This window comes from Rhododendron vialii, chromosome 1a (genome assembly GCF_030253575.1).
Source record: "Rhododendron vialii isolate Sample 1 chromosome 1a, ASM3025357v1".
In the NCBI taxonomy this organism is placed as follows: domain Eukaryota; kingdom Viridiplantae; phylum Streptophyta; class Magnoliopsida; order Ericales; family Ericaceae; genus Rhododendron; species Rhododendron vialii.
Genome location: NC_080557.1, coordinates 18,405,899 through 18,477,987, shown reverse-complemented (window position 1 = coordinate 18,477,987; position 72,089 = coordinate 18,405,899). Strand labels below are relative to the sequence as shown.

The following is a 72,089-nucleotide window of genomic DNA, read 5'->3' as shown; positions in this document are numbered from 1 at the left end:
TTCTAGGATATGCACAAATACATGGTTGTGTTCTTTAGTACATATATGTTTGATTATTCTGATGAGGTATATATAAGATCTGTTGTGTTTCGTTGGTTTTTTGGCTTAATGGAAGTTTTTTTTTTTTTTTTTAATGAAGTATTAGCCTTGTAATCAAAATTTAAGCTTAATTAAAATATTTGGTTGAGAAAAAAGCAATAAACAATATCTAATCATCACTGGTTTTATCTTATTCTTCTCAGAAGATAAGGAAAATACTAAACAAACAAAATTGAAATTGTAGAATGAATAGTCAAGGAGAAGGTTGAAAATTTTCAAATGGTCTATCGACATCTTGAGGAAGAAGGGAAATGAGATATCAAAACAAGGAAAAACGACTATGAAAATAAGGGAATTGATTTCTATACTTCTTTTTTTATAATCACACTTCCTTTTTTTTGGATTTTAGTGTTGAAAGTGTATATATTTTTTTGCTAAAAGACAAGAAAGGAAGTGTGGATATCAATAAAAGGGAGTGTAGAAATCAATTTGCTGAAAATAAATGCAAAATGAATTGGCTGCTGATTTTGTCACCCATTTTTTTGTTAACGCCACTCTCCTGCAAGTGTATTTTTACACCAAAAATAGCAAAGGAATGGCGTTAACAAAAAAGGGAGTGGCAAAATCATTTCCCAATGAATTTTAAACCTATCTAAAGTACACAACCATTGTAGAGATCCGTGTGTGATTTTAATCATTTTAATATTTTGAAACCTATCCAAGTTTGGGGTTATGTTTTGAGGTTAAATGTATAATGATGCGTGTGAGTTTGGGAGTGGATGTGAGGTAATATTATTTGGAGGGGTGTAGAATATGCTTTTGTCTAGGAGAAGATTCACTTTCTCACCTATAACACTCTCCAATATTGTATACATCAGCGGGGATATTGTATACATCAGCGGGGGTTAGCAGGGTATTAGAGTATCCGCAATGGTAATAATCAAAACCAATAACTAAAATGTGTCACGTCAGTATTTGATTATTCATTTAGTCCATAATTAAACTTCACAACCTCTACATCCACATTAATCATTTTTGCATCATTAACCAAAAAAATCCCCACAATACACAATGCACATTTGTCTAATCACAAACGAATTTCAATCACGACACCAAATTATTCGTCACAATGAGACGATTCCAATGTAGTATGTTTTTGAGTTATTGAGTTTTGATTATTGGTAAAAATTGTTAATTAAGTTTGGTTATGGAATGGGTAGAATTTGATTATTTGCTAAAAATCTTGTACTCCCTCCGTCCCTTTTTTAGAGTCCAGTATTCCATTTTGGACTGTCCCTTAATAAGTGTCCATTTTGTAAAGTTAGTGGGTAAAAGTTGATGCATTGTCTATTTTACCCCTAAAAGTAGATTTCTTTTTGAAAAGTAAGTGAGTAAAAGTGTAATGATGATGGGTAAGTAGAGAAAGTGGAGGAAAAAGTTGATGTGAAAGGTATAATGATGATATTTTTTTAATAAGTTGAAATTACGAAACAGGACACTTAAAAAGGGACGGAAGGAGTAACTTTGTTTATCATAATGTGGAGTGTTTTTTGAGTATTGTTGTTAAATTTACTTATCAATACTCATTTGCTTATTACAATGAGGATGCTCTTAGTAGGTATTAATGTATAGGAGCAATTTTTATAAATACTCAGGTATTTATGTAAACTGTTAAATGGGTAAAGATTAAAATAGTGCTCAAAATTTGAAAATTCATAATGAGAATCCAAAAGTAGTTTTGACTCTTTATGCCAGTTTTGAGAATTGATTCTAGCAAAATTCATTCTCAAAATCTGCAGCAAACAGTTTGAGAATGCAAAAACAAAATCCAAAATCAGCCCAAAAAATCTGTATAGCTGGGAACCTTGAGCAATTGCTGGTGTCTTCAAATCCGGTTCCGCCTCGGCCTTTCTCCCCTCGAGAGCTGCACACACCCAACCAACTCTTATTTCAAGATTTTCAACACTCAACAATCCACCTATTCATCTATTATTCTGCTTAACTTTGAACAGATGCGAGCCAAAAAAAATCTTATTTGAGATTTATAAACCATAAAAAGTTTAATTAGAAATATTTTTCATACACATTTACAGATGTCGATGAACATTTCACCCATGTCATTAGCATTTTCTTATTTTCAACAAAACGAATTTTATTTTTCTTGACTATCTTGTATTTAACTCAAATTCCAACAATCACCTGACAAAATTTTCGGGAGTCGTCACTGTTCCTAATGTCTGCTTATACATAATGTACCAGATGATGCACACACAGATTTTGGACATCCGATACATAATACACCAGCCAAAATCGTCCAATATCAGCCAATACATGACCGTATACTTGTATTTTCTTACAACCGCACTTTAAAAACTGCTCCAAATGCCACTTAAAAAGACTGATAAATCAGTCCAATGGTCCACCCACCCAACCCTAATGGAAAGTAAATCACTGCAAAGAAACTTGATGCAAAACAAACCATTACTGCAACAAAAACAGAAAACATAACACTGCAAGATTATTATCTTACTATCCCACAAAGGTACGAGTAGCCTCCTTTTTTGAAAAGTCCAGTACCTACTCAGGTCAGAGTTCACTACACAAGCCGAAAATTATCACTTCTCAAAGTTTCCAACAATATACGAACCTTGGAACAGAAATTCAAAGCATCATTTTGCCATCTCGCCAAGGCTACACCCATGGTGTAAACATCTCGAGAATTTGGCAAACTAAACAATTTGAACCAAAATTTTACAAGAGTAAACCCAGTTATCCGCAGCCAAATTAGTAAGGTCAGACTTGTATCCACTGCTTTTCAATACAATATATGCCATCAGACTGGGTAATTCTACTCTGCTGTACTTGTGTTGAAAGTACAATCATGAATTCGTCAATTTTGGCATTATGTTTAGGAGTCCAACATCAAGTAAGGACTCCCCATCTTTCGAGTATCATGTCAGTTGGAAGCAGCAGTGTCATTTCTGAACTGTTGCTCTGCAAGTGGGGGGAGGAGGAGGGCAAGCCTAGTTTTGTACCTTGCAATTCGTTGAAGCCGTTCTTCCCTTAATCTACATGCAAAAACATAGAGGCAGCTAGCTTAATTGATCATTTATGTACTGGCCACCTGAAAATTAACAAATAAAGAGATACCACAATATAAAAACAAAACGTTTGAGCTAACAAGGCTCCTTTCCACTCACATATGGAATTATATCCCGTCAACAAAGGCCTGACCTCTACATAATAATTTCTATACCTACGTCTCATATGAACAGGGATGTGCACAAGTTGGAGTCAGGGTTGTTCTTGAGCTGCTACCCAACCCGATCGATCACATTGGGTTGAAGAAATTACCCAATGCCGACCGAAAGAGCTTTCGCAATCGCACACCTTGGGTAGCCCGGTTGTCGAATGGGTTCAGCAAAGGAATCCCCACGAATCTCAAATGACAAAACGCAGCTTTAATGGGCATCTCATTTACTTCACAAAAAGTTTTTTTCAGATGTACCAAAAAAATAGATACGTCACAAAATTTCTTCAACACGACTTCAACAGAAATTTGAAAAATGAAAAATACACACGCGCGCGCAGACAGAGAGAGAGAGAGAGAGAGAGAGAGAGAGAGAGAGAGAGAGAGAGAAGTTGGTCTTCGGGAGATGGGACTGAAACGGCTTGATATGATGACAAGGGGTAAGATGATATGGGGAGGAAATTGTATTCCATGACGCACGGGTAGCTATTGAATGGCTACGTGTTCTAAAAAGGCTCGAGGCACATAGAAGTGCCAAGGGCACCTAGAGCCTAAGGGAGGTGCCAAGGGCACCGGGAACCTAAGCGAGTAATGCACATTAGTGACCAAATCACCTAATACATCACATATCACATTATGACTAAAAACTGTACGGGGAATAAATCCGCGTAGTGTTGGAACACACTCCTTGAGATCAAACCGCACGTGCACGTCGCCGGAACCCTAGTGCCTACAAAATAAGGCACGGTGAGCACACCTTTGCCTCTCGTTGACAAAGGCCCTCTGTCGTACTAACAGAAAAACCCTGATTCGTGCATTGAAAGTAATAGCAAGAGACTATGTACCTTTCTCTCTAGGTTTTACCTCTTATTTATAGGTTTAGCTTGACTTGCTCTCCAAGCATCCTTTCCGGTTAAGAAACCCTTCTTTATCTGGAATCCTTCTCTATATGAAAGCAACTCAATCTCTACCCATTATGGCAGCATGATCTCTTCCCTTATTCACGGGATTTGCTCCTGTCACGTAGGGTGCTCCCTCTAAAGTATTCCAGAATAACCTAATTGTCCTAACTCATAGGTCGCCTATACTAGGGTTGACACCCTCGTGGTTGTACTCTCTGCTCGGCTGTCATGCGAAGCAGCGTTGCACGTTGCTAACGATTCAGTATCCTGTTCGTCCTCATGCGCCCTCACGTGGTGCTGCCGACTTGGCCATGTGTCCTGCGTGATCGGGGTTATCTTCTATGGCACACCCTCACGTGGTGTCAAACATACTATACATGTACCACAGTGGTCGGGCGTAATTCCCCTTATTTGGGAAAACCCCTCTACAAAAACAATCATCATACATGGCATTCATCACAAAAATACTAGCAAAAAACCATAATATCCATCCATCTATCAAAGATTAATGTTGTTAATGTTAGCTTTAGAAACATGTTAACCAATTAGGAGGCTAATATCTGTCTTGTTGGAGTTTGTTCCACATCAGTTAATTATATCCTCCAAAACTAGTATATAAGCCTGGCAACCTCTCCACTCATTACCAATTGGTTTTGAGGTGGATGTTTTAACATGGTATCAGAGCTAGGTTTATAGAGGCTTTTCCCCTTTGTTTGTGCCGTACTTGCACCTTATTTCGTTGTGATCCATACGTTCTGGATCTTTTGTTGACGTTTCCACGTGCAAGTTGTGGGTCCCACGTGCGGAGGAGTGTTGGAATTTGTCTCACATTGGTTATTTATAACCTCCAAAACTAGTATATGAGCTTAGGCGGCCTCTCCACTCATTGCCAATTGGTTTTGAGGTAGATGCTTTAACATGGTATTAGAGCTAGGGTTTCGAAGAATTTGTTCCCCTTGTTTGTGCCATAAGTGCACCGTTATTTGTTGTGATCCCTGTGTAATGGATTTGCTTGTTTAACTTTAACCCCACGTGCAAGTCGGGGGTCGTACGTGCGGAGGAGTGTTGGAGTTTGTCCCACATCGGTTAATTATCTCCTCCAAAACTAGTATATGAGCCTGGCGGCCTATCCACTCATTACCAATTGGTTTTATGTGGAAACCCTCCACGAAATCTAATCGGTCTAATATAGGAAGGCGTGATGCACACCTAGAAACCATCCAAATCACCAATAGCTTCATCTTCATTGTTATTTGGAAGAAGAGAGAAAGTGTATTAGGGTGCTAATTAACTCTACACACAAGCGATTTATTTATATTATGAAGTGTCTAATTACAAGTCTCCGCTAACCGATGTAGGACAAAGACTAAACTCTATTCTACCACTCCCTTTTAAACTAGAGGATAAATATCACAAAATCTCAACTTGTTACATAACAACGCTAAACGTGGTTTAAGCAATGGTTTGGTGAAGATATCAACCAACTAAGCTCCCGTAGACACGGAAGGAGTAGCCAACAAACCACTATCCTATGTAGCACCGACGCGGACACAAGACACGACACCGACACGCAAATTTCCAAAAAATAGGGAACACAACACACTGGGGGGACCCATTGGTGTATATATACATATGTATTCATGTGGGTATAAATGTATACATATACATACAAATTTTATGTAGCATCGACACTTCGCCGAAAGCAAAGTACACCAGTGTTCGACATGTATCCGACTTTTAATCTCATAATGTCTTGATTTTTTTTCCCAATATTTAGGGGTTGGACACAGGACACTCTAGGGACACTTCAATGATTGTTCTTAAAGCATCCCGAAGTGTTCCTAAAGTGTCCTCTGCATGTCCTTAGTTTCGGAGAGTGTCGGGAGAAAGTCCAACCCCAAATATTGGAAAAAAATTAGAACACTTTAAAATTAAATGTCGAACACTCCGGAGCGTGTCCGTGTCCAACACTGACACTTCGCTTCTTTCAAGATTTCATTGACAGGAAATCTTGATCCTTAATTTCTGAGGCAGCTTCTTAAACAATTCTTTAGGAAACTGATAGATTAAAATCAAGTCATATTGAGGAAACATTGGAGAAGAAGAAGAAGAAGAAGAATAAATGAATGAGCAAATCTGTAACATGCATGGACTATTCATGTAAACAAGCAATGATATCTGGCAAAGAAAAACCAACCCAGTCCTATCGTACTAGGGTTGGGACCGAAATGGTAAAAATGTAGAACTTACTGAGCTCGAACCCTTTTAGCACGCTTGACATGTCTTTGTAATAGGTCTTGCGAAGATAAATTCTCCACAGATCTCTCCTCCTGAAAACATGTACAGCCAAGATATCATTTCTTCAATTCAATGAAAGAGAACTAAACTCAACAAACAGTAATAACTCATCCATTCAACTGATACAACTCAAGGTACCCGGAGAGAATGGTGAAGGCAAGATTCCAATCCCTTACGGAATTTCAAAAAACAATCCTCAACATGCATCTATGATGAATAGCTAAAGAAAAACTAAATATTCAGTTGGTAATCCATAGAGACCTTTATAGAAGTACTAGGTTTCTTAGTAAGATAATTAAGTCACCTCAATTACAAATGAAAAGTTTCTATGATGCTTTTTTCAGTCACATTACCAAACACAATAACTAACTTCCAGACAGGTTGTTTCTCTTGGGAACAATCACTTCATGCTTAATTGTAGTCTGGCGTCGGTGGCTTTGGGGCGGCGGTTGTGCTTGTGCGGCAGCAGCGGCTGTGATAGGGATTTTCTTTTTTCTGTTTTTTCCTTTTTGCCTTTTAGGTTGGGCTTGTCCCATTTGGTGTATTTGGGCTTTGGCCTTTTAGGTGTGGGCTTTAGTCCCAATGGGTGTCTTTGGTTGGTTCCTTGCCAATCCAGGGTTTGGGTCTCGGACTAGGCATAGGATTGTTCTTAGCTTTGTTAGGAATTTAATGCCGTTCGCCTTATTTGCCTTATCCTATTAGTCATTGTAACAATTTCAAAGATTGATGAAATTTTTTTGCGCTTCAAAAAAAAAAAAAAAACTTCCATCAGCTCAGATAAAGGAAAAGGAATTCTCAACAGAAAATGAAAGAATGCGAACTGATGGATACATGGAGAAGTGGCAACAAATCATTTACAAATGTTGAAGTTGGAGCATGACCATTGCTAAGTAATCGCATCAAACATGATAACAATTTGCAGGAAAAAAGAATATATGTAGCTCTCTACCTTCACCAACTGTGTATCTTGGTAAAATGCGGGACTACAAGTAATATCTTAGATTTCCAGTTGCATGTTTTAACAACCTACATAACTTCACCAGTTAATGCATATATTAGAGTTATATAGTGTTTGTTGGCTATCTGCACATGCACAAGTAGAATCATGCATGAAACCTGAAACTTCACTGCGGGTAAAATAGAACTTCCATAGTAAATATCCCAGACACCCCCTCAACTATCAACCTTTATCACTAACCACACTTCATCTAAAAAACCTTTCACCTGCACTCTCCATCTGTTAACCTTTATCACATAAACCCCTTCTGTTAGATATCTGTTGGAGAATTTAGCCTTTTTTTAAGGCTAATTGATAGTCTATGGACAATAATGCCCCTCTCTAACTTATAATACATAAGTGCCAAAACCAGCCCATACCCTCTGCTAATTGGTCTTTTTTACCATATAAACAACAAAGAAGAAGAAGAAGCTCTCAAACAACAAAGAAGAAGAAGCAGCAGCAGCAACATCTACTCAAAGCTTTTATGAGCCATGGTTGCAACTTGCAAGTTCAAAGCTCAAGGATTCCTTTACTTCAACACTTCAAAACTCAAGATCGATTTTTCTCCAACCAAAAGAGAAAAATGCAGCCTGTTAGAGGATCAAGAAAAAGTAAATTTAAAGAGGGGGCAAAGCATGGAAATAGGCGTGGTTTCAAGATGGAACCTAAAGCAAGCATGCATAGTCAAACAAATAGCGAGTCTTATAATCATTATTGTTGGATTAGTATGTAGCTGGTCAATTTTAAATGGTTCACGCTTTAGGGGTACTCTGGTAATTCAGTGAGTTTATGTACATGGGCCGTAGGGGTCGTTCATGGGTTATTTTCTATGTTACATGGATCCTTCATTTTGGCTCAAGTACCCGTGTTGATTTGTCTGGCATTCGTATCCTTTTGAACACTCGGATCCTCTAATTGTTAAGATACTTACAGAAAAAGAATATCAAATTAGCTAGAAAAGTGATATTTGGAGTATTTCACATAGACAGTAAATAGGAAAATAGCAAAAACATAATTTTCTTAACCCTTTCTTGTTTAAATACATTTGTAAACATAGTTTACGGTACATAATTTGAGAAAATTATGCTTTATATAATACAAACAAGAGTTTAGGACGTGTCCACATACCCAAGTTGGGGACACATATCTACGTATCCTAAGATTTAAGTTTAGGAAGGTCGGATGCTTGGACTTGCACCCGCATCCGATACTCGCACCCCGAGTCCATGTAACATAGGTTATTTTATGGGTCAAGTTATTTATGTGGTCTATTCATTGTGAAATGTTATTAGAATAAAAAATATTTGGAAGTCTAAGGAATTCGTAGTTTCCTTTTTCTTGAAAGTCATAGCAATACTAGGTTCAGGAAGTCTTCAAGGCTATATAAGCAATGCAATGCTTCTAATTTAATAGAGCTCAATATTATACAAATTCAAAGAGTTTACAGCTTCTTTGACGGATTGTGTATGCAACCAAACCCTAGGTGTGATGCCTAAGAGTCTAAGACTTTTAGGAGCTATTCCTAGACCTATCTTCTTATATTCTTCTCTTTTTATTCTTGTTTTTGTTTCAATCAGTCCAAGGTAGTGTTCACAGAGTACTCTATTCACAGCCCTAAACATAAAATTGTCCTTGAACCTTGGGTAACCAGGGCCCCAAAACCTACCTCTTTGTAACTTTGTTACCCCATTAAAAGCCTAAACTTCCTTTTTGTCCTACATCACAGGTAGATATGCATTCATGGATCATCATTATTGCACCATAATAAGGATAGGTAAGGGTAGTTAAGAATGTACCTATCATAGTGAATAAAGTGAAAGCAATTAATACCATGTTGTTCAATTTTGTGTAAATTGAAGAAATTAGATCATTAAATTAGACAATCCGATTTAGTGGATCAACAGTTTAGTAAACTCCTACACTAGCCAACACAATATATCTCACTAATCACTCTCAATCACCACACCATTCATGAACTCATTTGCTAATTATGTCATGTTGATTGATTAAAATGGTTTGATCAATTGCTTAAACACTTAAATCAAATCGATCAATACACTTTAGTCAATTGTATTGATTCCTGCTAATCACTATCAAGCACCATCACTTTTGATTATCACATTTGTTAATTTTGTCATTGTTAGGAGATATATAGTTTGTATTTTAGTGAGTGAGGGTATCTTAGTCATTATGTTATCTTGTACACACACACACACACACATCTATGTGTGTGTGTTAGGGTTAATTAACACCCCAATTACTTTCTCCTTCTTTCTCAACATCATGGTATCTGAACATAACTCTAATCCACCATAACCCTATTACCACTGCCGTCTCCTATGTTCACATGCTCGCAGCCACACCCATCTCGATTTGACCACAAATCCTAGTCGTTAGATTGAAACCCTAAACCCATTAAAAACCCTAGCCATGTCGTCACCACCCTCCGAAACCCTAATCGTCGTCGTTGCCACCCTCCAAACTCCTAATCGCCACCATCACCATCCCTCAAAAAACCTAATCAATCAGTCGTCGTTCTTGATGTTCCTCAATTCGGTAAGCAGCAGCTTGTTCAAATTCTGCTCGGTAAAGGTTTTTGTGTCCGTGTTGATCGTATTGGATAGTTTTATGTATTTAGCATGTTGGTTGCTACTTAATGTCAGATACCGGTTTGTGGTGGTGTAAGAAGCAGACAGTGGTTGCACGGTTGAGTGCAGAAGCAGAGTATAGAGTCATGGCTCCCACAACATGTGAGATTGTATGGGTGCGCTCTTTTCTTGAGAAAATATGTTGCAATGTGCAATTGCATATGAATATATACTGTGATAACAAAGCAGCTATTCACATGGCATCTAATCCAGTATTTCATGAGAGGACTAAGCATACTGAAGTTGATTGTCATCTTCTGCGAAAGAAGTTAGCTGGTCGTGTGATAGCTACTCCTTTTCCTTTTTGTGTATACAGGTGCCCAATTGGCTTACATGTTTACAAAATAGTTGTTCAAGCCACGGTTAGGGTTGCTACATAACAAGCTAGAACGTTGGGATATTTATTCTCGAGCTTAAGGGGGGTGTTGCGAGATAGTGAGGGTATCTCTGTCATTTTGTTATCTTATATTCACACGCTATATATAATTTCAAAGGCAATTCTAAGGCTCGCCTTGAGACAAGGCACATCAAAAACGCCTCAAGGCGTCGATTTATAGGTAGAGTACCACAATAGGCGTTCGCCCATCCGTCGGAGGCATACGGAGGGGTACGCTTTTCATGCATTTTTTTTAACAAGTTAAGAGTTGGTTCATTATAAGTTGTTGGGGTGAAGACGACAGGTTTAAGACCACGCGCCACGGTCTCTCTGTGTTGACAAATTCCACAACAAAACACACATTTATTTGTATCCCCATTTATCTAGTTGTATTTATTTTTTATTTATTTCTAGAGTGTCTGTTTAGGAAGTGGAAGGAAATCAAATCTTTTGTAATTGAGAGGTTGAGTTTTTAGGAAACAAAGTGGAACCAAATCAAGGACAAGGAAATCAAGGTGAATCAAATCAAGGGAAATAAAAGGCTTTTAGGGTTGGCACCACCATATATACACAGCCACTCTATATATCTTTTTGTACGAGAGATTACAGAGTAAATTCATATCATATTTTATGACTTAGAGAATATTAAAAGGAGGGTGTTGCTTGTGGATCTTAGAGCGTGATTGAGGTTTATTGACCCATGGGATTCAATGATAACTCCAAGAAGTTTCGTCATCTTTGCTTCAACTAATTGAGTCATCTTCCGGTGGATTTCTGGAAGTATCTTAGAAGGCTTGTGGATTCAAGGTAGTGGCGGTCAAGTACTGGGTGTGGTGAACGTGGATTCGGCAAGTCTTAGGGCGATTTGTGAGGATTCAGAATCGTAGGGTAAGATTACTTGTAACTGCACAATGTTTATAGTGCTTGATTCCTTCCCGTGGTTTTTTCCCGTTTAGAGTTTTCTACGTATATCTTGGTGTTATCTGTTTATTGCTTTTCTTTCTTGCGATTGGATTGATATATTGATTGTGGGTTGATATTGAAAAAGTTTAATACATAGCAAATATTTTTTAAACCTAATCGAGCTAGGGATTTTTCAATTGGTATCAAAGCGGGTCGCTCCTAATATTAGGGTTTATTCCTAGAGTGGATCCTAATTTTTTTTCTTATTTGCTATTATGGAAACCCCTAATAACTTTGTTGCTAACCTCCTCTCCTAGATGGTTCTAACTATGCATATTGGAAAGCTAGAATGAAGGCTTATTTGAAATCTCAGAATAATCGTGTTTGGCTCTCGGTTGTTAATGGCTATACTGAGCCTACCACAACCGTGGAAGGTAAAACTGTCCGAAAGCCTGATGAGTCTTGGGATAACACTGATCACTTGAAAGCGACTTATACTTCATGTGCCCTTAATGCTATTTTTAGTTGTGTGTCGATATCTGAGTTTCAACGTATTTCAACTTGTGAAATAGCTAAGGATGCTTGGGATATTTTATCCATCACTCATGAGGGAAATAGTCAAGTGAGACAACAAAAACTCAGAGTATTATCACTGATTTTGAGATGATACGGATGAGTGACAATGAGACCTTTGGTGATTTTTATGCGAGGTTGAGTGAAATTGTGAACTCAAGCTTTAACTTAGGTGAGTCTATTTCTCAAGAGAAAATAGTTAAGAAAATCATGCGTTCTTTACCTGAAAGGTTTATTACTAAAGTTGAAGTCCTTGAATGTTTGCCTAATTTTGATTCCATGAAGGTTGAGGAAGTTGTTGGCCACCTCTTAACTTTTGAAACTAAATTGTCACAATACAGACCTCAAAAAGAGAAGAACAAAAACGAGGAAAAATCCTTGGCTTTTTCTAGTTTTAAAGATAGTTTCAAGATCTCGGATAGTGATGACGATGAATTGGATCAAGAGGAAATGGCTTTGTTTGTTAAAAAATTTGGAAAGTTTTTTTAAAAAGAATAAAACCTTTGGTCCTAGTTCGAAAGATAAGAATGGTAGGTCTTCCAAGGGTAAAGAGAGCAAAAAGAGCAAATCATTGGGTCTCCAATGTTACGAGTGCATCGGGTTTGGTCATATTGCCCAAGAGTGTGCTAACAAACAGAAAAATAAATCCTATAATGTCAAAACTTGGGATGATAGTGACTCTGATGAAGAAGAAAATTGTGGCGGGAATAGTAAAGTCATGGCTCTAGGAGCTTCTGTGCATCCTCATGTGAGTGAGTCTAAATTAGGAGATGAGAGAGTGAATGGTAAGGATTTGAGCAATAGTGAAAGTGAGGAGGAAGAGAGTTTGCAAAAAGCCTACAATAAACTTTTCAAAGAAAGCCTGAGGTTGACTAAGACTAACATTAAGCTATCTAGTGAAGTGAAGATAAGTGATGAGTCTTACGTGAAACTAAAGCAAGAGCTTTTGGAAGTTCAAGCCCGGGAGAGTCAAGTTGAGAATAATAGGGACTCTTTATTTAATGAACTTGTGGAGATTAAAAGCATGAATGTGAAACTTAGTATTGATTTGCATGCTTCTTTTGAATCTAACAAATTACTTGAGTTAAAGGTAGCTAATTTGCAAGCTGAGCTTGACAAGGCCAATGCTATTTTTAAAAGAATGAATGCAGGTTCAAAGAAATTAGAAGACATTCTTGGTGCTCAAAGACAAACAAGTGACAAGTCAGGCCTTGGCTTTCATGGAGCTTCATCATCTGAACAACTTGTAGGTAAAGGAAATGAAGCAAAGTCTAAAAAGGTAAATCCTAAACCTAATAGCATTAATCCTGCTTAGAAGCCTCTTCATATTAGAAAAGCTAATGGTGCGAGATTTGTTCCTATATGTCATTACTGTAATATTAAAGGGCACATTAGACCAAATTGCTTCGAACTGCATGGATATCCATCTATTACTCATAGCTTTGTTAGTCGTAATAATGTTGATCGTTTTGAAACAGTTACAAATCATGACAGTATTAAAAAATCTTGGGCCAAGTCTACTGAGTATGATAATGTTAGGAATTTGATATTTAAGGAAATGAAATCTCAACCTATGGCTAACAAACAGAGTCAAGTAGGTCCAGTTAAAACAAGAGCTATTTGGGTGAGGAGGTCAGACTTGAGACCTTACACGAATTTTATCAACGCTCTAGATGACATTGGGTCATCCGGAGTTGTTGACTTTGCCTTTTGAGGCTTAGTCCCATGTTCATAGTCTAGGTTGGTTTTCAATGATATATTAACACGTTCCTAGAGCTATGAGTTGAGCCGTTTATCTAGTTTTATTGCTTCTATGGTTTAGGATCTTATATTTTTTTGTTTGCTGCTTGGTTTTTTTTTTTTTCCCTTAAAATTTTCCTAAAAAAAAAAATCATATATCACAAAAATTCTAAAAAGATTATTATTTTCTTTTGGGGGGGCTGCATTCTATCAAATTGCTTCCATTAATTTTCCATGAGTATAGACATTCTGGATAAGGCATGAGCATCCAATGTGTTTTCTCTACCTTAGATGTATTTAGAGATGGTGATTGTTGCATACTACATGGTCGTGTGTTTTCCACCATCTCACGGAAATGCTAGATTGCCCCTTTTCACATGCGGTTAGTCTCATGTATGTGGCTATGTTCTCGTGTTCATCCCTCTTTGAGATTGACATATGGCTACCATTCCCTCTGTGATGTTATCGTTTTATTTGCTCTACTCTCCTAAAAGCACCTTTCTGGTATTAGTTTATTCTCTACCTATCCGGGAGTTCATTAAGTAACCGGGCAATTGGAGTGAGGTATTCTCCCTCTAAACGTTCGCGTAAAAAGATGAATATACCTTGTGAAGGTATGCTTGTTGGACCACTTGCTTAGTAACCGGGCAATCGGGGTGAGGTATTCTCCCTCTGAACGTTCACGTCAAATGGTAGTGGGGTAAGAAAGAATTGATTTGTTAGATTATACCAAAAAAAAAAAAAAGAAAATGAAAATACTATAATAGAGAGGGGGAGTTTGTTTTTGAGGGGGAGCGTTGCTTTCTCGTTTAGTTGAACCACATTGCGGACCTAGCTTGGTTTGACTTCTTGAGGGGGAGTCGTCTTGAAGGTCCATGTGTACATGAGAACCGGCCCCTTTGTTAAATTGAGCTTGATATGATTTCCGTGATTCACACACACTTTGACATTCAGCCATGTTTTGTGTTACATTCGTCCTCTCAATATCTCTTTGATGAGACTTTATACCGTTTGCTCATGTTTTTTTTTTTTATCTTGATGTGTGTATTGATGGTTATCAATGATAGTGATAAGAGTGGATGTGTCCCCATTGTTGCTCTAAATTTTATTAAGTTCATTTTGGCATTCTTGAATACAATTTTTTTCCTTGGGGGGAGCAAATCAGTTTTTTACTTGCTAGCAGGATGGTTTATTATTGGCTCTTTTAATTACATAGTTGTTGGATCTTGTTATTTAGGCTTCTATGGTTTATGGTCTCTGAATATTGGCTGCCTCTTATTCTTGTAGTTGGCTATTGTTATATAACGGAACTTAATTTATGCATCCTGGCTAACCTAACCATGTGTTGGGCATTATTCCCGTTGTTTTTATCCTGCTCATCCTTTGTCCTTCCGTGACAAAAAGGGGAAGAAATATGTTCGCTTAAACAGATTATGTCTTTTAGTGTTTTTGCAGCTTCACAGGTCGTGACCTCAATCTGTTCGGGGATAAGTTTTCCGTGTTGAGTGTGTTTTGTCATGGAAGTGCCAAAGGGGGAGATTGTTAAAACCACGCGCCACGGTCTCTCTATGTTGGCAAATTCCACAACAAAACACACATTTATTTGTATCCCCATTTATCTAGTTGTATTTATTTTTTATTTATTTCTAGAGTGTATGTTTAGGAAGTGGAAGGAAATCAAATCTTTTGTAATTGAGAGGTTGAGTTTTTAGGAAACAAAGTGGAACCAAATCAAGGACAAGGAAATCAAGGTGAATCAAATCAAGGGAAATAAAAGGCTTTTAGGGTTGGCGCCACCATATATATACAGCCACTCTATATATCGTTTTGTACGAGAGATTACAGAGTAAATTCATATCATATTTTATGACTTAGAGAATATTAAAAGGAGGGTATTGCTTGTGGATCTTGGAGCGTGATTGAGATTTATTGACCCGTGGGATTTGTTAGAAGTGTTTATTAGAGAGAGTGGGTTTGTCCCACATCGTCTATCTTATATATGTGTAACTCTCCAGAGTAATATAAATAAAGGTATATGTGTAAGGGTTCATTAACACCCTATACACTTTTCCTCATCTTTAATAACATGGTATCAAAGCCTAACCTTAACCCTAATCCTAAACCACCACAATCCTAATACACCACCATCCTAACCTTAATCCTAAACCATCACAACCCTAATACACCACCATCTTAACCTTAATCCTAAACCATCGCAACCCTAGCATCTACCTTAACCCTAACCCTGATCCTAGTTCACTGTACTGTTCCCGCGTACTGTTCACCGCAGGTACTGTTCACGATTTACTGTTCACCGACGTTACTGTTTTCTCATCTTTGCAATTTCCGTTGATATTTCTCTCGTTCTGGTAACTATTTTCTATGCTGTTCTTGTCAAGTATCTCTGTCATGTGGTGGACTAGTGGTTGTGAAGAATATGTTATGTTGGGGTTGTTGATATTGGGTACATATCCAGCCTGGTGACCGGTTCGATGTTAGTATATTAGTTGATTTTGTTGATCAATAGTTATTGGTATTTTGCTTTGGTTGCGTACTGGTTATTTGCTAGTTATTGGTTGTTGCCCCTCCATTGTTCGGTAGAATGTCTGAGAAGACGGATTCTGATTCTGGTACTGTTTCTAGCCCTAGTTCTACTCTTGTTGGTAGCGTATCAAGTGGTTCTTGGTCTCGCAAGAGGCGCCCTATTACCTCCACACCATTAAATGGGGGCAATTATGTTCTTTGGGCTAAAGCTGTTGAGGTGTATTATATGGGTCAGTCTGAGGACTCTTTTTTGACTGATGAGCCTTCTGCTACTGTTGAACCTACATATAGGGCATGGAAAGCTGTTGATGCCCGTGTTCGGTCAGAATTATGGAATAGTATGACGGAACAGGTTGCTAGTACGCTGATGTTCTGTGATACAGCTAGAGAGGTGTGAACACAGGCACAGGAGTTGTATTCAGGTGTCGACAATCTCCGTTGCACATATGATCTTCATCAGTCTTTCTTTAATATATCTCAGGGTGATGATTCTTTTGAGGATTATTATGCTAAGTTTCGACGCATTTGTAATGAATTGGATATATGTGAGCCACTTACTGCTGATATTCAGGTTATACGGCGCCAGCGTGAACGCATGAGGGTTACTTGTTTTTTATCCGGTGCATCATCCACTTTTGGCCTTGTGGGTAATCAGATTTTGGGAAATCGTGACTTACCTCCACTCAGCGAGGTATTCAGTCGTCTCCGGCAGTCATCGTCTATTTCTGCACCGACTTCTGGTCGTTCTGCTTTATCTTCCGCTATTTCTGACAGCTCTGCTTTGTCTATCAGCCATGGTCGCAGTTGCAGTCGTGATTCTGGATATAGTAGTCGTGGCCGCGATTATGGGGTGAGTAGTCGTGGCTTTGGCGGCCGTGATTCTGGGCTTGGAGGTCGTGGTCGTGATTCTGGAGGCCGTAGTTTTGGTCGTGGTCGTGGCTTTGGTGGCCGTGACTCTGGTTTGATAATCGTGGGGGTCGCATATCAGGGGGAGGTGGCCGCGGTCGCGGCCGTGATTCAAGATTTTGCACTCATTGTTGGGGAACAAATCATACGGTGGAGTTCTGTTATAATCTTCACGGTTTTCCCCAAGCTTATCAAGCTACTATCTCTCAAGATACTAAACAGTTTACTCAATCCTCTGCTGATGTGGCTATTTCAGCAAAGGAGTACCAACATTTTTTGTCATTTCAGGCTGCGACAGGATCCTCTACTACTACGCTCGCTCAGACCGATTCATTCGTTGCTTGTGTTGCCTCCTCTTCTTCCTCTCCTTGGGTTATTGACTCAGGAGCCACAGATCATATGACTGGTACATCTGCTTTCTTTGATCAACAACCGGTTGGTAAAACATCTCATGTCACCTTAGCCGATGGCTCTACCACTGTTGTTACTGGCTTCGGTTCAGTTCCTGTCACTTCCTCTTTTACTTTATCATCTATATTACATGTTCCTCGTTTTCCGTTTAATCTTATGTCTGTGAGTCGTTTTACAAAATCTTTAAATTGTTCCGTCATTTCTTCCTCATGGCTGTGTTTTTTAGGATCTCAAGATGGGGAGGAAGATTGGTAGGGGCATTGAGCGAGGTGGCCTATATTACTTAACTGTTTCTCAGCCTGTAGCTCTTCAGACATCAGAGTCTCCATACCAACAGCATTGTCGTCTTGGTCATCCCTCTCTTCAGAGTTTGAAGCACCTTGTGCCCTCCTGTCGTTCCATTAATAAGTTGGTTTGTGAGGTCTGTGAGTTTAGTAAACACCGTAGAGTCACCTTTTTACTTAGGGTTGAACGTCGTGCGTCGCGTCCTTTTCAGTTAGTTCATTCAGACATTTGGGGGCCTATTCATGTGCCTAGTGTTTTTGGTTTTCAGTATTATGTTATTTTTGTGGATGACTTTTCTCGTCTTACATATCTTTATCTAATGAAAGAGCGGTCTGAATTGAAATCTGTTTTTAAAACTTTTTACATGGAAGTCAAAAATCAGTTTGATACTTGTGTTAAGATATTTCGTTCCAATAATGCCCATGAATATTTTCACCATCTTCTTTCTCATTTTTTCAATGATCATGGCATTATTCACCAATCGTCGTGCTCTCGGACTCCACAACAAAATGGAGTTGCTGAGCGCAAGATTCGGCACTTGTCCGAGGTTATGCGTGCCTTATTGTTTCAAATGCAGGTTCCTAAGTCGTATTGGAGTGATGCCGTTCTCACTGCATGTTATCTAATCAACCGTATGCCCTCTACGGTCTTAGGTGGTCAGGTTCCCCATACGGTCTTGTTTCCCGGTCGGCCTCTCCACTCTTTACCCCCTCGAGTTTTTGGGTGCACCAGTTATGTTCATGCTCTTGATCCTGAAAAGAGTAAATTTGATCCTCGGTCTTTTAGGTGTATCTTTCTGGGATACTCACACACCCAGAAAGGCTATCGATGTTACTCTCCTACTTTACGTCGTCACTTTGTCTGTGCTGATGTCACGCTCAATGAGTCCTTGCCATATTATTCGGACCCTGTTACTACCAATGATCTTCTTACACTCGAGTCTGTGTTACCTATGGCTGTTCCTACTAGCACTGTTTCACCCCAACCTTTGCAGGTATATGTTCGTCGTTTCCCAGCATCAACACCGCCTCCGCCTCTAGCACAAACCCCGCCTCAGGCACCACCTCCGCCTACAGAACCATTCCAGTCTGGCTAACTCTCAGTACCCACATCTCCGTTTTCTCCCCCGTCGCCGGATCCACCTACTCCTCAATATCCGACTCGTGAGAATCGTCGTCCCCCGGCAAAATATGGTTTTTCTAATCTCTCTAGCACTTCTCATCCTATTTCTCGGTTTCTCTCTTATACTCATCTCTCTCCATCCCTTTGTGCTTTCACTACTACTATTTCCTCCGTTTTTGTTCCTAAAACTGTTCAGGAGGCATTATCTCGGTCTGAGTGGCGGACAGCTATGGCGGATGAAATGTCTACTCTTCATACTAATGGCACATGGGAGTTGGTTACTCTTCCTGCTGGGAAATCTACTGTTGGCTGTCGTTGGGTCTATACTGTCAAGTATCTACCTGATGGCACTGTTGAGCGTCACAAAGCTCGCTTGGTTGCTAAAGGCTACACTCAAACTTATGGTGTTGATTATTCCGAAACGTTCCCTCCTGTTGCCAAGCTTGGCTCTGTGCGGATTCTTATTTCTCTTGCCGCCACTCTTGGCTGGCCGTTGTATCAGTTTGATGTCAAAAATGCCTTTCTCCATGGTGATCTCCAGGAGGAAGTCTATATGGAGCAACCACCTGGGTTTGTTGCTCAGGGGGAGCATCATAAGGTATGTCGTCTTCGCAAGGCACTTTATGGACTTAAGCAATCTCCTCGAGCGTGGTTTGGCAAGTTTAGTGAGGCTATTTTGAGATTTGGCATGCATCGAAGTCAATCAGATCATTCTGTGTTTTCCCTTATGTCGGCTCGAGGGAAAGTATTGCTCATTGTTTATGTTGATGACATTATTATTACTGGAGATGATCAGAAAGGGATTGGTGAGTTGAAACAGTTCTTACATAGTCAGTTTCACACTAAAGACTTGAGGTAGCAAGGTCAAAGGATGGGATTAGTTTGTCCCAGAGGAAATATGTGTTAGATATTCTAGAGGAGACAGGTTTGCTGGGAGCCAAACCTGTGGAGACTCCAATGGATCCTACTATCAAACTTTGCGTTGATCAGGGGGAGGAATTTCCTCATCCAGACCAATATCGTCGCTTGGTCGGTAAGTTGAATTATCTTACCAATACACATCCTGATATATCATTTGCTGTTAGTATGGTGAGTCAGTTCATGTCTGCTCCTCGTCTTCCACATTGGGAAGCTTGTATTCGTATTGTGAAGTATCTTAAGGCTCATCCTGGACGTGGTTTATTTTACCGTTCCAATGGTCATCTGCGTGTTGAGGCATTTATTGATGCAGATTGGGCAAGGTCACCTTCTGATAGACGTTCAACAACTGGTTACTATACATTTGTTGGTGGCAACTTAGTTACCTGGAAAAGTAAGAAACAGACTGTTGTTGCAAGGTCTAGTGCAGAAGCAGAGTACCGTGTCATGGCTCATACTACATGTGTTGTTTGGTTGAGATCATTTCTTGAGGAGCTGGGATTTCGGGTGCAGTTACCCATTCTATGTATTGTGACAATCAGGCGGCAATACATATCGCTTTGAACCCTGTGTTTCATGAGAGAACCAAACATATTGAGGTAGATTGTCATATCGTTCGAGAGAAGTTGATGCTGGTGTGTTGGCTATGCCTTTTGTGTCCACAGGTGCTCAGATAGCAGATGTTTTTACCAAATCACTGTTTAAACCTCCTTTAGCATTTTTATGTAACAAGCTGGGATTTTGTAATATCTATTCTCCAGCTTTAGGGGGAGTGTTAGAAGTGTTTATTAGAGAGAGCGGGTTTGTCCCACATCGTCTATCTTATGTATGTGTAACTCTCCAGAGTAATATAAATAAAGGTATATGTGTAAGGGTTCATTAACACCCTATACACTTTTCCTCATCTCTAATAACAATTCAATGATAACTCCAAGAAGTTTCGTCATCTTTGCTTCAACTAATTGAGTCATCTTCCGGTGGATTTCTGGAAGTATCTTGGAAGGCTTGTGGATTCAAGGCAGTGGCGGTCAAGTACTGGGTGTGGTGAACGTGGATTTGGCAAGTAAGTCTTAGGACGATTTGTGAGGATTCAGAATCATAAGGTAAGATTACTTGTAACTGCACAATGTTTATAGTGCTTGATTCATTCCTGTGGTTTTTTCCCGTTTAGGGTTTTCCACGTATATCTTGGTGTTATCTGTTTATTGCTTTTCGTTCTTGCGATTGGATTGATATATTGATTGTGGGTTGATATTGAAAAGTTTAATACATAGCAAATATTTTTTAAACCTAATCGAGCTAGGGATTTTTCATTCGCGTATTTGCGAGACAGCTAGACATGCTTTTAAAAGCTGGATGTATTAATGCACTACGTTTTCATGCCTTAACATATTTTTTTGGGAATTTTATCTACTATTTTCTTATTTTTTTGTTAGGTACCTTTGTATGGCGCAAATACTATCCCCTCTTTCTATAGTATTTTTATTTTATTTTATTTTTTATGAATAAAAAAATTCTGAAGGCTTATGCCTCAATGCCTTACGCCTCACCTCATGAGAGCTTGAGAGGTCAAAAGCCTCGCCTTGTGCTTTCGTCTCTGAAACTAAATTATATGTCAAATGACATGTGTTAGGATCAATTAACACCCTAATAACTCTCCTTCTCAAACATCAGTCATGTTGATCGATTCAAACGGTTAGATTATTTGGTTATAAACACTAATCAAATCATTTTGTCTACTTTTGTCATTTGGATCAATCAATCATCTAGTAGTCAATTCCACACTAACCACTTCACAAGTCTTTTTTAACCAATAACCACCACTATATCATATCAACCGAATCAAATACTCTCTCCGTCACATAATGCTGCTTCTTCCTTCCTTTTCTGGCTTTCCCAAAACAAAGGGTCAATTTAAAAGAAAAGTTGTTAAATCTTCCCTTTTTTAGTACAATTATGTACTGTTCATAAAAAGATGGATTCATGAAACAGGAGCAACAATTTGGGACGGAGGAAGTAGTTAAATTAGTTGTTTAGGCATGTTAATGGAATTTAACAATTTAACTTCATTAATTTCAAATGATGATCAAATTGCATATATAATCTTCTTTCTCCTCCCTTTGCCTCCACTCCACGTCTCCTTTACTAATTCCCCCCTTTTGTCTTCATATGCATTTCTAAAAGCACATGTGTACATCAAAATGTGTAGGTTCCCAAAATTATACTAATAAATGCCTAATTCAATATCTACATGCAATGATCCAATCGCATATTTAATCTTCCTTCTCCTCCTTTTGACTCCACTCCTTTTCTAATTCCCCCCTTTGCCTTCATATGCATTTCAACAAGTATATGTGTGCATCAAAATGTGAGGGAAAAGAAAAGACAAAGGGAAAATGGAAAGAGAAAATAAAGGGGATTTGGCTGTGTTGGTTGGAGCTAGGGGAGAGGAGAAAGAGGAGAGAGAAACCAAAAGGGTTAGGCGTCATATTTCTCTCCTTACAATGCCAAAAGAAGAGCTTTTTCGCTCTTTGGATCCTCAAGTTGGCTGGCATCACAAGATTCTGTCAATCACCAATTCTGTGAGCCTGAACAATTTAATTCTAGAAATGACAGCAAATCACAAAAGTGTCCCCTGGCAATGAGTCAATGACATTTTAGAACAATGAAATGTATACTAACCTCTTCGTCACCGACCTCCTTTTTTATCGGAGCATCTAACACAAGTGAAGGCGAAGGTTTTGGAAGCAATTTCACACCATCCACATATTGGGGCTGCAAGTACAAATAAGTGAAAAATCAAAAAGCACTCAAGATAAGCACAGGATGCAAATATCCAACAAGGAAACTCTTTATCTAAAGCTGATGAAAATATCCAACAAGGAAAATCAGGAAAATCTTTATCTAAAGAGGATGCAAATATCCAACAAGGAAAATCTTTATCTAAAGCAACTCCTTCAACAGAATCTAAAAGCTGTTTGAATACAATACCAAACAGTTAACAAAGTTTCACTCCTGCTGAATTCCCATTATTGGAATCAATTCTGCATATATTTAGCTCAGTTTGTTCACGTAGCACCTGATCTCGCATTGAAGTCTACATTTGTGATCTTGGATAGATAAGTAGGACTGGTAAATCATATTGTCACCTCCTGGCTAGCCCTACCGAGTGTGGTCCTGCACCTGTTGCTCATGGCATGCAGTCGATCCTCGTATTTGTGGTGGCTCTGGCTGCTAGACTCTCCACAATGGACAAGACTCTTCCCTAGCAGCAGAGCCACCAGTCTGATTGTAAAAACCGGGTCTTTTTCTTGCACAGCTCAGAGTCTCTGCTCCAAAACTGTTGTACACATGGGTCTCTGTGATACCATGCATAAAAACTAGGAGACCTAACCTAGAAGGGGCCCAGGGGAGAGAACTTGGGTTCATGCGCTTCAAATTATGTATCCAAGACCACCCATAGAGAGTTGTGTTGAGCCGGGGTGTTACAGTTTTCCTCTCCACATGCAAAGAGAGGTCGCAAGTGATGGAGTGTTTACAAGATGTACATTGTTCAACCCATCTTGTTATACTTAAGCTTTTGGGGTTGATGATCTACCACAACTAACATCAACTTTCTTTTGTTCACATTCATATGGAAGTAAAAGCTTTCTAGAGCCATTTCACCAATCTACATTCCTAAATCAATCATTCATCTTATGGCTGTTGTGGCCTTGAAACTAATAGGGATGGATGGATGGGGGACCTGACTAACGTAGTACTCTCTGTATGAGGTATGGGAATTAATCCTCCAATGCTCCAAGAATATCATCAAGATCAAATTACATTGTCCCCGTATGAATATGTACTTTTTTAATTACAATATGAAGAGAAGGTTCCAAGAGTAATCTGCATTATTGACGCAAAAAGATGTAAAAGAAATGGCTCCCACCAAATGCAGACAAAAGTCAGTCTTCCACAATACATACCTGAGGTTCTTCAGGATAACCATTCCTCAACCACGACCGACAGAGGGCATAAAGAGAAGATCCCTCGTAGATTCTGACCTGTAAACATCAAACACAGGTAATGAACCCCAGGAAGAAACTTATAAGTTATAACCTAAACCAAACATAAAGTGACATTTCCATCACAAGCATATCAAATACCAAAGAAATAAATGACTTCAGGATTAACGTATGGAAGCTTTTTCTTGACCATAGCTACATGGTAATCCTCATCAATCCAGTGCTTGAAAAACAAGAGGAAAATTTGTTTCTTCTACCAAACCTTTGGTAGGAAAATACTTAGTAGCTTTGAAAGTGGTTGTCCAACATTCTGAACTGAAGCAACTCCAGAAAGAAAGTTGATCAGCAGAGTTAGTCAGAGATGTCATGAATAGCAGAGTTAGTCAGAGAAGTCATGAATGGCAAGGGTGCCCATAAAATGATGTACATTATCAACAGAAGTAGTAGATCTTTCTAAACACCAGCTTGGCTCTTTAAGAGTGAAATCGTTAATTTGAAGCAAGAATCCCTCCTTTTTCCCCATAAAAAGAAGCCAGAAAAAAACAGAACTTGACAAGGTGGCTGATAGATGGCTTGATAAACATTGTTGGACCAATTTCCTAGCAGCTTAGGCTTTGGGGACAATCAGCAACTGGCAACCAAAGATCAAAATTATGAAGATCGTCCAAAATTCAAGGCATACTGCATGGGTAAATTGCTATCTACACCAAAGACAATGCAACTATCATATCAGCCTCCAAGAATATCCAGTGCGATACCACCATATAGGTCACCGAGGTCACCTTAAGCTCATCCTTACACAGTATTGTCTGTGAAAGATATTTTATCAATTCCCAAATCCACTTAAGATTGTTGGTTTCCCATTGTTTTATCAAAATTTCCCCACAGAGCAACTCTGTCATTTCCAACCTGTAGGGACTAAAAGACAAACCCCAACGACCCACACTGCATCAAGAGGTCCACCTAAAATTTAAGCAGCAATACAGGATTGGAAGACAGAGTGAATGCAACAGTTGCTGCGGTTATTTGGATTTTACAGAGTATTGAACATGAAGCAATCACCTTATGAATAGCCCCACTTAGATCAATTATTCAGGCAACTATTATTTCTGTAATCGTTTTTTACGTCTAGCTTCCACCTCTAAATGTTCTAGAAGATTATGCAACACAACTCTCTAAAAGCCTGCATAGAATAGGTTCATTCTAATGCTCCAAACTCTCATGCCAAACTAAATAAATCAGATGCTACCAAAAAAAAAAAAAAGCAGCTAACACATCTTGCTACTGATTTTGTATCTAAGAGTACCATAGAAACTAAAAATGCTCATGAATCGGGTATCAGTTTAGAGTGGTTCCTTACTTTTCGATCCCTAACAGTCGCAAACGTATCGTCCCTGCTTCTATCCCTACAGATAGCATAGTTAAAACTTTTCTGTAAGTGTCCAACAAAAGGGATTGAATATGAATAAAACAAAAGATATAGAAAAATCAAACCTACTTCAAGTGCAGTACAGTTACCTCTGGTCCTTATACCCGTTGCATTCAGACACTGAAGGCTGAGATGTTGCAGCCTGAAAAGGAGACACCTTAAAAGCTCGTGAACTCAGTATCAAAGACCAGCCTAAAAAATAAAGCTCATCTGGGTCAAGAAAACTATTTTTAAGAATGCTGAAAACCGAAGAGGTGTCCACAAAAGAGGCAGGAATAAACATTTCAGTACACAGTGTACTCAGTTATGCATCACGGAGTGAATCTAGGTCTCACATGATCATCCTCCAGTAGGACCCTCCCCTCCCCAATCCTAGCTCTACTCTCAATCCTTGCTTAATGTTTTCAAAAGGCAGCTTTCAAGCAGCTTGTGCTTCCGTTCACACACAAGCATTATGCATATGCGACTTAGGAGTGAACCAACCAGAAGGGTGAAATTTCAAAGACAAATCATGCAGCATCCCACAAGGGTTATAAAAATTAAAAAAAAACACAAACAGACACGAAGGAGGGACGACAGATCAGTCAATTTTAAGGATGAAATTCCGAACCTTTAATTGGCCTGAGACTGGAACACCCTTGACGGCGGCGGAGATAACGCCAGTTGAACCAAGAAAAGTTTGGTGTACATGGGGCGGCCTAATCAGGTGAGCATGAGGATCCGAATGAGGGAACCCAAAAGCTCGAACCGTGTGAGAATAGGGAGGTCCTCCGAGCACGGGGCGGGGCGGGAACCCGGCCTGGTTAGCAATCTGATCAGCAGCAGCAGCAGATTGGGAGCGAATAGCTTTGGGGAGGAATCCGCGGCCGGAGGATGCAACCGGGTAGAGAATTCCCCGGTTTGCCGCCGTGGTGGAGGAGGGAGCTCCTCCTCCTCTGGGGGCGAGATTGGCGAAAGGTTGGGATGCGTAGAGGGGTTGTTGGTGTGGTTGTTGGGACGGTAGGCGGTGGTGGTAGTGGGAGGGAGGGTGAGGGTATGGTGAGATTGGGGGTCTTGGGTCTCTCGACGGCGGGGGTGCGGCGGCGAAGAGACGAGGGGTAGTTGCGCTGGTTGCGGCGGCGGCGGGAGGATCTGCGGGAGTAGAAGACAAGGCCATGATGTGGCGGGGAAATTTTGGAGAGGGTTCGATTGGGGGATTGGTTTTTTGAAAATCAAACTAGAGATTGCCCAAGGTGATCCTCGGAAAAAAATGTTCGCGCTCCCAACGCTGCTACCCTGAACAGAATCTGTGCACATGTCACGGTGTGCACTAATTACGGACCTCACAAAAATAATTTAAGCAAATTATTATTAAATGTAAAATATTTTTTCAAGAACCGCCGTCAAAGCTTAGCTCAATACAATACGTATAGGTGTTCGATCCAATTATCTAACTTTTCATTATGATTTTCGGATAATGAAAAGTTAGATGATTAGATCGAGCACTTATAGGTATCGAATTTAGCTGATTTTTAACTTAGGGAATCCTTGAAAAAATGTTTTACATTTAATGAACGGCTCGAATCATTTATGTGAAACTCGTAGTAGGCGGATTGCGTGCGCCTAGAGCTGTGTTGACGGAGCTACCCCACACCATAATTTTTGTGTACAATTGCTATGTATGTAGACTTTTTGTCACAGATATTTGCACAGATTTTGTACACATATCACAGTGTAGGGTCCCACTACAGATTCCATACATAATATACAAGTCGTGTGTGCACATCTGTGCACTATGGGTCCCATGATCTATGCACGATATGTATGCACTATTATTGCGTGTGTAGACTTCGGGGTTGTGTGATATTCCATATTCAACACTTAAAACTGAAACACTTAAGTAATAAGTGATTAAGTAGGTTTGATAACCACATATACATTACTTAACAGATTAAGTGCCACTTAAAATATAGTGTAAAAAGTTGATAAAAATTAAGTAGTTTTGAACTACTTTATTCTGGCTGAATTCTTATATGCTTGTATTCAACCACCACCATCACCAATCCTCCACCACCGTCGTCACTCAACCATCACTACACCACCACTACACCACCACCACCACAACCGCCACCACTCTCATCACCACTCCACCACCACCACCACCATCGCTACTCCACTATCACGCTATCACAACCACAACCATCACTATTCCACTACCCTCACTACCACACTACCACCACCACAACCATTACCACCACAACCACCACCACTCCACCACCACCACCACGACCATTACCACCACCACTACTCCACTCCACCCCCACCACTAAACTTCACCACCACCCTACCACCACCACAATCATTACCACTCACCACTAGTCCACTCCACCACCACGCCACCACTATCACTCCGCCACCACCACCCCTACCACCACAATGCCACCACTGCACCACCACCACCACAATCACTACCACGCTACCACCACCACAACCATCACTATTCCACTACCACCACCATAACTACCATCACTCCACCAACACCAACACCGCCGCCACTCCACTACCACCACCATAACGCTACCACTACCACAACCATTACCACCACCACTACTCCACTCCACTCCACCCCCACCACCATTACCATCCACCACTAGTCCACTCCACCACCACCACCACCACCACCACCATCACTCCACCACTACAACCACTACCATACCACCCTTACCACTACTGCCAAGCCGTCACCGTCGCCGTCGCCACCATTGCACCAATATCATTCCATCGTCACTATCACACCACCATCTCTCCATCGCCACCATCCCACCACCACCCTCACCACTACCATTCCATCACCACCACAATCACCAAAACTAAAGAGAATTAGAACTAAAATTAATTCATTAATTTTAATTTAGTGCTTAATATGTTTATTAAACAACTCTTCAGCTTAAAAAATTCAGCATTCAGCTTTTAGTACTTAACTTTTCAGGTTTCAGTTTCAGTTTTCAGTTTTATCAAACAGCCCCTTCTTGTATGACTCTTCTCTTGCATGTTGATGCTAGTTTTCAAAGCAAGAAATTATTCAGCTTCCTTGGGCACCACTTCTCCCATGTTTTGGCCTCCATTTTACCTGAATTTAGCTATGGATATCTATTTGTATAAATCTCGTTTCGCTAGGATTTCTTTTCATAATCTCTTGATTCTTCGTGTTCACAGTCATTGTTCGATCAATCCCATTTATCATTTCAAGTTTTACTCAAAATTTTCACCAAAAAAGGGAGACTTAAATCTTTACTCAAATTTTTGGAGGCTATTTGCTCCCTCTCAAATTTACAACTATGCCACTAATGTAGTTCTTACTCAAATTTATGCTTAGATTTAACTTTACCCATTGGAGTACTTCATATCAAATGACTAGTGCATGTTCGTGCCTGAAGGCACGACTCGAATGATCAACACACGTAAATAAATTTTGGACTCGGATTTTATTTTTCTTCAAATTCAGATCATCGCACAAATCATGGAGTGAAAACTTTCAATGAATCTTCACAATTTCCATAATGTAGTTTCTCAGTACAGTATTGAAAATTCAAATGAGATTTGAAGGGTTTTGATATTGCCCATGCTTGAAGGCTTGACGAAACATGTTTTGAAACAAAAATTGAATTGCCCTTTTACCAATGAACACAAAATCTCCCAAATGACATTGTTTCAAATAAACTTCAAACAGAGTCCATTTATTTCAATTATGTACATAAAGGACTACTATTCTTTACTAGGAACCATGTTCTTCATTCAACCTAACATCTCATGAAAAAAACACAACTTGAATCTCAGCCAAATAAGCAGCAATGCTATAGCTGGAGTAGAGTGAATCTAATAATCAAAGCTGACAAATATCCAAACATGTAAATGTAGAAAACAACAAATAATGCTACCTGAAATTTATTTGTGAATGGTTCTTTGAAACTGGATGTAGACACCCCAATCTGGGCTTCCAGATTAGTTTACTTTTGGTTTTTGATTCTCCAATGATGAAACGGATCAAGAACGCCCGGGAATGATAAGTGTTTGAGCTTTGAGTGTTTGAAAAACCCTTGAATCCCTAACCTTAGCCAAAAAACCCTACTGGCACGCGTTGGTTGAGAGCCTGTGCGCGCAGATCAACCTGACAGGTATTGGTCAATGGTCAAAGCTTGACCGTTGACCAACGCGTGAGTAGGTGGTACACGCGCCCGCTGCTCCATGACCTTCGCGCGCTGGTTAAACGGACATGTGGTGGTCAACAGTCAAAGCTTGACAGTTGACCCTCGCGCGCCGGAGCGCAATGCCAGTCCCCACCAACTTTTCTTAAGGAGGAAACTTGGCCATCAATGCAACCTTAGGCAGCCTCGTGGACTGGTTGAACTCCTCTCTTTGCAACTCCAACCTACTTCCTTCTCTCCTTATAAATACCTCCATGGTTCTTTCATTCAAAGGGTTAACAAAATTAAAACGTTTTGGAAGGGTTCAAATTTTTTAAGAAGGATTACACACATCATCCTCCATTTTCACACCTCAACCAAGTAACATAGCTTGTTCTTTGCTTCTACCTTTTCAAACATCTCAATCAAGCCTTCAAACATCAAAGCTCAAACACGTTTCAAACTCAATCTAGGTATAGCATACCTACTATTTTTTGTTTTGAACCCTGAGGGGGGCTGGCAGGGTCAAGGCTGGTAATCAATACCAGTCCTGGTCTCAAAGCTGGCAGGGTTTCAAAAATTGTTGTGGTAGGACCCAACGCATGACGGACCCAGTCTCGTGCGTGACACTCTGTGGCCGCACGCGCAGGACCGCATGGGGATTGGTTTCCTACTATTTTATGTCTTTTTGTTTATATAGATCACTCTACAAGCATGATAAAAACCAGTTTACTTCTTTCCTTAAGGCTGGTAATCAATACCAGTCCTGGTCTCAAAGCTGGCAGGGTTTCAAAAATCGTTGTGGTAGGACCCAACGCATGACGGACCCAGTCTCGCGCGTGACACTCTGTGGCCGCACGCGCAGGACCTCATGGGGATTGGTTTCCTACTATTTTATGTCTTTTTGTTTATATAGATCACTCTACAAGCATGATAAAAACCAGTTTACTTCTTTCCTTAGATCAAAATGTCAGTTGTAATTAATTTGCATTTCTGCTATTATGGAGTACCCCTAGGATCATTCTAGACCTGTCCTAGAACCCATAAACGTGTAAACCAAGCACTGGTGTGGTTCAGACCCTCGCGCGCCAGGGCGCAACCCTCGCGCGCCTGAGCGCAACCCTTGGGCACCCAAGCGCCATACGTGCACGCCAGTCTGTCTCTGACCAGTGGTTGGCCTTGCACGGGTAACTTGGCTTTAGGCCATTATTTTTGTCCCCACATTGTTTATGGGGTGTTTTGTTAATTTGTAGAGCTTCTTCAGCCTGTAAATTGTATATTAACTATTTATAACTGTTTGGTTTGTCCTGGGTGTGCACTGGTCCTTCCAGAACCCAGAGGGTTTGAGAATAAGAGCTATGGGTTTGAGCTCACTGTCGCGCGGGTGTCTTGGAGTCGCGCACGCAGGAGTGAACAACATGCATTGACTTGTTCGGTGCATGCTGGTTTCTTCCTGCACACGTCACTCTAAAACAGGGGCTTCCCAGTTTGTTTAAACTCCCACAGCAGTGTGTTCTCATCTTATACTAACTGTTCATCCATGTTATCATTCACATCCTACAAACATGTTACAGCTTTAATTCCCATTAAACTGTTCCCCGCTCCTAAATGGCTAAAGAATTGATTAATCAAACAGAATCGCAAATGCCTAAGTAGAGACAGATCTCCGGATTGGGCGAGAGGGGTGCCTTAAAACCCTTCCCCTCTCGTAACCTGGCTCCCGAACCCAAATATGGTTATGACGGACTTGTGCCTTCACCTTTTTCAAATCAAACAGCGCAACGAGTGTTTCAAGTTCGGTTCATTGGGTGTCGGACCTTCAAACCAAAGTGGCGACTCTGAATTGAGCGCTCATTTGCCAAAAAGCGCGCTCATCGATCCGCCCTTTTTCCGGGCATGCTGCCCACACTGGCCATTCTGGGGGAACAAAAATATCAATGTCGGCTAAAGAGTCTTCTGTTAAAAAAATCCTTTTATATTACCAAGTCTTATTGCCTGCCAATCACCACCACGAACACCAACATGTCTCTTTACCAAGTCTCAAATACTGCAAGAATTGGAAAGAAAAAATAAGTTTGGTATCATTCGGCACTTATCAATGTCAAAATATAGGATTATATTGCGGTTGGACTTGAATTGAAAATGAGACAAATTAAGGGTTGGAAGATTTTTTTTTTTTTGAAAATGTCAATTTCATTCCAAAGCCCGAAGGCAATACAGATTTCATCAAATGATACAAGAAAGAACCAAAACTACCAAGACTTCGACACAGGCACCTGCTTAGCCAATAACCTTGCCTTCAAATAAGGTTGAATATCCCAAGCGTAGGGCTAGATTGTTGAGAGCATAACAAACCAGTAAGTCCGGAACCGTACCACAGGGAATCGGTAATAGCTTGTTCGAATTGTAGATTTTATGTTAAGAATTGTGGCATTTAGTCGGCCAACTGTTGTTTTTGCTTTAAACGGTGGAACTACTAAGGCGAAAGACTAGAAAAGAGTTTAATTAACTTAAAAGAGGCAAGTCTAGGGATCATCCATCCATTGACTAAGACCGTTATCGATTCTCGAATATAACTCAAGCGAGAGTCACGGCAGCACGCTCATACTCGGAAGATATAGCTTTAAAGACTACATTTATCAAAAGATGTGATTCATCGGAATTAAACCAACTTGTTTTACTAATGAATTGAATAGGTAGGAGGCTATGAGCTCTAGGCATAACGCGTGCCAAGACCACTAGGCAACTATTTTGGAAAATAACCACTTTTCAGGAAAAAAAAGTCAAAAAAGTTGACTTTTTGTTGAAAAGTGGTTATTTTCCAAAATATTTGAGTTAATTTTTTTTTTTTTTACTTTTCCGATTCCTCTCGTCGAGACGAATTAATAATTCACAAATGTTTGGGGCAAAATTAACGAACGCAAAGTTTTTTTTAATAATGACAAAACATTTAAAAAAGTGTTAAAAGTTGAGCAGAATTGGCCTGACTACGAAACACAACATGATTATTATTTAAACTTTCTTTTTAAAGAAAAACCTTCCCCATTCATAACGTGGCTCCCGAACCTAAAGTCTTGACGTTTTCGCTAGACCAAAAGCCTTTTCCAAACAAGTTCTCGATTTCTCGGATCATCCATCTCAAAAATTCAGGTGGTGACTCTTCGAGCGCGCGCTGAGCGAGGAGTCCACAGTGGCAACTCCACTCGGGATTTTTATTATTCGAAACTTTGGAACTTACTTTTATTTTTCAAAGAGTTGAATAACTGCGAGAGCCAAGCTTGAAAGGTTTTTTCGAAAGGGGGTTTTTAATATCTTTTGGAAAATAAGATTCTTTTATCCTGTACACTCTACATCGCACAAGCCTCACTAGTGTGTTTCGGCTATCTTGCCCGGTTTACCGTTGACAAGCTTTCCTGGGATGCCTAGCAACCCTCGACCGTGATGAGCCATCGTGCTGTTCGACCATTGTCTTGCAATACACTTGATATGGAGAGTACATCTTGGCTTTAGTCCGGGGAACCCTTCTGAGACCAAAATCGGCCTTCGCACTTGTGCATAGCCATAGAACCTTCCCAACTAGTACAGGAACCCGTGGCTAGGACTTATGTGTTATATCCTGTTTATGTGCATTTCCTTTCTGTACATACATATCATTCATGCATCATTGCATCGTGTGGGCTAGAGGATAGGCTTCCCTTTTAGGATTCTTCGTCTTCCCCCGTCGGTCTAGGAGACCTTAAATCCATGGAGTTTGTGATGTTTGTCGTGCCCGAACGGCTCCCTTGATTTGGGTCTAACCTTGAGTGCGTGCGTATCTGGATTCCGATAGTCATGTTGCTCTGCCTTGGATGGTTAAGGTAAAGAGATTGGCTCTGGTTCCGAAGCGTTCGGAATTTAACCTGCTTGACAGAACCTACTCAAACTACTGAAAATCTTCTGTACAAACGCCTTAAGTGAGATTCAAGTCACGATAGGTCATAGGGCATAGTCTCTAGGAGGCGCGTAGGCGGTAGGGCGAACATTCGGATCGATTGTGAGTTACTCCCCTTTTTGCTTTGTTGCCAGCGCTGAAACATTGGTCGCCTGCGAGAAGAAGAGGCTGTACCCAATTGGTTTCGTTTGCTCTGAAGACTAGTTCGCATAAACACCCTGGAATGAACCCCAACTATTCGAAGTTCAAATAGAATAGGAAAGGCAGCCGTTGTTAGAAGTTTTACTAGAGCTGGTAATAGAAGAACCCATAGAAGAAGAACCACCCTTAGCGGAAGTTCCACCCGAAAATCCATTGCCAATGGCTGACCAAGGAAATGGGTTAGAAGAGCTTAGGTCGAACATGGCCGCCATGGATGCCCAATTCAGACAGTCCATTGCTGGTGTCGATGCGCAACTTAAGGCCTCCATTATGTCTATGAATAATGACATGAACATGATGATGGAGACCATGCAAGAGATTTGTGATAAGTTCCTAGCTAAGCCTTCTCCATAGTCTAACCAACCTAAAGGAGAAACACCAGCTACAGACCCTAATATGGCCGCTCTCATGGCTAAAATCGGTAAGTTGGAGGAGTCTGTTTAGGAGACTAAGCGGCTGGGAAAAGGGGAAATTGACATGAACACGCTATGCTTATTCCCTAATGCCAAGTTACCGAAAAAGTTCAAAGGTGTGGACTTTGCGAAGTTTGACGGCACCGGTGATCCAAAGGCCCACCTTCAGGGGTATGTTGGTTCTCTCACCATGCGCGGGATCGAAAAGGAAGCCATGGCCCAACTATTCCATGAGTCTCTGTCCGACGTGGCCCTGCAATGGTTCCTCACTCTTGAACCCTCTAAGAAAAGGACTTGGGAAGACATTGGGACAACCTTTGTGGCTCAATACGACTTCAACGTCGACTTGAAGATGACCACGAGGGAACTAGAAAGTACCAAGATTGGGGAGAAAGAAAGCTTTGCTGATTTTGTGAAGCGTTAGAGGGCCAGGGCCGCTCAAATGCAGAACAAGCCGGATCTCAAGGAACAGATACGGATAATAACAAAGAACCTGCCGAGCTCCTTTGCTCCATACATGGTTCTTTCCCAAGCCGCTCCGAACTTCGAAACTTTTTTATGACTCTTGGTTGACCGTGGAAAAAGCCTTACGGGATGGTACTTTGGAGAAAAAGGAAATAGGGTCGAAGTCCAAAAAGGCATACTCAGGGAACTGTAACGTCCTCTTCGGGAATACTAATCAAGCCGGAACCTCATCTGTTAAACCGGCGGAAGTTAACCAAATTTTTGAAAAACCAAAATCCCAAACCGAGCATTTACTCAGTTCAGTACCCCCAAGTTTGCCTTACTCAAGAAACTAACAAAAGTCGAGGTATTGAAACCTCTCTCGCCACCACAAACCATTCCACCAAGCCTGGACCAAAGTATCTATGGTGATTTCGACCAAATGCCTGGCCATGCCACTAACAATTGCATCCGCCTTTGTCATGATCCAAAATCTCATTGACAACAAGGTCATTGATACCCCTCCTCCAGATAAGCCAAACACCATTTCAAACCCTTCGCCACAACACAACACCCCCTTCCGTATCAACCAAATCACCCTAACCAAAGACCAAACCGTCCAAGACTTCAATCTAACCCTTTTCATTGTCCCCGATACTGAACCAAAGCCTGTTGTGGAAATTTCCAAAGAGACCGCCCTTTGTTTCCTGTGGGAATGGGAGAACACATGGGGAGATCTGATTCCTGATTGGGAAGAGTTTAAAGAAGCCAACTTTCAAAGGGATGCCGAACCATTATTCGAGCCTAGATGGAAAGTAGATTGGCAGAACATTCACGCTAACCCTCTCGAAGGACTTTCCTTATACATGATGTTCGAAAACCAAAACGAGAATTGTCAGGCCCCTCAAAAGATGCCTGAATGGGAATGGGACCCAACCCCAGATGAGTATCAGCTTCTAGCCTGGGATGACCCACTGGATACCTTCTCTCTACCCGCAATGTTTGCCGAGGAATATCAGCCTGAAATGTTGACCTCTGATTGGCCGAAACTTGCTCCATTTCGCCTAGACTTCTCTCATTTCAATGACTTCGTCATTGATAATCTACACCATAATGTGGGCCTTACTCCATATCTGGGACCCCCCTAAATCTAAAGAAGAGGTAACCAGTAATGAGTTTGACCCAATGGACTACCTCGTCGACGAGGCTGAATCCGAGCCATCGGTCACTTTCCCAAAGGATGTTGATGTCACCATGATGAACCTATGGGAAGATGAACCGGGAGCTAAAACAAACCCGTGGGCAAACACTGAAATTGTCAACATAAAAGTGGAAAATAAGGAATGGATCGTAAACAAGCCAGTGATGGAAGCTGAGCAATGGAGGCCTGAAGACCTTTGGGATGATTTGGTTATCGCTGAAGTGGCTGCCATCCTCCAATATACTACTATTGGGAGCAAGCGCAAAGCCCTTGTTGATTTATGGAGTGAGGAATCAAAATACCGCCAGATTAGCCATTTGATTAGGAGTGGTCGAATCTATCAACATCCTAACCTCTAAGCCAGAGAATCTTCCAATCCTATAGCTCCACTAGCCAAAAAACCTTCTGACCCTTTCATTACCCCAACCAAAAATACCTTCCAACCTTTCACTCCACCAACCAAAGAGCCTTTCAGTCTTGAGAAAAACCCTGAAGCAATGATTAAGCAATAGCTCGAGCAGACCTATGCTAAAATGTTTGTCTGAGATGTGTTTGTTCATTCCGCCCGCCACCGCAAAGGACTCATTCAAGCCCTTTCCCACATGAAAGTTCCCTCCAGCATAACCCCCGATGAACTTGTAGCACTCATTAAAACCATACTCATCAAGCATGTCATAACCTTCACTGACCGAGATCTACCCACCGAAGGGACTGACTACAATAAGCCACTCCATGTCACCCTGAAATGCCATGGTAAATGGGTTCCGGTAATCCTGGTCGACAATGGTTCAACAATCAATGTTTGCCCGCTTCATGTTGCCTACTGTTTGGGGTACAAAAAATAAGGACTTGTCTCCGTCGGAAGTCAAAGTCTGGGCATACGATAACACTCGTCGGGATGTAGTTGGGACTCTCATGCTTCCAATGACCTTCGGGTCCTACCAAACTGAGGTGGAATTTCATGTGGTGAACAGTCCTGCTTCCTTCAATCTGTTGTTGTGGAGACCCTGGCTGCACCGACCGAACATCATGGCTGTGCCTTCCACTCTCCATCAGAAAATCCGCCTGGGGCTCGAAACAGGAATGCTCACTATCCACGGAGACTCTGGAATTCGTGCTCCAACCGAAGACAATGCCCCACTTTTGGAGATTCAACATGGGGAGGAGGACGTTGCTCTAGGAGGTTTCTCACTCGATACTTCCAACTTTGTTTTCTCGGTCAAGATTGATAATGACTTTGTTAGTAGTCATTATCAATGTCACCATCAAGATAATGAAGAAGATGTCCTATATGCCGGGTTTGGGACTAAGAAAGAACCTGGAAGGGCCTACGAAGTTTGAAGCTCAAGGGACTCTGATCCGCACAACTGGCCCGGGATATCTGCCCTCAGGTGATAGAAAGGTGAAGAAGGGGGACAGATTGAAAGACTACTTCATTAAGAAGAAAGCGAAGCAAGTTTACCAGGGACAGCCAGAGCCATTCTGGGATAAGGACACCAATACTTTCCTGCCAGGGTTTGAGATATTTGCCAATGATGTTTGGCCAGAAAGCGAGGAAGAGTTTGAAGTTGTGGAAGAACAGAAGAGGTCGGTTGATTGGATTGAGGTTTTTGCCATGGGAAGTCTAGCGATCTTATTTGAGGAAAACAAACCAATGGGTACAGTCGGAGAAGCTCAAGTGCTGATGCTAGGGCAGAAGGCCCTCGAAGATCCAACATCGCTCATCATGGATGCCGCTGGGGATTACAAGAACTGGACTTTCATACCAAGTGCAACCTGCCATGGATCCGAGTCTAAGTCTGAGTCCGAGCCATTTGAGTCTAAGTCTTCTGAGTCTGTCGAGTCCGAGTTGGTGCCTCTTGGCCCGACTCCTTAAGGTCTGTACTTCAAGTTCAAGTTCACCCGTGTGTATGGTGCCCTCGAGGCCTCTACTGATGATGAAATAAATGAATTTGATTCCGCTTACTTCCCTGACTTTGAAATAAATTGTGTCGACCCTGATGATGAAGAGATTGATTTCGATAGGGACATCCCCAAAGAAATTCGAACCCTAATTGAAAGGGAAGACGAAAGGCATGCTCAACCTGTAAAAGAAGAAATTGTTTTAATAAATTTGAGAGATGAAGGGAATCCCCGAATGACTAAGATATGTTCCGCGCTATCTGCAGAAGAGCGCCAAGCTCTTGCAAATTTGCTTAAAGAGTTTGAAGACGTTTTTGCGTGGTTGCATGCTGATATGCCCAGAATCGATCTTGAAATCGTGGAACACCGGATTCCCCTTTATCCCGATGCAAAACCCGTAAAGCAGAAATTGAGGCGCATGAGACCCGACTGGGTGCTTAAAATAAAAGAAGAGGTCACTAAAAAAATCAATGCGGGGTTCCTGATAGTAACCGAAAACCCTCAGTGGGTCGTAAACATTGTCCCTGACCCGAAAAAGGATGGCAAAATTATGGTCTGTGTTGATTTCAGGGATCTAAATAAAGCAAGCCCGAAGGATGACTTTCGGCTACTGCACATCGATTTACTAGTTGACAACACCGTTGGACATGCTCTGCTATCTTTCATGGATGGCTTTTCAGGTTACAATCAAATCCTCATGGCCCTTAAAGATCGAGAGAAAACCACATTCGTCACTAAATGGGGGATTTACTGCTACTGAGTCATGCCTTTTGGACTGAAGAATGTAGGATCTACTTATCAACAAGCTGCTACAACCTTGTAACATGACATGATTCACAAGGAAGTGGAGGTCTATGTTGATGACATGATCGTTAAGGCGAAAGAGCGAGAAGGGCACTTACTCGCACTTAAGAAGTTTTTTGAGAGAATCAGAAAGTACAAGATGCGCCTCAATCCAGCCAAATGTACGTTCGGAGTCACTGCTGGGAAGATGTTAGGGTTTATGATCACTACTCAAGGCATTGAAGTCGATCCATCGAAGATCAAGGCCATTCTAGAAATGGAGCCACCACGGTCTGAAAAGGATGCAAGGTGTTTTCTTGGCAAAATGCAGTTCATCGGTCGATTCATCGCTAAATTGACTTCAACTTGTGAACCAATATTTCATTTGCTTAAGAAACGGGTACCATTTGCATGGGACGACAGATGCCAGAAAGCTTTCGAAACTATCAAAGCCTATCTGTAGAATCTACCAGTGTTGACGCCGCTTGTAGCAGGAAAACCTTTGATCCAATACCTATCAGTCACTCCATCTTCGATGGGGTGTATGTTGGCACAGGAAGGAGACGATGGGGTTGAAAGGGCCGTTTACTACCTCAGCAAAAAGATGGTCGGATATGAAGAACATTATACTCCGTTGGAGAAGACATGCTGGGCGCTCGTTTGGGCTTCCAAGAAGTTGAGACATTATATGCTAGCCTACCCAGTAAGGTTAATTTCTCGAATGGATCCTCTAAAGTACCTGTTTGAGAAACCAGCTCTTTTGGGGAGGATGGGGCGATGGCTGTTGGTGCTAGCTGAGTTTGAGTTAAAGTACGTCACCAAGAAGTTCGTAAAAGGAAGAGTTGTTGCCGAGTTCCTAGCCGATTGTCCAGTTGAAGGAGGAGAGGATACCGAGTTTAAGTTTCCTGACAAAGATATAATGACTGTGGCTGAGGATGTTTGGCAGTTGTACTTCAACGGAGCAGCTAACTAGAAAGGGTTTGGGATCGGTGTGCTGCTAATCTCGCCTGATGGATCACACATCCCACTTGCATTCAAGCTCAACTTCGAAGTCACCAACAACCAAGCGGAGTACAAGGCTTTTATCGTAGGCATGGAAGCAGTTATCGAGATTGGTATTGAAAAATTGGAGGTTGTAGGAGATTCGAACCTAGTTGTATCCCAAGCAAACGGTGATTGGAAAGTCAAGGAAGAAAAACTGAAGCCGTATCACCAAGACCTCGAGGATCTCATTCCTCACTTCAGCAAGGTTACATTTACTCATGTCCCGAGACTCAAGAACCAGTTTGCAGATGCTCTGGCAACGCTGGCATCCATGGTTAAAATTCCTGTTGGTGTGAAGTTAAGGCCAATCGTGATCGAACAAAGAGATACACCAGTGTATCAGCATGTCATGGTCCTTGATGAGCCCGACGATGGTCACCCTTGGTATTATGACATTTGGAGATTTGTGGAAAGAGGGGAATACCCCGCAGGAGCAAGCAAAAAGGACAAGATCACCCTTCAAAGGATGGCAGCTCAGTACATCATTTGTGGGGGAAACCTATATCGAAGGTTGTACTGTGGTATGCACAAGCTATGCATCCATGGTGCAGAAGCAAAAAGGGTAATGGAGGAAATCCACGAAGGTGTATGTGGTCCCCACATGAACGACATGATGCTCGCCAAGAAAATCCTCAAGCAGGGATACTTTTGGTCCACCATGGAGACGGAATGTGTGGAGTATGTACGACGGTGTCGCAAATGTCTGATTCATGCCATCCTCACGCACGTCCCACCATGCGAACTGCAGCAAATGACCTCACCGTGGCCGTTCCCAGCATGGGGTATTGACGTCATTGGAAGGATCGTGTCAGCAGCGTCTAATGGTCATAAATTCATCTTGGTGGCTGTTGATTACTTTACAAAATGGGTAGAAGCTGCTTCTTATGCCACTCAAACCACGGTTCAAGTTGCGCATTTTATCAAGCAAAATGTCATTTACCGGTATGGAGTTCCTCAGGTGTTCGTGTCCGACAATGGGGTTTATTTCAAAGGACGAGCTCGGGAAGTCTTGGATGAGTTCCAAATCCAAGTACACAAGTCAACGACCTACTGGCCGCAGACCAACGGAGCCGTGGAAGCAGCTAATAAAACAATCAAAGCCATCCTAGAAAAGACCATTCAATTTATAAGGGACTGGCATGAGCAGTTGCCGCTGGCTTTGTAGGGGTATCGCACGTCTGTACATACGCCAACAGGGGCAACCCCTTACTCTTTGGTCTACAATATGGAGGCTGTACTTTCCATTGAGTTGGAGGTTCCATCTTTTCGAACTATGACGAGTGTAAGGTCCAAGAGGCAGAATGGTTAAGCAATCGGTTCGAAGAGCTCATGTTGTTCGACGAACGCCGGTTAAGGGCTCTTTATCACATTCAAGGGTATCAGAGAAGGATTGCACGTGCATTCAATAAGAAAGTGAAACCCAAGGACTTGGCAGAAGGTGACATGGTTTAAAGGAAATCCAGGCACCAATCTATGATCCACACGGAAAGTCCCGGCCAAAGTGGTCTGGGCCGTACATCATCAAGAGCATCCTATCCGGAGGAGATACGCAGCTCATTGACTTGGATGGAAACAAATTCTCAACCTTGGTCAACCTAGATCAGCTCAAGCACTACTACCCCTGAGAGAAGCTCGCTGGGCTGAAGACCACAAGGGCAGGCAGTCCCAGGCAAAAATTAGAGCAAACGTCTGCTAGGATGAAAACCCGCGAGGACATCATAGGCAAAAGTTAAGGGATGCAATAAATGAGCTTGCTAGGCTGAAAATCCGAAAGGGCGGTACTAGGCAAAAGTCAGAGTGAAAAAGGAGAGTGTCAAAACCAGAGCGAACTCTACCTTGAACTATGTTATGACCTGATTCTTTTACCAAAAGGATACATAGGCAGCCTTACTCTGAGGCTTGGAATCAAAGAGGGGGAAACCCTCAATAACTCATTTTATTAAGATAACTGCTTCTAATACATAGGGCTGAGCACGACTTTCAAAAATAAAAGATGCAGCATAATGAAAAGGGTGGGTCCACAATTTATTCAATGGTTAGGGTAGTAGGATTGTGTCAGTTTCCTTGGGCCCCAGCTCTCGCAGTAATGTCTCTCCTAAGCCATTTTTGGTAACTCCCCCGTGCCACCACAGATGGGTAGGGATGCGTTTCGGTCACCTCACGAGTCCTCCAGAATCGCTGATAGTTGCAGAGGATGGAATGGCGGAAAAGAGGTAGAACAACATCTATCAGGACCTCTGTACGGGCCTCATGCCTCAAACCGAGCTGACGCTGGATCCGATAGGGAATATAGAAAGTAAAAGCCTCCAAACCAGCAAGGACAACCCACTGAGGGCCCATGAAGTGCACTATCATAGGCGGAAGGTCAAGCCACGGACATCTCTAAGAAATAGTCTCAACCTGCTGACGCTTGAAGAAGTTGACCCACTCAGAAACTCACCTGTCTGCAAACTCAAAGCATTGCAGGAGACAGCAACCTAGCCTCATAAACCCAGTTGCCAGGAGGGATGGTCAGCACGCTCACCTTGTCGCAGAGCCAGATCTGCAAAAGAGAGAAAACAAGTAAGAAGCCATAGAAAGCCAAGCTGAGTGTTGAAGTAAAACGAGAACGTGAGAAAAGCTTGAAAAAGGAGAGCTGAGTGAGAAACCAACTTGTAGGAGGAGAGGGCTACCCCCGAAAGTCTCGGTCCCTAAAAAACGAACCTTGTTCAAACCCATCAATGTCTAAGCTAAAACCATTGGAACCACATCCTTTCGAGCCTCGATCTGAACAGCAATGCTGACCAGTGCCGAACTAACATGACCGGTGGAAGGAACCAAGAGGTAGGCTGCAAGTAGGCACATGCAAAGTGCAGTCATGCGCCGAGTCTGATAGGTCACGTTCGCAAGATTGCCAAAAGGAGAGAACATCTCAATGAGGCACATTACATTGAGATGACCATTGCTAACCAAGTAGTGAGCAATGCCGCCACTCAATCCAAGAACTGCAGCCAAGACCTTGTGGATGCTCTCACGCACATGAGGAATGATGACTTCTCCCGAGCCAAAGCTACCGAGGTACGCACGAAACTTTTCCACGGTAGGACAAAGCTCTTGTTCGCCAAAGCGGAACACATGGACCTCTGGATCCCAAAGACTTGTGGCTGCCCTTAAAAGCTCGGGACGGGGATGGATGTTACGAAGGTACCTCATGGAGTAGAGACCATGAGCCCGAAAGTTGAGCCAATCGACACTTTGTATTGAGGCCAACCATGGGCGAAGCGAACCTGTGAGACAAAGGGCCATATGAATGAGGAGAGAGCTTTAGAAAGATGAGAATTGAGTGGGGTGAGAAGAGTTTGAAGATGAAGGCTTGAATTTATAGGAAGAATGAAGGAGACAACTTCAGCTTTCAAAGAGCCTTGGGCTTCCAAAAGTACAAGTTTTCCATGAGTCTTACATGGGAAAAGACTTGGTCATACCCTACAAGCTCAAGACAGACATGCATTGGCTCAGAAATGCCATTGCAGGGGTCAAACTTTAGCCATCGTGCAATCTGTCTTGAGAAGCAGCAAAACTGCAAACTATCAGGAAAATAGTCACGCGCGGCATATTGAATTTGGGAAATCATCACGGCGTAACATTGATACACCGTGGAATTGTATGATGCCATGCACGGCATATTGGAGCTACGCACGGCATAATGAGTCTGAATTTCTGCAGTTTTTGACAGCAGAGGTGTGAAATGGATTTAAGGCACCTCGGGGCATCACCAACCACCAGAGCACACCCCAACGGGTATTTGGGACTTCAGGGATGTCTCGCTTTGGGTAAACTCTCGAAATTCGAAGTCATGGTACAAAAAGTCAATAAAATCCCATTCTTAAGTCGTGTCGAGGTATCAAAATCCATTTCGAGCCATTTCAAGTCGTTTCTTTGAGTCACACAGGTCATAATAATCGACAGTGACTTAGTCTAAGTTTCGGTTCAAGTCCCGAGTCAAAATTTGAGGTTCTCACCTTTCAAAGTCAACATTTTCTTAGTTTTCGAGTGTTTTCCAAGCATGAGGTCAAGTTTTCAAGTCCCGTATCAAGTTTTAAAGGTTGTCATTGTCATACATAGTTGTGTTTTAGCCGGTAGCGAGGGCGCTTGTGTAAATTCCCGTATATAGCGTCAATTTTTCAAAGTTTATTCAATTACTTTCTTTGATTTCTATTCCTTTGTCGATATATCCATTTGTCAGTCTATTACCCATTGTATATCTTGTATCCGGTTCAGTTTTGCGATTAATGGCTAGTCGTACATTCTGGTTAGTGTTTTAGTTATTCAATTTTCTTTATACAACAGCAATAAAAGAAATTAAATGGCATAAACATTGAAAGAACAGTTTTCTATACAATCCCGGAGGTATCTATGAGTCAAAGTACATAAGAAAAAAAGGCATGCAAGCCTGATGCTCAAAATCTTATCTACCAAGGGTAAACAGGCACCCTATAAAAGGAAGCACGCAAGCTCCACCAAAAAGGCAAAAAGCAAAAGAGGGAGCTCAGTCCTCATCCTCATCTCTGTCCTCGCCCTCCTCCTCATCCTCCTCGGAGACCTCCTCCTCGACCTCGGAGCCAGCCATCTCCTGAGTGCCAGTCACCCTAGGCATGGTACTCCCTGAAGTATCCTCCAGGTCGACATTCGTAGGCTCCTCTGTCTCGTCGGAGACAACGATGGGCTCCTTCTCGGTCCCCGCAGAGTGTCGTGACCTCTTCAACGGAGGCTCCTCCCGAGAGCCAGCAGAAGAGACCTGTGGCACTTGCATACGAACAGACTTCCGCCGTGGCCCTCGTGAAGCCCCTCCTCTAGCCTGCAACAACATAACAACATTTGCATCATAATCGTAATAAAGGCGATAGAAATAAAGTAAGTAGCTAGGGTTCAGGAGTTTACCATCGTCCCACCAGCGTGAGGAAGTACTACTGGAGGGTGGCCCATGGCATACTACCGCACGAGCTGCTCTAGGCCCATCATGGCCTTCGCCATCTCTCTGACGTACTCCAGAGTCGCCTACACAATGGAAAAGACCAATTAGAACATGCATTGAGAATAGCAGGCATACGAAAAAGAATAAGGACACGTCACACCTGAGCAAGGAACTCTGGACCTGCGACTGTGGGATGTGGCACCACCACTAGACCAGGAGCCCCCTGGGCGGTCGTCACGTCCACTGTCCAAGAAAGTGGAGGCAAGCTGGTCCCGCTTCGCACCGTCACCTCAACCTCCACCACCTCTACCTCCATCTCCTCTCCTTCCTCCTTTTCCCCTTCTACCTCCTCTACCACCTCTACCACCCAGCGCATGCTGTGCCGCCTCCTAAGCAGCGCGTATCCCGAAACCCTGCATCAAGTGTTGAGCCCGGTATTCAGCGTAGTCAGCGCTTACCTGAAAGAGTGGCTCTAGCTCGGGGTTTGGCCGCGTGAACCACTCGATCTCTTCCCAAGTGTACTGACTCGTCCTCTGCACCAGAGGAGGGTGTGGCCTAGGAACTCGAAAAGTGTCCAACTTCAATGATTGATGTGACACCCGGTCACCCAGGTACCACTGCCAGCCGTAAGGGGACTTAAGAAGCACTCGACCTCTGGTCACCTCCTTGCTCCGAGCCATGTACGGAGCCTCGAGACCGTCCCAGATGCGCCAGTGAACCTGCAATCTAGAGCAAGCGATGTCAACATACTATTCAAATTGAGATGCACATGAAGTTTAAGAACCAAACATTCGAAAAGTATTGATACCTGATTGGGATGCAGCTCGTCCAAAAAGAGGCGGAAGGCGTTCAAATTGCCCTTTCCTTTCTTCACTCCCCGGAACTCCTTTGACAAACGTAGCGCCTAGGGGAGTATCTTGTCATCTGGGCACATAGTCTCAGGAGGGTACATGCCAAACACCTCGTACGTCCAAAGCTGCAAGTCAAAGCATTCAAAGTTAGCACGAGATAAGCAATAAATGAATGGAAGGCTAACTATTCAAAAGAAAGGAATTGAGGTGTACCTCCCAAACTCTCCAGTAGCCACCGAGGCTAGTATGCCCCTCGGGAAAGAGACCCCATGAAGGCATAGCATGCCTCAAACGCTACACCCCCCAGTCGAAGCGGGCAATGTCCCCGACGTTCCTCAAAGCCAGTAAGAACGAGAGGTGTACCCGGTTATGCCTGTTAGGAAATAGAGACACATTGAGCATGTACAACAGGAAGCACCTCGCCATCTACTCCTTCTGGGCCCTATCCGCCGGAAACTCCTCCTTTCAAAACTCCAAAAGCTAGGCATACTGGGCATCATCTGTCTCTGCCCTCAGTACGTACCCCAACATCAACCTTTGGAAGTTTGCACGCCTCCCTGTCGTGGTGTCAAAAGGGATGGGGTCACCTCTGACCCTTAGACCGGTGATCGCCGAAAAGTCCAAAGGCGTCAGCGTCATCTCATCGAAAGAGAAGCGGAATGAATTCGTTGTGTCCCACCACCTCTCGGCAAGTGCCTTCACCACCTGGCGATCATTACTCGCCCTCGTCAACACCTCGACGAACTCCCTGAAGCCCGCCTGCCTCACTATCTCCCTCATTGCCTCAGGGAGCCTCTCCCAAAACTTTGGCACATCTGCTGCACCGCCATAACACGAGATCAAAATTGCCTGTTGCAGTAAATTGGCAATATTCAATAAACATGCATAATATTCAAGGCAAATACAATATTCAAAGCGAGGAAATGAAAGTACGATGCATTGGAATTTGAAATGCAAGTATTTAAAGTATACCTCATCTCGGTGCAAGGAAAGGTGCTGCTGTGGGCCCCTAAGGACCAGAGCCTCATCGTATGTAGGCATCTCCGGCCTATAGGTGTCCAAAAGAGAAGGCACTTGTAAGGACCCGTAATTTTAGAAAATTTTTAAAAGGTTTATTCGATATTATAAATGAGGAAAATATGAAATTTTTTGAGTTTAAATGAGTTGGGGTTAATGTGATGAAATTGTTTGTTAGAGGGTGCAAGTGCAATATGTGTTTATGTTGGTATATATATGTGTGGGTGTGTGTGTAAAGGAGCATTTTACTCCTCACACTCTCTCTCCATCTCACGATCTCTCCCTCTCTTGGCACTCTCTCTTTCTCCCTCTCCAACACTCAAAACTCCAACCCTCACTCAAAACCCTTGGCAAATAACCTTCAATCCTTCATTCATTCGCGTTATTGAGCTCGAATCCCGGTGGGTTTAGCTTGAAAGGGCTTGTTTTGCTTGGTTTGAGTTTCCGGAGTCTAGGGCTTGATCGATCTCTTTGAGTTCGGCTTTGATAATCGAGGTAGGGAAATCTAACTATCTTTATATGTTTATGAGTTGATTGTGTGCCAAAATTGTGCTCTATTTGGTTGGATTCGAAGTTATACTCTTTCTTAGTTTTTTTGCAAATCGCCCACTGTAATGCAGTGGTACCGATACCAACTTTTTGAGGTACCGGTACCTTTGGTACCGATACCTACTTTTTGAGGTACCAATACCTTGACTCTGATTGCTCACTGGATTGGTTTGGTACCGATACCTACTTTTTGAGGTATTGGTACCAATTACTCAGAAAACTGTTTTGAACTTCATTGATCATTCATTGATTATGTTGATCTCCCATCACTTCAAACACATTCTCAACACCTCTGAACGACTACTTAACAACGAAATATGTATTCCTTTGGTCACTAGATGTTCTTTCGTTCATAGCATCATGTTGGGCAAAACTTGGATATTATAGTACTTTCGATTGAATATCAATATTGAATGAGATTCGAACTTGATACACTTTCGATCCTTGCTCGAAGATACATTATTATTGAGCTCATATCCTATCGTTTCATTCCATCCTTGTTACTATTCGTATAGATTCTCACGTTGTGGTTCCTTCCCTGAGGTTATAACATACACGTTCATGAGTTTGATCATAATACTTTATGTTGGACACCTAGTATCGAAATGTTTGAACATAGACAATTGTGGAGTATTAGAATGAGAATCATGCTACGTTATAAATGATCCGTGAATGATTGAGACACTTAAACACAGATTATGATATGATGACGATAATGGGAAGTGTGAGATGATACGATTAACCAATAAACTAACGTTAAGATGGTGATGTGACGAGTTATTATCGGTATGAGATAGGTCAATGCAAGATGGGACATGATGGAAGTACTCATTGATATGTAGGTGTCACCCTCATAATGATCATCGTAGGGTTGACTCTATTGCGAAGTTGTATCGATATGTTTGCATCGTGACTATATGTTGAATATGGGAATAGACCTGGGTAAAGCCGTGGTGACCCAAGTGCCCTGTGACTATGAGAATAGACCCGGGTAAAGCCGTGGTGACCTTACTGCTCTACAGATTTGAGAATAGAAAGCCATGGTGACTCTCTTTCGGTTCGTCTCAGGGAAAAGACCCAGGAAAAGCCATGGTGACTCTAAGGGCGAAGTTGGTTGTATTGAACTAAGAATCCGAATAACCTTTGTAGTGTATGGTGACTAGTGGAAACGGATGTCGTGTGGGGTGTTGACTACGCTATTCTTATTATTATCTGTCGTTCGACTATTCATTTGGTACGGCATTCGGCAAAGAGACATAATTAACCTACCGTAGTGTGACGCGTTTAGGAAGACCTAAAGGAGGATCCGCACGTTAGGCTATAAATGAGAATCCGATTGTAGGGGCATGATAGATGACGAGACGTGACATAAAAGTGAGAGAGTTGGTGCGAGGGAGTCATCTAAGTTCTTAAACATCTTGACTATGTATTATGCTCATGGTTGGTTCTAATTGCCATTTCTTAGCGATGTGATCTTCTTCCTTGCACTTGTCTTCTCATATATACATAAAGTTAGAGTAGATTTTCCTACTGGACTAGTGTAGCTCAACCTATTATTATTTTCAGGTACACCTCAAGGGCATTGATGTGGAGTGCTTGATGTGCATACGACTTCATCATTTTGAAAGCTAACATAGAAGAATTACCTTGATATCTTTGTAAAAATCCTTTTGGGAGATGTAATTGTAATTTTAAGCTAACCTTTTGAATTGAAAATCATGTAATCTCTAAACTTGATGTCTTTTGCTTAACTATGAAATTTGGGGCCGAAGTGCCATTGTAACGCCCCTAATTTTAGGTACGTTAAAAGGATAATTTATTACAAAACTTAAAGAGAGTCACTGCTCATTATTACAACATAACTCTCGTAAGAGTATTTTAAGCACAGAAATAGGAAGCTAGGGTTCCTTACTACTGCTCCGCTTGTTCCTCCATCCTAGCGAGATCTTCGGCTCCGAACGCCTCCAAAGTGAAGAGTTCGCCCTGTTCATCTATCAGATCTGACATATTATACCGGCGTCGCCACCCATATAATATGTCAGGGTCACCAAAAGGTAACACCATGAACTACAGGGCTCAATAGTATAATCCTACGTACTAACCCTTAACTTATGAACAAGAGATCATAATAACAACGATTCTACATAAATCAATCATATTGACAAATAGTTAATCAAATCCACATTCCTTATTCAAACTAACGATAGTGTTGACTTTTCTGACTCGTCGTAGACCGTGTCGTTATTTCCACTTTTCTTTTCCAAAACACCTTTCTAACTCACCCAACCTCGGTTCCGACGTTCCGGGTTCCCGAGTATCCTCACAATGGTTCCGCCGCACCGGGTTCCCATTGGCACACAATTGCATTGGCTCCTCTCCACGGATAACCAAGCCACACACCCAACCTCGGTTCCGCCGCGCCGGTCTCCCGAGTATCCTCACAATGGTTCCGCCGTGCCGGGTTCCCATTGGCGCACACACACACACAACTCACATAATGCCACCCAAACCGGTCATTATGTAGTTTCAAAATATTTCCTTCCTCGGAAAACACATTTTCTTCCTCGTTAACCTCACCCTAAGCGTCATGTCTCTAACTTTCTTGGTTTAGGTGTCTCGTTTTCATGCATAGACTTCCACGGTAGAACTTTCCACATAAACAAGCATTCATAAAAAATTCATGACTATTCTAACAAGATCATCCAATTCTAGATTATTTTAGCATGCTTATACATCCATTAGCGAAATAAGTTTACAAATCTTCATTTCGACATCAAAAGATAACCTTATCTACTTTCGAAAGAATGATCAAAGTTTACTTCTTAATGACATTCTATTCTCCAACATACAATCTTATACAATGCATAGAGTTGGTGGACTAGGATTTCCTACCACTACAACAAAATGGGGATTTAGGGGCACTTTTAAAAGGGCACTTTTCCAACACTGCCTTATCAAGTTATTAACGAGGCACCACTTCCTAAAGTGCCCCATTTGATTCTCCCTATTGCGGCAGTCAGCTTAGACACCAAATTTAACATTTTTAATTTTTTTAATTTAACATGATAGGGCAGTTGAAAGTGCCTCGAAAAGCTGGATTTAATAGGGCACTTATTTGGAGATATAAAACTACGCCGTTTTTGTAATAAACTTATTTGTTTCAAATTTACCTTTTTTTATTATTTTAATTTAATATGATAGGGCAGTTGAAAGTGTCTCGAAAAGATGAGTTAATAGGGCACTTATTTGTAGACATAAAACTACGCTGTTTTTGTAATGAACTTTTTTTTGTTTAAAATCAACGTTTCTAATAGGGCATCTTTGCCCACAACGGCGTTCACAATCTGCCGATCTGGACTCCAGATCAATATAGCTTCCTCCAAAGTTTCCAGCTACTCAAAGGAGTCCTGACGATTGGAAGAAGACGACGCCACTCTTTCATCTATATCCGCATCTCGTTTCTTGTTTCTATTTGAAGCTTTCTCTCAGGCTCAATTTGTCGCCGCGGGATACGAGGTATTTCATAGATTTTGGTCATATTTTTTCAAATAACTATTCCTTGTTAATTGATTGCCGATCAAAAGCTCTTTCGACCTGTTTACGTTTAATTAGGTTTTAGTGTTTACGATTTGTTTACTCCCCTCCCCCGATTTCGCTAATGGATCAGTTTCTTCACATATAAGGTTCCCTCAATTATATACCCTATTTAATTAGTACCTTTTAGCTCCTGCCGCACACAAATTTGGCGGCCCCTTTAAACACAAAGTCATTGTTTGCGGAGACACATGTTCAGTGGAAATAAAATTGGGTCTACAGGCCTAAATAGAGAATTTGACACCAAAATATAGGAACATGTAGTTACAACAAATAGTCAATATAGCGACATGTGTTTCGAATTTTGGTCACTTTAAATTTTGTCAAACTTGACAAAGTAGTAGATGGGTCAATTGATGATTTAAATGGAGTACGATACAATTGTGTGGAAATTTTCGGGTGCCATAGAAGATTGGAACTCTTGTTCTTTGATACTGCACTTTCCCTCTAATCATGTAGTCTAGTACTGTGATTTTTGAGTTTCATGCCCAGAGGTAATACTCATTCCATGGTGTCGCTGATGTATGAAGATTGATGGATAGTTTTTGTAAGTGTCATTCCTGCAATATCATGTGTCTATTGAATATTTGATGAGGTTGCCGTCCAATATTCCAATATAGCCCCTGGATTGGATGAGATTTGATGGATAAAATTGCTTTCTCAAATCAATCTCAAGTCAACCCTATGGGATAGATTTTACAATTGAAAGGATAAAAGTCATAGTTCTACACCACGACACAGATACCACTTGAGAGATTCCTAAATACAACTAGATGCCCTTGTCATAGCCCCTATATGTTGGTTGCCCTTGTCATGTTATTGTAGTAGAATGAGATTCCTTACTTTCCTAACCATTTTTCAATATGACGTTTTCTTATTGATTGATGCTAGGTGGGGGATTGTGTTTATTTCAAAAGCATAGCCAACCCCATAGAAGTTGTAGGCAAAGGGCGGATCGCTAGTATGGATCCATCTACGGAGGTAGGCGGAGTAGAACTCAGAGTTAATTGGTGTGAGATTCATGTTCAAATCCCAATCATATGGGGTGAGCATTTGATGAGGCCTTACGCAGTCCTTAAGACCGTTGGCGATGCCATTGGTACGCCAATAGCTTGGCCTATTTCTTTGGTACGTTTGATGCACAATACTGTCTATTTTCCAATTCTTATTGCAAGACAATGGCTTTTAAAACCGTGTATTTTGTTTTGTTTTGATCAGGTAGTGAGAGATGATGATGATGGCTTTATTGAATGAATGAGATCAGTTGGAAGATGCCTAGTAGACAGAGTTATTTCACAAGAATACTAGTTTTATGGTTTTATTTGTTTTGTTTCTACTGGTAGTTCTTTTAAGGGTAGGCATTTCATGCTTTGATCTAGAGTTTGGTAAGTAGGATTTTGCTGGAAACTTTAGTAAGTTTCTTAGAAGTGAAGTTTGTTTTTTGTTGAAAACATTAGAATTCTGCTAAAATAGTTTCTATTCAATGTTGTGTGTTTTGTTTTTGGATAATTGTGAGGTTTGTTGACTAGTAGTTTCTATTGAATGACTATGGCTTATGTTGTTTGGACATGGTTGAGAAATAAATTGCAATTTATTATGGTTCTATTGTATAGTCACTGTAGAGTAGTAAAAAAAAAAAAAAAAAATCTCAACGCCTTAGAAGGCATTCATTAATGCCGTTAAAGCTATTCTCTAGACCTCAAACAAAGTGGATTATGCTGCACTTTGAAGTGCCTTAAAAGTGTATTGAAAAAAAAAATGAAATTCTGAGGTTGCATTCAAAAATGCCTTAATAAGTAAACTATGGGACACTTAAAAAGTGCAGGAAAAAGAAATTTTTGAGGCTCCTCAAAGTGCCTCATTATGAGTGCCTTAATAAGTGATTTATGTGGCAGCTGAAAGTGCAGCTAGAAGCATTTCTTGAGATATATTAAAGTGCCTCAAAAAATGTCTGAGGCGGCATCCAAAAATGCCTTAATAAGTAAACTATGGGGCACTTACAAGTGCAGGTAAAAGAAACTCTTGAGGCTCCTCAAAGTGCCTCATTATGAGTGCCTTAATAAATGAATTATGCGGCACCTAAAAGTGCAGCTAGAAGGAGTTCTTGAGGTACATTAAAGTGCCTCAAAAAATTCTAAGGCAACATCCAAAAATGCCTTAATAAGTAAACTATGGGGCACTTACAAGTGCAGGTAGAAGAAACTCTTGAGGCTCCTCAAAGTGCCTCATTATGAGTGCCTTAATAAGTGAATTATGCGGCACCTGAAAGTGCAGCTAGAAGGAGTTCTTGTGGCACATTAAAGTGCCTCATAACAAGTGCCGCATTACCCCTATAGCTGCATCGATACACGCGGCACTAAGTCGTAGTGCCTCAATAGATAAACTGCCCCAATATGTCCCTTATTGAGGCAGTTTTGATTGCCCTAACAAGCCTTTTTTGTTGTAGTGTACCTTACTTCTTGGCGGTGGTCGGCTACGGAGAATTTGGTCGTCGATTTTGTGATTCGGCGGCGTAACGGCTCCGGATTGCTTCGAAAGGAAGAGAGATGAACTTTTCTCTTCCTAAAAATAACTTGCTAACTAATCTAAGCTACTTTTAGAGATCTAGTGGTGGTTTTGGAAGTGGTTTGGTGGTTTATCTCAAGAACTCTCAAGAACACAAGAAAACAAGAACTTTAGAACTAAGAACACTTGGAATTTCTAGAGAGAAGGAAGAGCAAAGCTTGAAGGTGTGAGTTTGAAGCTTGGAATGACTTCTATTTATAGGCCAAAACTCCCCTCTCTCTCTCTCTCTAGCCGAATCCTTCTCTCTCTCTCTCTACATCTCACTTTTCCTTCACTTGTCATGGTTGATTGATAGGTTGATGGGTGAAGTTAAGGCTTGCTTGCACACTAACCACCTAGTTTTAGGCTTGCATGGCTAGTTTAGTACCTTGGATGGGACTATGGAAGATATGGAGATAGAGTTGTACAAGATTTGGTGTTTAATTAACAATTCAAGGACAAAAGGTGATAGATTTGGAAGATATTCATCCCAAAAGTTGAAAGGATGAAAGAATAGCAAGGTACAAGTCCCATCCTCCTTCTTCTTCCTTCCTCCTTCCCTCTCTCTCTCGGCCTCTCTCCTCTCCTCTCCTCTCTCTCTCTCTCCCACATATATAAGTATATATATGTACTAAAGAAGACTGATAATAATAATATATAAGCAAGTACATAAGTACTAAGATTCTAGGGTGGGAAGGTCAAGATTCTCCCATTATACTAATACAAAAGGTACTAGTACTTAATTAATATAATAGTGTACTTTGTACTCTTGAGAATCTTAATAAAGGATTAGTTTAATAGGCCTAATACTTAGTTGGCAAGACTAACCTATTGACCAATGGGTAATAAATCCCCTAATGGTTAATAACCAAGGAACAATAAAGGACAATGTACTTATATAATAAACTAAGCTCTTAGAAAAGACTACATGTCTTTTTGCATGTGGCAAATACACATGTACTTAACAAGATATAATAATGAAAAAGCTATTGTCCAATGGGTAAAGATTACCCTACAATTACTGTCCAATGGTTAATGATTGAAAGGTAACTAAATGGTTCACTAGTTTGGTTATACCAACCATAGTTCTGAATACCGTTTCGGACAGGGTACCGGTTTTTCCAACTGGTACGGTACGTACCGGTACCGGTCAGGTACCGGGTACCATTTCGGATTTACCGCAACTACAATATATATAATAATTATATATAATTATAATTCAAAAAAATCCCCCATATCATACAATTCATCATAAAATATCTCTACTAGAGATTCTCTAGTCCCACATTGCTTAGTTACAAAACTCTTTTCCACTTTAAATGACTTTGCACACTAGTGATCTTGTGAATGAGAACCCAATAAGAGGTCTCTCGCGCTCGAAAAAATGTGCCATGGCCAAAGGCAATTTGGAAAAAATGATTCGGAAACCAATTAACCGGGTGCGCGTCACGGGTTATTCGTGCGCAGGGGGGTGCAAATCCGGGATTTAAGCCTTGCGCACGTACTATGGTTAAGCTCACATTTTGCTAAAATTCTTAAACTGGCAACTTTTTATTATTATTATTTTTTTCTTAAGTCCAGAGAACCAAAAAAAAAAGAACAAAAACATTTTTTTAAGCGTTCCAAAAAAAAAAAAAAAACTCTGCAAAATTCCTGACGGAATTTCCGGTAACCGTTTTCCGGCCGGTATTTCCCGAAACGGCTGGTACCGAGCGGTACCGACCGGTATTTGGTCCGGAACGGTATTGGGGTGTTAGGGTACCGGTTTTCTTCAAATCCGGTACGTACCGGCCGGTACGGTACGGGATTAACAACTATGATACCAACTAATTGGTTGAAAATTGACTAGGCATGGCAATTAGGGTTTCTAGTCGAGGAATACGGTGATAAGGCGTTCAATTGCTTGAATACAAACTACTAGAAATCAATAAGAAAACCATCGAGCAATCAAGAGAAATTAAGAAATTTCGAATAACAACGAGATTTTTATTGAATGAAAAATCGGAGTTGTTACAGCCATTATTGTAAACTTTTAAACTTGTTTGTTCTCTCGGATGAGTTATGGGAAGCATTTTGGGATATTATGATGTACTATTGCGAAGGATTTTTATTGGAAATGCTATTATTATTACGTTGAAAATCCAGGGCGTGACAGCACCACTACGTGCTAAAAGGGCACTTAGGTCGCCGCAACGTAAGCTCCTCGCCCCTATAAGGCCTCCGTTGCCTCATCCACTACGCTCTTGCGAGGGACTGCCTCACCCCCAGCCTCCTCCTCAGTCTGTGGCTCCCGGGTTGCCCCAACCTCAAGCCCGGCCCAGAGCTCCGTCTCGCGAGCCTCAAGTAAAGCGGCCGCTAACCCAGGCACTCCTCGTAAGGTCTCAACTAGGTCCTCCAGAGATGCTGCCTCTAAGTAATCGCCCAAACCTACATGGCGCGATGACCCCGCACCTGCACCACTATCGACAAACATAGTCGGTGTCTCCCGCTCCTCTATCGGCTCCTTCGCGACAATGGGGTCCTTCCCCAAGTCGGCCCGAGGCTCTCTCACGGGAGAGGCCTCCGTCTCCTCCTCTACCTGATCTGAACCACCACCACTGTGGGCCTCCATGGCCCTCTCCTCCAAACCAACCGCAACCTCCAATCGACCCGTCGCCTCGTCTTCGCCCCTCGGTGCCATTGCACCCGAACTCTCTGTGCCCTGGCCATAGCCGGCCACCACTCCACTACCGCTGCCATTGCCAGCCACCACGGCAGTCGAGGCCGTGGCCTCCTCTGCCATGGCTGCCCGAGCCTAGACCCCTACGGTCTCCGGAACCTCCCCAATCACCGTATCATCCTCTGGAGGAATTAGAGGTGGTGTAACCTTGACCTTTGGTGGTTGATCACCACCAGGTATGTCACCTCTATCCATGATCTCAATGTGGGAGAGAGAACAACCGAGAGAGAGTGTGTGTGTAACGAGAGAGAGAGTAGAGAGAGATGGAGAGCGAGAGAGAGAAAGAGTGTAACGAGAGAGAAAGCAGAGAGAGTGAGAGGGAGAGAGATGATCGAGAGAGGGAGAGATGTCAAGAGAGAGAGAGAGAGAGAGGAAAATTCGAACGGTGGAGCGTACTGTGTACGCCTCACCCGTATATACCCCCCTCAAACCGGTTCGTCTAGAATTAAATCTGGACCGGGTTCACAACTTATAGGGCCACACGGCGTTTTGACTAAGGCACTCGGCATAATGATCAAACATGCAGAATTCTTTGTATTGTCATGCCGTGCGCCCCTCCATAAGCTACGCGCGGCGTTCCGGGTTATTTTGACAGTTTGGATTCTGAGAACAGTTCTTGACATTTGAGGCTGTGTTGTTTGGAATTATTCGCATTCGTAGAAAGCATACAAACAGAAGAATAGGAAGGTTAAGGGGACTTTTCATTTCATTTCATAAAACCCGGGGTGACCCTCAGGATTTTCCATTACATTCATTCAAACAAAAAAAAATAAAAAGAAAGAAAGAGAAAACAAAAGAAAAACAGAAAAATCCTATTGGCCCTCCTGTTCTTCTCCTCGTCCTCCGCTCCAGTCACTTCCCTCGCCAGACGCGTCGTTCGCCCCATCCAAACGGTCGTCTGAACCGTTCGGATTCCCCTCTGAGTCCTCCGCGGTGTTCTCCGACTCACGCCCTAATGCGTACTCAGGATCATTCTTGTCATCAAGTTGGTCGAAAGCAAAGTCCTGCAGATTGGAGACCTCTAGGTGAAGGGAACAGATCGAAGAGATGAGCCTCGCGATCTGAGCGTTGAGTTGCTCAATTTCCTCGCGATAGAAAGCCATCTCGGCCTCCAAGGACACCACCCGTGCCACCAAGTTGCTGTGTGCCATGCTTGAACCTCAAAAGCAACCTATTTTGAGAAATGTAGGAAGAAGGCAGAGGACTTGAGAGATCTTTGTTTATAATGCATGGAAAGAGACACCCTCCTCTTTTAAAGAAACATTAGCCGTCGAAAGGGCACGCCTGAATTAATGGGTGCCCTTAAACCATCCAACTGTTCTCGAAAATCGAAGAGTTGCATGGAAAATTGAAACACCGTGCGTTACCTCTCTAAACCACACGGCATTCTGGCATTGCATGATTAAATTCTTTTTCTTGAAAATTGATCAACCCAGCCACCAAAATCTCCTTGGAAATCAAATATTTCAGTCGTTTTGCAATAAAAATCTGTTAGAATGTTGTGCTTTGATTAAGGAAATCCTTAATTTTTGTCCCCCGGGACTCGTGGAGTTTCTTGTCCCCCAAGGACTTGTCGTATTTGCATTTTTCGCTGCGTTCGTCCTCCGGGACTTGCCATAAGTTCTCAAACCTGGATTTTACCACAATTTTGCATCCCGACTCGCAATATTCTTGTCTCAAATTTCGCCTCCCGAGAACTCGTCTCAAATTTTGCCTCCTGAGGGCTTGTCTCGAATTTTCGCCTCTCGAGTGCTCGTCTCAAACTTTCGCTTCTTGAGACTCGTCTCGAATTTTCGCCTCCTGAGGGCTCGTCTCGAACTTTCACCTCCCGAGGGCTCGTCTCGAATTTTTGCCTCCCGATGGCTCGTCTCGAAAATTCGCCTCTCGAAGGCTTGTCTCGTCTCAAATTTTTGCCTTCCAAGGGCTCATCTCGAATTTCGCCTCCCGAGGGCTCGTCTTGAAATTTCGCCCCCCGAGAGCTCGTCTCAAATTTGTCATGCTGTTTGCATGACACTTAGCACTACAGGCACTCAATCTTCTCAAGTTTATTGCATGATTTTGTTAGTTGTTCTTCGGGACTCGTTTCTACTTGCACTGTCCCAATTGAACTACGTTGGTCTGATCCTTACAATGGGGTACGTAGGCAGCTCCATGAGCGCGACCACCATTGTCATTTGCTAGCATTTTGATTTTCATGCGTTTTTGTCTCCGTTCAAAGACTTTAGGGCAATGGATTGGAATGCCTATTCTTTAAGCGTCACTCGTACCAATCAATGGTATTCGAGTTACGTTAAAGAGGAACTACTGTAGACACCCCAATCTAGGCCTCGAAGGTTCTTTGAATGCGCCAATGATGAAATAAAGGAAATAATACCTTTGCGAGCTTGAATAAAGGACTCCCTCAACCCAAATAACCCAAATAAACCAATAACCCAAAGGCCCAAAAGCCCAGAAAAGCTCAAAAGCCCTGGACTGGACTTGGAATACCGCGTGGAACACACCTACAACGCGCGGTGTAATAAAACTTATTACACCGTGTGACATCCTGAGGTCAACCGCACGACATTTTAGGTAAAGTTCTGACTGGCTCAGAAGGCTGTCGGTCACGCCCATTTGAGCCACAGCTGCAAAATGGCTCTGCTGAAAAGGTATTTCTGGCCTGCTCAGAAAATACCTCCACCATTTGAATTCAAAATCATTGGCTCTTGCTTATAATACACCCCTCCACTCAAGAGAAAAGAGCTTTTAGCCTTTGGTCCTTGGTCCTTAATCCCAAACCTTCTCTTTCTCTTTTTGCCTTTACACCTATTCTCTACTTCCAAGCCTTGAGAATGTTATTCCCAAAAGACATTCTCTAAGTACTTTACTCTATTTTTCTCCCCACCATCAAAGTTAGTCTCTTACTAACTTTGAGACCTCATCTACCAAAATACCCAACAACCACTCACCTATACTCACATTTTCTCACCTGATCTAGTCCATTCACATCCTTCATCATCCGCTTTCATCCTTTGTCATCCATCCTCATTCAAGCTCAAGATCAAAGGTGAAAACCAAGTTTCCTTGGGTTAGGCCTTGTCCCGGTCCTGAGGGGACTTTTCTGCTGTCAAGCTTAATCCCTTTTGGGTTAAGTTTTGACTTAAAAATCATTTTCAGAAAATAAAACAGCCACTGTGCTGGGCGTACCACGTCGCGCGGCGCTTTGATGCGTTGCACAACATAGTGTGTTCAAGTGCATGACCTTTTGTTAGCTACTATTTTCTTGTTCAAACTGTCTGGATCATAGCTATCCTTCATCAGGCCTATTTTTGTCACTGAGAATAAGACCATATCTACAAGCCATGTAGAGACCCATATTTTTTAGACCATATTTTTTTTTCTTGTAAACGTATAACTTGTCGAGATAGACGGTGTGGATTTACGGTGCGGCGTGTTCGTGAAAGGATATAAGGGTAAATGTGAGAGAGGTGTACGTGTGAGTGTGTGGTGTGAGAAGTAGGGTATAATTTTTCCTTGGTCTTCTAATAAATTCCAGAGGAATGCTTTCCTCTTTCTCATTTTCTATCTCTCGGCTCTCTCTCTAACTCTCACATATCTCCCTCTCTCTCGGCTTTCCTCCACTCTCACTCAAGAACCCATCAAAACAACATGAAACATACACAAACCCATCTACATTTTACCTTCTATACGCATTATTGAGCCTTAATTTCGTGGGTCGAGCTTGGGGAAGGAGGAACCGGCTGATTTTGAAGTTTTGGAGGCTAGGGCTTTGTTTGATCTCGGCTTTGATATTTGAGGTAGGAAAATCTAACTAATTTTATGTGTTTATGAGTTGATATAGTGTTTAAGACTTGCTATTGATCATTGTATTGAGATTTGTTGTTGAATTCCTTTGAAATCCCCAAAATCTTCTTGCTGTCCCGTTTTTCTGTGATTTTTCCCAATTTCGAACAGTCATAACTTCTTCGTCCGATATCGAAAATGCGCAAATTATATATCAAATTCGAGATCTTGAAGTCATCTTTCCAGGGCCATCAAAATCACCTAAAAACTCTAAGTACACAGAAAGTTATGATCATAGGAGTGAAGGTGTGTCAGCTGCCTCGTTTTCTGCTGTCCCTGTCATTTTCTGGGTTTTTGCCCAACTTCAAATGGCCATAACTTCCTCGTCCGATGTCCAATTTGAGCGTATGATATATCGATTTCAAGGTTTTGAAGTCATCTTTTAATTGCCACCGAAATTACATTGACGTGTTAAGTACGCAAAAAGTTAGGACTATAGAAGTGGAGGGTGGTTAGTTGTCACAACTTTGGAATGAGTTCGATAGACCTAAAATATTGCACAAAGGCTGAGTTATGAATTTAGGATGAGTGTTGATTGAAATGTGGTACGAGGACACATGAACAATAATTGTGAAATGATGACGATCATGGAAAATGCGAGGTGAAATGGTTAATTGGTAAACTAACGTTAGAAATGGTGACGTGATGACTTATTATTGATATGAGTTATGTTAATGCGAGATGGACGTAATTGTTATACTCGTTGGTATGTGGGTGTTGCCCTCTTAATGATTGTAATACAATAAACCCTGTTATGAAGTCGTATCGATAGGTTTGCATCGTGAGTATACGTTGAATATGGGAATAGACCCGGGTAAAGCCGTGGTGACCCAACTGCCTTGTGAATGCGGGAATAGACCCGGGTAAAGCACCCAATTGCTCTGCGGATTTGAGAATAGACCTGGGTAAAGCTACGGTGACTCTCTTCCAGTCCGACTTAGGGAAAAGACCCAGGAAAAGCCGTGGTGACTCTAAGGGCGATGTTGGTTGTATTGAACTAAGAATTTGGGATATCATTGTAGTGTATGGTGACTTGTAGTACCAGGTTTTGTGTGGGATTTTAACTACACTATTCTTATTATTATCTGTCATTCAATTTTTCATCTGGTAGAGTGTTTGCCAAAGAGGTATAGATGACCTACCATAGTGTGACACGTTGAGGAATACCGGTATAGGCATTCGCATGTTAGGCTATAAACGGAATCTCATTGTAGGGATGTGTTAAACGATGAGACGTGACACGAGAAAAAAAAGGGTTAATGCGAGAAATTCCTTGAGTTCTTAGAAGTCTTGACTGTGTAGTACATTCATATTTGGCTCTAATTGCTATTGTCTATCGACGTGATCTCCTTCTTTTCGCACTTGTCTTCTCATATATACATAAAGTTAGCATAGATTTTTCTACTGGGCTAGTATAGCTCAACCTATCATTTTTCAGGTACAAATCAGATGCTGTGACATGGGTTGCTGTGCTTGCATGTGATCCCACATTTTGAAAGTGACTTCAGAGAGTTAATCTTGCATCTCTTATAAACTTTATCTTCAGATGAAGGAATTGTAATCTTATTGTTATTATTATTTTATTAAATGAAGGATTCATGTAAACTCTTAACTTTCTTTTAACGTGATCTAGTGGTTTTAGGCCGTTGGGTCAAGGATGTAAGTTTGGAAATGATTTGCGAACAAGGGAAATAGAAATGGCTTTTGGGTAATATTTGTATTATTGTTAGGATTTTTATTTATGGAAAATCTTTAATATTTATGTTAAAAATCGAGGGTGTGACCAGCCATGTTTTGTTTTATAAACAAAGTTTTCTTGATCATCTTGAGTGATTAAATGCATCAAAAGTTGTTTTACGTTCATGGCTTGAAGAAATGGTACTGTCCCAAGATGATCCAGTGACTGTGCACCTTCTGATGTCTCTTAAAAATGTCAGACGTGATATACAATATGCCGGGCGATGTTCTGGAAGCTGATAACAGTCTGATAATAGAATAGGTACCCCGCACGGCATATTATAAAGCCGTGTGCGGCATTACAGTTTTAAGATTTTTCGAAAGATATTTAAAATTTTTCCTTTTGAAAATGCCTAGTAGAGACCAGTTTTACCGGGCGAGTGGGGTGCTTTCTAAAGAAAAACCTTCCCCATTCGTAATGTGGCTCCCGAACCCAAAGTATCGACGTTTTCGCTAGACCAAAAGCCTTTTCCAAACGAGTTCTCGGTTTCTCGGATCATCCATCTCAAAAATCCGGGTGGTGACTCTTCGAGCGCGCGCCGGGCAGGGAGCCCACAGATGCCGACATAAAAAAGAGAGAGATATGGAAAAACTGGGTCTCTCTCCAAAATCAGTTGTTTCCCATTGTGTCTTAGACTCTTAATTAACTGAAATAAGTTGTTTCTCTCTCTCCATTATCTATATGCATGTGTCAGACTTTGGGCTCGGAACGAATTATATATGGTTACAAATAATCGATGGAGAATGGAAGGGGGCAGTGGATCGGCAATGGCGACTGATGCAACTACACGGGGGGGGGGGGCGGGGGGCGGGCATTAGCATGTTTGGGTTTGCTCTGTTAAGTAGAAGACTAATTAGAAAAGATGAAGGAAAAGCAACCAAAAAAAAAAAAGAGGAGGAAAAGCAACAAGACAATTGTTTTGCCTTATTTTCTCTATCGAGGGCATAATGGCCAGTCCAGCTCATTTATCGTGGCGCTAAAGGATAAAGTTGTGGCATTATCAAAAAATGTATTTTAAAAAAATTGAGCGGTTCGATCAACTGTGTGGAACTCCAAGGTGGTTCTCACACAACGCGATGTATACTTAGTGTACACCAAATGGTATAACCATATATAGTTTTATGTTGTATTTGAATTATCGTTTTTTTCACGAAAAATAATTTATTTGTCAGGTCTTCATAATTTGCAGCTAAAGGGCGTCGTCTATGTTGATTCATTGTCTCCTCCTTACTCGACCGAAGAAGGAAAGTACAAAAGCCAAAATCCAGATAAGAAAATCCTGTTTACCCCACTTTCCGTAAGGAAAGTCTTCTTCAATTGAAGAATTATCGGTCTTGCTATTGTCAGCCCATTGGGTTGACGAAAAACACAATAGAAGACAAGAAAAACATGTATTTTTGTAAATCTTTTACATCTTTTAATGCACATTCACTCACTTACTATTGTCAGCCTATTGGGCTGATTGTAGAATTTTTCTTATATTATCTATGCTGATATTGCGGGCTCTAGGTCTTTTAATTAGAGCTCATATTGAACCAATTTTAAACACTTCTAAACCCATGTAAATAAAGATTCATCCTATTTCAATCCATTATATAATATAGAAAATTAGAGACCGGTCGTAGTTTTTAGGTTTGATTTCATCTCAATCCTGAATTTTATTGCCGAGCCTATTTAGGTTCGGTTATGTTACGTGTTGACTTGTTTGCCCCTCTCCCTTTCCCTCATCTCTGTGAGAGAATATGAGCTTCAATCCAATCCTTTCAAGCCTGGCCCACAGCAACATCACGAGCAGACTTCTCAGTTCGAGTGCAAGCCTCTCTCCGAGCAAGAGAAACCTTCGCTACTCCGATGGCTCGTCCATCTCCGGTGACTCCGACAGCTTGTCGTCCACGCAATCTCCTCCCTCCGAGCAAGAGTTTTCTTCGGTACTCCGACGGTTCGTCCATCTCCGGCGACTCCAACGGCTTGTCGTTGACGCGATCTTCTTCCTCCTTGATGGCGATTTTCGCGAATTCTAAATCAGCACTCTTGCCGCTTCCCTTATAACTGACGTTCGAATTTCCATCGACGACGCTGTTGGTGATGGGGACTTCTGCGCTGTCTTCGGTACTGGGAAATGCAGGATACTTGTAATTTGTGTAGGAATTATTAGGTGTTACGAGATCATACAAGGGACGGATTCATGTGATACTCCATATTAAATTAAGGTGTTTTTTTTTTTACTTTTTGTTTTAGACCCCAAATTATAGAATGTGAATTGTTTTGTGAGGGTATGTGAATTGTGCATTTATTCTTTATGTGAACTGCATATTGAATTATGTGAACAATGTGTGTTAGACTATATGCATTTGTGCGGTGGGCTATGAGAACTATATATGTGAATTGTTTATTTTAGTATGTCGTGAGTCTATGTGAATTGTACAGTGGGTTATGAGAACTGCATATGTGAACTGTTTATTTTAATGTGTGGTGAGGTTATGTAAACTGTACAGTGAGTTATGAGAACTGTTTATTTTAGTGTATGGTGAAGCTATGTGAATTATGTTGTAGGCTATGAGAACTCCATATGTGAACTGTTTATTTAGTGTATGGTAAGACTATGTAAACTGTGCGGGGGATATGAGAACTGCATATGCGAATTGTGTATTGTAGTGTGTCGTAAGACTATGTGAACTATACGGTGGGTTATGAGAACTGCATATGCGAATTATTTATTTTAGTGTGTTGTGAGGCTATGTGAACTTTGCGGTGGGCTATGAGAACTGCATATGAGAACTGTTTATGTTCGTGTGTCGTGAGGTTATGTGAACTGTGTGGTGGGTTATGAGAACTGCTTATTTTAGTGTATGGTAAGGCTATGTAAACTATGCGGTAGACTATGAGAACTCCATATACGAATTATTTATTCTAGTGTGTGGTAAGACTATGTGAACTGTGCGGTGAGCTATGAGAATTGCATGTGCAAATTATTTATTTTAGTGTGTCGTGAGGCTATGTGAGCTGTACGGTGGGTTATGAGATTTGCACATGCGAACTTTTTATTTTAGTGTGTAGTGCGAGGCTATGTGAACTGTGCGGCGGACTATGAGAATTGCATGTGCGGATTTCTATGAGAACTGTGTATTTTCTATGAGATTTGTGTATTTGTCCAAGAGAACTGTCTATAAGATTTATGTATTTTCCATGAGAACTGTGTATTTTCTATGAGAATTGTATATTTTCTAATAGAACTGTCTATGAGAACGGTGTATTTTGTATGAGAACATTGCATTTTTCTATGAGAACTGTGTATTATACATGAGAACTGTTTATGAGAACTGTATATTTTCTACGGGAACATTATATTTTTCAATGAGAACTGTCTATAAGAACTATGTATTTTTTATAAGAATTGTGTATTGTTCATGACAACTATCCATGAGACCTGCGTATTTGCTATGAAAATTGAGTATTATCCATGAGAACTGTGCATTTTCTATGACAATTACGTATTTTCTATGAGAATTGTGTATTTTAATGTGTGGTGAGACTATTTGATGAACTGTGTATTTTTCAGTTCACGTAGTTTTCATAGAATTGACCGTTTTCATAGCCAAGGGTATTTTTGTCCAAAACAGTTCTTATAAAGATAGTTCTCGTAGAAATAGTTCTCTTAGAGACAATTCTCATAGAAACAATTCTCATATAAGTTCTCATAGCAAAGGATATTTTTTTAATCTTACATAATTTCATATTCAATATAGATCTTATTTAGTAGATATCATCGAGTAGGTTCCAAAAATATAATTTTTTTTTAAAAATGAATATCTACAACAAAAGATATGACTTTTTAAAATTTAAACAATGTTTAAATGGTGCATCAATGCTCATGGAGCATGGGATAATTTTTCTATATTAGATGCTCTTTAGCTCCGTGCGTTGATGCATGTGAAGGGGTATGGTTGGAATAAAAAGTACAAATAATTGTGCAGGACTAAATTAAGTCCGAACCTAATTTTTAGGGCCGGCCTAAAAATTCCCCTACATAATATGAGCATATTCATGGGTTGGGTTGCAAATTGCCACCTCTAAGATTTTGGTTTAGCCAATTGAAGGATTTTGGTTTTGCAATCAACGGCATCTGCTATGAAAGTGTTCAGATTTGATAAAGAAAAAGTGTTATCTGCAATTTTTTCTCAAAATGGTAGGAGTTGTATTCTATCAGAAAAGAGCTAAATAAATCGAAGTTGGATATCATCCCAAGGGAGTAAATAACCAAATAAGAGACCTTGCTATCCAAGATCACCCACTAGAGTCTCACAACTAGGCTTTGTTTGTTAATCAGCCATGACTGACCTCCAAATAGAAATAGCAACAAAAGCCCTCAATTGCGACAAAGACAGCGAAAAGAACACCAGAGACCTCACATAGGAGAAAGAAAACTCTCATTAAAGAGAGAGAATCAAATCAACAAAACTCAAAACAAACGAAACCAAAAAGAGAAAGGAAAATAATAATATACAAAACCGGCCGAGGATACTGTTGTCGGAAGTTGCTGCACCAGATCTGTCAGTTTATTCACCGGATGAACAAAGCCAAGCCATCTTATCTTCAAATCTTCATCAGATCTGCCTCAGTAAGGTCGGATGACAGACGGAGGAAGGAGGCGGAAGATGGTGGGGGAAGGGGGAGGATGGAGGCGGAGGGTGGAGCACGACGAGGCTAGGAGATGAAGAATAAGAAGACTAGAGGAGGGGGAGGCGGAGGTGAGACATGGCGGCATGGAGGGGTATAGTTTGATGTATATTAAAGTAAAGTGTTATCTGCTATGAAGTACAGATTTCTTTACCCAAAAATCAAAGGCACATTCCATTTTGCAATCAAAGTGTTCAGATTTGGGTTTTTCGTTTTGGTAGGTGAAAGGCAAAAATTGAGCGCCAAACGGAGTGTTGTTGAACATGTGAGCTCGTTCCAAAACTACATTGTTTTGAGGGGCGTGTGTGTTCTCGCAATGGACAACATGAACCCCAGATTCCTTTTTTTCATTCATTCCCTATACGCTCTCCGTTCCAAACTAATATATATATATATATATATATATATATATATATATATATAAACACATAAACACATAAAGGTAGATCGCGTGGGTGGATTGACGGGATTGTGCATAGGAACAAAAACACTCGATTAATTCGCTATCATTTGTATCAATCCCATTCTCAAAGCGTAGAATAAATTAGTTATAGAATTTTTTATTTTTTGATTTCCTTGTTATGGATGTGAATCTTATAATTAATCTTGTTTCTTCCTCTCCAGGTTTTAATGCTGTCGTGACCCTGGAACTACTGTAGATAAAAATAGTATATGATCGCTTCTTTTTTAGATGTACTAGCATCAACATGCTATGCACTGAATCGGAATTAAAAAAAAAAAAATGAACTATGAATAGTGATCAACTCTAGGAAAAAGTCAATAAGGGATTTTTTTTATATATAGTGCAAATACTATCTATTTCTCAATACGAACTCAATAAGAGATTTAAAACATTCAATAATTTTTCTAACTTCAATAATTATTTTATCTGCTCTCTGAGTTGAATTAAATATTGAAAAATTGAAGAAAACTAACCTTTTTTCAATAGAGTTTGAGAAATTCACACAAAGCGCCAAACAACAAATGGTTTTTTAATTTTTTGGAAGTCCATTATTGCACAGTACCAGCATTGAAATTTGGAAGTCCACTAAATGAGAAATCCACTACTGCTAAGTCATACACAGTGTCAACTGTTTTGATTTTGGTTAACTTGTTTAATTTTTTAGGTTAAGTTGTTTTAGGTTGAAGTGTGGATTTTTTTTTTCCTTAATTAGACCTCATCATATATATTATTTTAATTTGGCCTATTAAATTTAGTTTTGGAATACAATTTTGGGTCTTCTTTCTTGAAAAAAAAAATAGAGGATTTAGGACTAGTATATAGCAAAAAATATGGAAAAAAAATCTAGCGTGGGCAAGTCTATATAAGTTGAGGATAAATATTTTTTTTTTACATATAATAATTGCATTTTTTTAAATTCTTGCCGTGGTAGCCGCCCCTACTAGACCCCCCTAGCTACATCCTTGCCTAAAACAACTTTCCTACACTGCCATTTTTAGTTAGTGACTTGTAACTACATTTTCTTACATTACCATTTACCATCGGAAAAAAAAGAAAAAGAAAATACTATTGTTCTTATTATCGGTGGTTTATTATCGCCATTTATAATAAAAACCAACCCGTATAATATAAATATTATTATTTATCCTATTTGAACCAAAATGCGGGTTAACCCGGTTGGTTACACGTGCGCGCGAAGACTTGAAAGTTTTGGGTTCGATTTCAAATAATTTCACCAACCAATTTTATTACCAGCCATAACAAACTATCGCCATTTTTGTTTTCCCGACAGTTGCTTTACCGGCGGTTTTCTAATGCTGCTAAAGGTAAAATTTGGCGAAGTGATATTGGATAAAAATAGAAAGATTGGATTGAGCATCTACATATATTAGATGGAGCTGATTTCTCGCTCGCCCACTAGTTGGTTTTATATTTGAAAATTAGGATCATCCGTATAGGGTCCGGAGTGGGCCCCAGGCTCAGATTCACAGTGCTGTGAATCTAATCCCATCATTTTTATTTCATGGGCACTTTCATGTTTTCTCTTCATGGACCCTATCAAGCCTCTTATTTCCTCGTTCTCAAATTTCTTTCGAAGAAATTGACATTTGACCCTCATTTTTAAGTCTCGTGGATTTTGAAAAGAAAAATAGTTTGATTTTCGAACTCCGAATTGCATATAAATATGTTCCGGATTGGGAAAGTCTTCAATACACACCCCTTTAAGGTGTGTACCATATGCACCTATTGTGTGGTTCATATTGTGCCACCTCATAAAAAATTACTTGTAGGACCGGTCATTCATAACATTTTATTTCGTATCGTAACTTTTATACTAAAAATTCGTAACTTTTCAACAATATGATTCGTAACTTTTTAGCAATAGATTCGTAACATTTTGGGATTCATAACATTTTGGTGTATTTTAATAAGGGTGCATATGATACACACCTAAATAAGGGGTGTGTATTGTAGCACTTCCCAAATATGTTTGTCCTACGAGTGCCTTGTGTTAAAAACACTTATGAGTTCTATTTTGAACCAGCAAAGGTTATTACTTCTTACCAACATTTATAAGCCACAAAATGCAAATCATGTCAATTTCCATTGAAGCTCTAGCAATGATAGGTACTGATTATCTTGATTGGGGCATGGACATGGAAGAATGGGAACGTGGGGATTCGAAGCTTCCTCCCCATCGGAGACTATTTTTGATTGCCAGTTATTTCTCAATTGGATTTTGGAAAACAGAGCAACATATATTCTTTGGACCTGGGCCTGCTGCCCCAAAGGGACATCAGGGGCAGCTGTGCCCCAATGCTACGCCGTTTCACGCACAAAGTTGATGTGCCAACACCACCCCTTTAATTCTTGTTTGGCCAACAATTTGCATCACCTAACTCCAATTTTATTCACGCCGGAAGAGAAAGACAGGCAACTAAGATCTATATTCGACCAAACTTTTGACATTTTGCCTTTTTCTTTTTTCCTTTTTGTAGTGTTTGAATTTCAATTAAGGAGCGAGGCATTTCCACTAATGAATAAGTTGTTGAGAAAGAATTTGTAGCAATCAAATTGTTAGGTGTTTCCGTTAATGAATAAATTGTTGAGAAAAGTTAAGTTGTTTCTGATAATGAATAAGTTATAGATGGGTTTGTGAATAAAGTTACTGTAGCAAAAAAAATTTTTTGTTGACAATTTTTTTGTTAGTGTGAACGAGATGGTAAAATACTGAAACTTGTTGATTAGTGTGAATAAGATGAAAAGAAATGCCTAAGTTTTTTCCGTTTTTTCTAGTGAAAACATAGCCTAAAAGTGAAATAGGCCAAAAGTGATTGAGCGTTAGTTTTGTTACTTAATTTTATTTTTTTAAATCCTTTTGATCACATTAATTTTTTCTCTCATTATTTTTTTCTCTTGTCAAATCGTATTGAATTTTGAATGAGAAAAAAGGTCCAAATGATATGTTGTTAAACCATTTCAAGTTCAGCATATGCTCACCTCAATCAATCTTGAGGACCTAATTTCACCGCGCTAGTGAAATTAATTAAAGTTGAAAAGGGTCCCGTGTACTGAACTGATCCTATAAGAGTTGATAGTACTTCTTAAATAACAAACTTGAGACTTTAGGAGGGTGCAAACTAAGTCTCAAGGCTTGACCAAGCCCTTGAGGTTGTTTTTTTCAAAAAAATATGCAAGGAATTTATTTATTTTTTGATCTAAAAAATGACCAGGCTTTTTTTTTTTTTTTTTCACCCTTTCAGCTCAAATTTATGAACGGGAGAATTACTTTTTTTTCCTTTTTGTCGTTATATGTTGGATTTATCTTTGTAACAGTGATTGGATTTATTAATTACATGTAACAAAATTTCACCATTTATGGGGAGAAACACAAAGAAGTTTTCCTGTCATGAATTTGTATGTGGTGCCACTACAAGCCAAGCAAGGATTTAGGTGTAAAAATTAGTATACCTATTTAAGCCGGAAACGACAACGTTTAAGGGACAACTGCCCCTGCTAACAGCAGGCCCCCGGATGCATTACACAACACTTTATTTTTCCTTGTTTTAATCTTGATAGTGGAAAAAGAGTCTTAATTAGTAGATATACTTTAAAACCATCGATATTGCAAATCTTGCTAACGTTTGGGAGAAACTTTTCGGTGCAGAAATATTCTACCAAGAAGGACTCTCTCTCTCTCTCTCTCTCTCTCTCTCTCTCTCTCTCTCTCTCTCTTTAATTTGTAGCATAGTGGTCCACCACTGTGTCATTTCTCATAGCTAGATGTGTATATTCTGTAGCAACATCTTCATGATCAAGAGCTTTGATTACTTCCCTTAGAATTTTGATTCTCTATCACCATCCCTTTCATAGAGAGGAGAGAGAGTTGCATGCTACCAGCCATGCACGAGAGAGATTTTTTTGGAAAATATTTTACATCTTTGGCCGTAAAACAATTTGAAAAGTCTAAAGAAATCGCCGGCTGCCGACCAAGTGTACCGACGGCCATGCGGGGCCCACTTCGGGCCTTGTACAAATGCTCCTAATTTTCAAATATAAAACCAGTGGCGGCTCCAGAAAAACTAAGAAGGGTGTTCAAAATCTTTACTGCCTCTAAAAATCACAACCGTATATAAATAAAATTTATCTATAATGCCACTCAAATACTGGGAAGTATACTCTCTTTGTTACAAAAAGTTAGTCCATTACGAAAGACATGCAATGGATCAAGACACAAAGTAATTGCGTTTACAAGTTTTTTAATTTTTCATGCCAAATTAAATTCGTTTTTGTGTGTTAAAATTTGAAAAATTATGCATGGAAGTACTTTATCTTCTATCCAAAAATTGCAAGTATATTGCACGTATATTGCAGATATATTGCACGTATAATGCATGTATATTGCACGTATAATGCACATATATTGCACGTATATTGCACATATATTGCACGTATATTGCACATATATTGCACGTATAATGCACTTATATTGCATATATACTGATCGTATTGGACTAACTTTTTGGGACGAAGGAATATATTACAATTTTTCTAGACGCAATTTCATAATTTGAAACTGTTGCATAATACCCTCATTATCAATGGTCCTACCCTCATTATCAATGGTCAAATACAACTCTCAATGTAAGTAACCAAGCAATTATTCATTCATTTATCTCTCATCGATTGCACAGATTGTTGTCATTGGATTGATTTGTTGGCTGGTTTGTGGGCTGGGTGTTTAAATATTTTTGGGTTAGATGTTCAAATAATTTTGTATTTGGGAGTTCATGAAAGGGATAAAATAAAATTAATCTAATAATAATACATATGTGCTTAACAAAAACTTCTTTTTGGGGTGTGTTCAAGTGACCACCTTGGTCACCATATAGAGCCGCCTCTGTATAAAACCGACGAGTGGGCCAACAAGAAATCAGCTTCATCTGATATGCGTAGGTGCTCGATCAAATCTTTTCATTTTTATCCAATATCACTTCACCAAATTGTACCATTAGTGGCATTAGAAAACCGCCGGTAATGCGAAAAATCGCCGGTAAAGCAACTGTCCGGAAAACAAAAACAGCGATAGTTTGTTACCGCCGGTAATAAAATTGGTTGGTGAAATTATTTGAAATCGAACCTGAAACTTTCAGGTCTCTGCACGCACGTGGAATCAACTAGGTTAACCCACATTTTGGTTCAAATTGGATAAATAATAATATTTATATTATATGGGTTGGTTTTTATTATAAATGGCGGTAATAAACCACCGTAACCCACATTTTGGTTCAAATTGGATAAATAATAATATTTACATTATATGGGTTGGTTTTTATTATAAATGGCGGTAATAAACCACCGATAATAAGAACAATAGTATTTTTTTTCGGCGGTAATGTAAGAAAACGTAGTTAAAAGTCATTAAAAACGGCAGTGTCGGAAAAACCGTTGTTTTAGGGTAATTATTTGCGGTGGTTTGATTATTGCCGGTAAAAGTGACTAATAGCAGTTATGTAATGCCGGGAATAATACTACCGGTAAAACCACAATTTGACGTAGTGAACTTCCAATAAATTCTAGAATGCTTTAGAGATGTTAGTGTTGCTACCAATGTCTCTTTCCCCCAAGGTTTCTTTTGGCCTTATCTTTTGCTTCAAGGTTTTTCCTGTAGCTTCAGTTTTGGCCCCCTCGATGTACGCTTTGTCGAGTT

At 40.8% G+C, this 72,089-nt stretch overlaps 1 protein-coding gene and 2 long non-coding RNA genes across 5 annotated transcripts; 2 read left to right on the top strand and 1 right to left on the bottom strand.

Moving 5' to 3' along the window:
• Positions 1–2,535: 2,535 nt before the first annotated feature.
• On the bottom strand, positions 2,536–26,659 carry LOC131318204 (formin-like protein 18). 3 transcript variants are annotated; one of them, XM_058348047.1, is made up of 7 exons: positions 25,962–26,659; positions 25,441–25,493; positions 25,283–25,328; positions 23,884–23,961; positions 22,598–22,690; positions 6,442–6,521; positions 2,536–3,107 (listed from the first exon to the last, which is right to left on the bottom strand). In XM_058348047.1, the coding sequence occupies exons 1-7, from the start codon at positions 26,505–26,507 to the stop codon at positions 2,996–2,998; spliced, it is 1,008 nt and encodes a 335-aa protein (XP_058204030.1). In that variant the 5' UTR covers positions 26,508–26,659; the 3' UTR covers positions 2,536–2,995. The 3 variants fall into 3 exon arrangements, with proteins under 3 accessions (XP_058204030.1, XP_058204024.1, XP_058204031.1); XM_058348041.1 differs by having other exon boundaries at positions 25,441–25,508; positions 25,962–26,621; XM_058348048.1 differs by lacking the exons at positions 25,283–25,328; positions 25,441–25,493 and having other exon boundaries at positions 25,962–26,621.
• Positions 26,660–51,287: 24,628 nt separating this feature from the next.
• LOC131318198 (uncharacterized) lies at positions 51,288–51,970 on the top strand. Its single transcript, XR_009197548.1, has 2 exons — positions 51,288–51,523; positions 51,614–51,970. It is a non-coding gene; the product is annotated as an uncharacterized LOC131318198 (long non-coding RNA).
• A 7,036-nt stretch (positions 51,971–59,006) lies between these two features.
• LOC131318192 (uncharacterized) lies at positions 59,007–61,213 on the top strand. The gene is made up of 2 exons (XR_009197543.1): positions 59,007–59,455; positions 60,940–61,213. It is a non-coding gene; the product is annotated as an uncharacterized LOC131318192 (long non-coding RNA).
• The last annotated feature ends 10,876 nt before the right edge of the window (positions 61,214–72,089 follow it).

Bases quoted from the DNA above. Each gene is read 5' to 3' on its own strand.
- LOC131318204 (XM_058348041.1), bottom strand. From the start codon at position 26,507: ATGGCCTTGTCTTCTACTCCCGCAGATCCTCCCGCCGCCGCCGCAACC. The intron at 25,329-25,440 runs GTAACTGTACTG...TGCTATCTGTAG, and splicing joins AACGGGTATAAGGACCAGAG to GGATAGAAGCAGGGACGATA. The intron at 6,522-22,597 runs GTTAGTATACAT...ACATGTTTTCAG, and splicing joins AGGAGGTCGGTGACGAAGAG to GAGGAGAGATCTGTGGAGAA.